We start from the raw sequence: 72,089 nt of genomic DNA, 5'->3' as shown, positions 1-72,089 counted from the left end.
AAAGTCAAAATTGGCTACATCGTAAAAATTCACGAAAGCAAAAATGCACTTTTTGATCTAATTTAAGGCATTAGGGTTAGCAGTGTGGTTAAGTTTAGGGTTAAAATCAGATTTTATGACTGTGGCTCTCCCAGCTAGTGACCACTCTGCAGAGCTGCCTCCAGTACGAGTCATCTCAATAAATGCCAACCTGCTTATACCTATGGGGGACTGCCCCTTCTAAGGAGTACCAACACGGTTGGCCGGTGTCTTCAAAACCTCTCATTAGGCAATACATAGATAGCATCAGCAATCTAGTGTATACATTATTGGTGCCAACCAGTGCTTGCTAGCGCCAGAGAGGTTTAAAAAGCGAGAGACTGAACACGCGATTTCTTCTTGTAACGCCCGCAACAAAGACTCAGACCACCATCAACGGGAGAGTGGCAAATTTCTCCACGAGGTCGGCCTATTTACAGGAAGTAGTCGCACATTGAGAATCTCGGTTTCAATCCTAGTAAGCCCCTGCTCGCTCAGAGATGGCATGATACTGACCTGAGACTGCAAGTAATCCACAGCCTGGGTGTCAGAGTTTTCACCATCATACTTCATGAACACAGCACTCATTGACCGCTCCAAGTTCCCTTTTATCTGTAAAGATGGAGGTATACAAAACTAAATCTATGTCTATTCAAATATTGCACTGATACGCTACTACACATGTAATACACCTGCACAAATTGAATACGTAGTGTATTATTTCATTGTAACCTAGAAGACAAATGTGGAATTCACTCACCTTGCTTTGGTAGATGAACCCATAAACTAGAGCAGTGACCTCTGCTGCAAAGATAGCCAGGATAATCAACAGGAACTGGAAGGAGGGAGAGACAATAAATCAGCAAGGAGAACGAGAACAAGGGGCACAGCAGCAGGACTTAAACACAAAGACCCTCAGAGCGTACAATGTATCAGGGTTGGGGTCAATTCTATTTCAATTACAAAAGTAAACAAAATAAAAAAAAAAAAAAATGGAACTGAAAAGCATCGACTTGGAATTACAGTGTACGTCCTGAATTGACCGCAATTGTAATAGAATTGACCCCAACTCCGCAGTATATGCCTCCCAAATGGCACCCTATTCCATATGTAGGACATAGGGCGCCATTTGGGACACACTCACACACACGTGTTATTACGAAAGACCTGGCTGGCTGCACCACCAATCTCTCCTTTCACCATCACCACAGTGTCTGAGGCTTATACTCACAAAGCTAAGGCCCACTTTGGATTCACTCAGGGTGGCGTAGCACCCCACAGTCCCGATGATGAACATCACCACTCCCGTGGGTATGATGATGCCTGCTGGGATGAACGTGTACTTATCCTGCAGGAAGTTGTCAAAGTTGCTGTAGCTCTTGATGACATAAGAGCCTACGTAGACAAGGGCACCCCCCGCAGCCTAGAGTGAAGAACACAACAACATGAGCACTTTATACAGCTAAACGTGGCCGTGTTGCCTATTCTCCACACTTCGCCAGAATTGTGCACGTGCACACTCCCCATCATGGATTTAAAAGCATAGGATTGGTGTAGGCATTGGCTGAAGGGAGTTTCCACCATTGTTAAATCCATTTCACAAAGTATGAAAGCGCACTCTTCAGGAGAAGGGTGGAAAATTGGGACGCAACATGGGTGAGGCCAAATCATACATACGAATTGCAGTGTATATAAGTCAACTCTCAGGTGATATAGAAGTCATCTCTCTAAAATCATTGAATACTTGGTTATTGCACAAGGTATCTAAAGAGATTGATTTGTCAAAAACAAGGGATTCAGAATGCCCTTGGTGACTGCCTTTAGCAGTTCTATTTACCTTTCTTTCTCTCAAACCCACTGGAGGTTTATTTAGAGTTGAAATAAATATGTCATCCACATTACATATTGGTTTCCTTACCCTGTAAGCAGCCTAAGGACAAGGTAAGACAGGAATCCATGCTTTGGCTTTGTTCACCTGACTACCGTCTCCAAATTTTAATGATCAGGTGGTGAGCTGCTCATTGCCTAATATTCCTTTAGATTCAAAGCTCCAGAGCACATGACCCGTTTTCTCTCACAATGAGTCCTCAGTCATGAGATCCACCACCAGCCCACCCCTGAGTAGAAGGCACACTCCACCACCCCCTCCTAATCCTTCCAGGAACATGTGCCTCAGACGAGTGAAAAAATAAAAAGAACCACAGACGGTAGGTTTCGATTTCTTGTTATTTTGTAAAAAAAAAAAAAAATAAAGAATTGTCAACTAACATTTGACCAGATTACTTCCTGTATTGGCTGCATTGTTTGATTTAGAAATGGTATAGAATTAGATTTGAACAACAGAACATATGTTCAGAGAGGGAGAGCAAATATCTGTGGCTTTGACCACTGATACACAAGCTGACCTGTTTATTTTCCCTGGTGAATACACAGACAGGGATTTAAATGTGGTTTGTCAACTAGAGAGAGTTTGCCGCCTAGGAATCTATGCCATGCTGCAACCTAACATCTGGCAGGAGAGAGAACCATTTACAGGAAAAGGCAGCTGTCATAATGTAGAAATTGTTAGGGTTGAACTGGCTATTTGTATGCATAACCTATATAATATACAGGGGAAGCTATGCTACAATGATAAGTACATAAACTACGGATAAGCCAACTGCTGAAGACAAGAACTACACCCGGCGACAGGAAGTGCGTCACGAGGCTGGGACCAGCCTGCACGGCGACGATAGGAGGAGCAAGTTTAAACCACGCTCCTCCTCCCTCTGACAGGCCAGCATTGAGCGGGAACTATCTCTGTCAGAGTATATAAGCGAGAACAATAGGATGAGACTCTCTCTTCTCTGTCTGCCCTGCGTGGTGTCACAGCGAGACCGTATACAAACCACATATTTACCATACACGTGTTTGCATTGATTAAAGAACAAAGAAAACTTGAGTTACTCTATGCCAAATAGTTTGTTCTAATACCAGATTTGAATTGACGCGACTCGAACAAAATATTCAAGTTGCTCAACATGGTGGGGGGGGGGGAATGTATTTTTCTAACCGGCCCAGAAATGGTAATTCTGCACTAAAATAGCAAAAACTATTTAGACAGGCCCACTTGGCTAAAGATGGACCTGCCTCATCTGACATTTGCCAGAACTCGCCTAGCTAGTCCATCCCTGGGTTAATCTCCAATTGACAAATGTGGTGTGGTTGGTGTCACTTTTATGTGCATTGTCGATCAATCTCATCTCAGAGGATTTCGTAATATTCTGTAAGTAAATCAAGACACTACATTTAGTATGAAATGTTAGGTTTGGTATGGTATGTATTCATTTGTGGATGTCCAGCACCCGTTTCGTATGACTTTCCAAATTACAATTCGTGTTATGTTACACATTTGCAAAAGGTACAATATGCTACGAATTTGCAAAACAGATATTTTATGAATTCTGGGTTAAAGGTTAGCTAACATGCTAAGTAGTTGTAAATAGTGTAAAGGTTGCTAATTAGCTCAAATTGGCCGTGATGAGATCAGAACTCACAGCCTTTGGGTTGACTAGACGTTCGTACCCACCCTTCCTGCCAACAAACCACCCTACTTTCGTTTTTGCCTTATGTAACCATACCAAAGGTAACATATCATACTAATTTGGATGTCCCAGATTTACGTTTACTATATCTCGTCTATGAGACCAGGCTGTGTTGATATGCACCTGGAAGTAGGTCCACTTCAGAGACGTTTGAGAATGAGTATACTGCGAGTAAGGAGATGTTGAAATTTAAGCATAAATACAAACCAAGAAGAATAATTCCTTCCTCTAACCTGTTGGTGATGTTCAATAAGTCATGTATATTATTTATCACGATTTGAAATCGATATTAGATACCGTACAGGGTATAACAATCAACAACCTACCATGTATATTGCCCAACCAGTGGTTTCGTTTCACCAGAAACTGCTCACCATAGAGGAAGTAAGGTTGCTGTTTAGAGCAGTGGAAATAAGTCAACACAGAAGTCAAAGGAGCAACTGAAAGTCGACCAAACACTTACCCAAAATATTAAACTTAGAAACAAAATGACCATTTTCGATGTAATAATTCCGCAATCCATGTTGATATGGTGGTGGGGAGCCTTTCAGTTGGTCTCTGTTCTGATTATAAGGGGGTTCTGACTGCTTTGAGTGGCTTGCTGACACATGATCACATGCTTGTAGAAGAGTTTACCGAGCACAGTTCGTGTAGGGGTCCTAATGCCACCCTTTCGAATTGTATTGCTCCATGGCTACGTTTAGACAGGCAGCCCCAATTCTATTCTTTTCCCCCCACTAATTGGTATTTTATCAGATCTTTTTCAGAGCTGATCTAAATGGTCAAAAGACAGTAATTTCAGTCAGTTGTATTTTATTTGAACTGTAGTTATTTGCATTCATTTCATTTTTGATCGTCTAAAATCAAACATATATTCCATGCACATGATTGTTTGGGGTGCAGATTATGGTTCGATTACATCCTTTGCAACGACTTCCCTATTAATTATGTTTACATGGACACATCTGATATGCAGAAAACCGCCAATCAAAAGACACGTTCTACCAAAGTGACCATGTTATTTTTGTGAAGACGATTTCGGACATATAAAGTTTGTATATGAAAACTATTTCTAAAATGGATACTTTCAGTTTTTCCGAACTCAAATATAGCTCTGTAACTCTGATTAAGGCGTTTACGTGTCCTAATAATTCGAAAGATTGTGCAGACAACCAGGTGATTTAATCGGTGTATACATACGTCGTTTACGAAATTATGCAAATTAAGATAAACAAAATAAACTGTTTAGATGTAATATTGAATTATTAGTGTGCATAATATTGAATTATTAGTGTGCATTTACGAAAGGGTGTCTCTCTCGACCTGTTCTTATGCCGCGTTCAAAATCTCCCATTTCCGAATCCAGTGAGTTCAAAACTATTGGGAACTCAGGGGAAAAAAACGATAATCCAACTCGGGAGCTCCGGGCCTCTTCCTAGTGCTCCGATTTTTCGACCTGAAGATCACTTGACGTCATGATTTGACCTCGTTTTGATCTCGTCTGAGTCCCCGGATGTTTTGAACGCAGAAGCTATCTAGATGTGACGTCACTCCCTGCAAAGTACGCACGGGAGCGCCTTCTAGTCATGCTCCTGGTGTATGCCCGGACCAGTTTTCAGTCAATCAATCAAATGTATTTGTAAAGACCTTTTTACATCAGCCAATGTAACAAAGTGCTATACAGAAACCCAGCCTAAAACCCCAAACAGCAAGCAATGCAGGTGTAGAAGCACGGTGGCTAGGAAAAACTCCCTAAAGGCAGGAACCTTGGAAGAAACCTAGAGAGGAACCAGGCTGAGGAGTGGTCAGTCCTCTTCTGGCTATGCCTGGTGGAGATTATAACAGTACATGGCCAAGATGTTCAAACGTTCATAGACGACCAGCAGGGTCAAATAATAATAATCACAGTGGTTGTAGAGGATGCAACACGTCAGCACCTCAGGAGTAAATGTCAGTTGGCTTTTCATAGCAGAGCATTCAGACTTAGAGACAGCAGGTGCGGTCGACAGAGAGTCGAAAATAGCAGGTCCGGGACAATGCAACACCCCCGGTTAACATGTCAGGGTTCAAATCAAATCAAATTTTGTCACATGGGCCGAATACAACAGGTGTAGACCTTACAGTGAAATGCTCACTTACAAGCCCTTATTAACCAACAATGCAGTTTTAAGAAAATACCTAAAAAAGTAAGAAATATAAGTAAGAAATAATTACAGAGCAGGTTTCCATAGCCGCAGGCAGAACAGTTGAAACTGGAGCAGCAGCATGACCCGGTGGACTGGGGATAGCAAGGAGTCATCCTTAACCAGTCATGTTTAACTAGTGAAGAAGTTATTGGTGCTCCTGGCTGTTAGTACATTACGGTGTTCCCATTAATGTGTTACTACTGCCACCTAGTGGTGATGTAGTTTAAGCCTTTAATCAAATTCAATTTTATTTGTTACATACGCTGAATATAACAGGAGTAGACCATACAGTGAAATGCTTACTTACAAGCCCTTAACCAAAAATGCAGTTCAAGAAATGGAGTTAAGAAAATATTTACTAAATAAACAAAGTAAAAAAGTTTCAAAATAACGAGGCTATATACAGGCGTCAATGTGCGGGGGTACAGGTAATTTTATGTGTAATAATGTGTTATAGTGATGCCCTTATAGTTTATATTGTCAGTCGTCACGCAATGTAATTGTATAATAGCTGTATATTATTCCTGATATTGATGCCACTTTTGTTACCTGCTTCCTCCTTTAGGAAAAACACACCACACCTTCACACCCAAGTGTGCCTTGTACAAGCAGTAGCCTTCTCAGTGTCAAGCCATTGCTCTGTAAATGCTGTGCTGCCTTCATACTGTGCTGTTATATACTGTCTATCTTTTCAAGTAAACTACAAGTTCACTTTGTCTTCCCATCAATTCCCTTTTGAAAAAAGATTGCAGTCAGAGTGCAGTTTAACTACAGTACAATACAGTATAACTGCAGTTAAAGTGCAGTACATCTGCAGTAGGATGCAAATACTGTGTCCAGATAAGTTTTTTTACTACAGTAATTTTGCAGTGTAACTGCAGTTACAGTGCAGTAAAACTGCAGTACACTGCAGTTATTCTGCATTTTCTGCATCCAAAAAACAACACTTTTACTGCAGTTTTAAAAACTGTATTCTTTTTTTGTAAGAGTGCGGTCTGACTGATAGCCAGAGGCGAACACACCTATACCAAACCAGCAACGATTTTACACACAATGACTGAGGTTAAAGTGTACACTGTCAGTTTTAATTTGAGGGTATTTTCATCCATCCTGGGTGAACCGTTTAGAAATTACAGCACTTTTTGTACATAGTCTGCTCATTTTAGGGGACCAAAAGTATTGGGACGAATACACTTATATGTGTATTAAGGTAATAAAAAGTTAAGTATTTGGTCCCATAAGAATATAATATGTTTCTAAACACCTCTACATTAATGTGGATGCTACCATGATTATGGATAATCCTGAATGAATCGTGGATAATGATGAGTGAGAAAGTTACAGACGCACAAATATCATACCCCCCCCCACACACAATTTTTTTTTTTTACCTCCCCTGTTATTGTAATGGTGAGAGGTTAGCATGTCTTGGAGGTATGATATTTGTGCATCTGTAACTTTCTCACTCATCATTATTCACGATTCATTCAGGATTATCCGTAATCATGGGAGCATCCACATTAATGTAGAAGTGTTTAGAAACATATTATATTCTTTGTAAAATATTTGTAAAATAGTGTGTTTTAATCAATTATTTGGTGACGTGATTATATTTAGTATAGTTTTATCTAAAAATTCTAACTTTTAAAATGTTTTACCATTTTTATGAAATTCACTGAGGAGGATGGTCCTCCCCTTCCTCCTCTGAGGAGCCTCCATTGCATTCCAGTGTTCTTCAAAGTCACGGTATCTACAGTAATGGACAGTCAGGCATCAGATCCTCCCCAAATCTAGCCTGCAAAGCACAAGTGTCAGAGACCGGGATGGCATGTATTGGGACGTCTCTTGTGTCTTCGCAGAGTGGCTCTGTGCTTCCTAAGCATGTGTTGTTTGACTGCTCCCAGCATTTCCTCATTTTGTGTTTTTTGGCCAGTGTCTTTGAAAAGTTCTTGTAATTGGAGATAATGTGCAATTCTCTTGAAATACTGATGCTTTACTTCAATGCGCATACACAACAGATTAATAAGTGGGCCATATGCTATCAGCAGTCGTGGATAATGGATCAGAAAGTGAATCTTTGGGTATTTGCTTGTCTGGGAAGACTTCTTGAAAAATAGCATGAAATGCCACAATTCTCTCCTCCAGGTAAGGTACCCAAGACCTGATGGTAGGTGCCATGATAATGTCCTCGATTTCTCTCAGTAATAGGTACACGCCCCAAGCATCACAGGTGGTTATTTGGTCATCTGAAGACAGTTGATTTCTCAGATGCACTTCCAACCAGATGCCCATTCGTCCTCAAAGCATGCTCCGAGAGTGGTGGTGGTCTGGATGATCTGCCCTGGTTGCCATAGGGGAAGTTGTTGATCCCATAATTTAGCTGGGCCACAGTGATTTGTTTTTTCTTGCTCCTGTAACACCAAAATTCCTGTAACACCAACCTCAGTACTGCGGGTATGATGCCCTCAAGGAAGTCATGCATCACATCAAGGAGAAATAAGTACACAATGGGCGAAGGTGCATATGACATCTCAGAGAAGCAGCATGGACTTCTGACACCATAGACTCTGGCAAAAACATTTTTTGGGGGGGCTGCCTGCATTTGGTAGTTGTAATTTGTTGAGTCACGCATGGTGAACTCCCCCTCTGTAAACTTCGAACAGATCCCTTCCTTGGTTGCTGTGCAAAAGCGACAGGTCCTTCCTGAACTGAAGTTTTTAGATAAACCAGCAACATCATGGGCAGAGAGGTTGTCATTTGAGATTGTGGCAATGGTGCCACGAAATAGATTTCTTTCTCCGTTGCACTCCAAAGAAACACCTGGTGTCTCCAACAGCCTGATATCATCAAGCATAGGCTGGAAGACTTCTTTGTAACAAGTTACTACTTTCTGAATTATCTTGTGTTGTATCAAGGTGGAGAGGTATATGTTTTGAGGCTGGGATATGTGTTTCTACTCAGTATTGCCAATTCTGAAATACACAGCTTGTGTTTTCCTTTTTTGGGTCCAAGAGGATTAACAACCTCAAATTCTACAGTTGAAGTTGGAAGTTTACATACACCTCAGCCAAATACATTTAAACTCAGTTTTTCACAATTCCTGACATTTAATCCTAGTAAAAATGATCTGTTTTAGGTCAGTTAGGATCACCACTTTATTTTAAGAATGGGAAATGTCAGAATAATAGTAGAGAGAATAATTTATTTCAGCTTTTATTTATTTCATCACATTCCCAGTGGGTCAGAAGTTTACATACACTCAATTAGTATTTGGTAGCATTGCCTTTAAATTGTTTAACTTGGGTCAAACGTTTCGGGTAGTCTTCCACAAGATTCCCACAATAAGTTGGGTGAATTTTATCCCATTCCTCCTGACAGAGCTGGTGAGTCAGGTTTGTAGGCCTCCTTGCTCGCACACGCTTTTTCAGTTCTGTCCACACATTTTCTATAGGATTGATGTCAGGGCTTTGTGATGGTCACTCCAATACCTTGACTTTGTTGTCCTTAAGCCATTTTGCCACAACTTTGGAGGTATGCTTGGGGTCATTGTCCATTTGGAAGACCCATTTGCAACCAAGCTTTAACTTCCTGACTGATGTCTTGAGATGTTCCTTCAATATATCCATATAATTTTCCTACCTCATGATGCCATCTATTTTGTGAAGTGCATCAGTCCCTACTGCAGCAAAGTACCCCCACAACATGATGCTGCCACCCCTGTGCTTCACGGTTGGGATGGTGTTCTTCGGCTTGCAAGCATCCCCCTTTTTCCTCCAAACATAATGATGGTCATTATGGCCAAACAGTTCTATTTTTGTTTCATCAGACCAGAGGACATTTCTCCAAAAGTACGATCTTTGTCCCCATGTGCAGTTGAAAACCGTAGTCTGGCTTTTTTATGGCGGTTTTGGAGCAGTGGCTTCTTCCTTGCTGAGCGGCCATTCAGGTTATGTCGATATAGGACTCGTTTTACTGTGGATATAGATACTTTTGTACCGGTTTCCTCCAGCATCTTCACAAGGTCCTTTGCTGTTGTTCTGGGATTGATTTGCACCTTTCACACAAAAGTACGTTCATCTCTAGGAGACAGAATGCGTCTCCTTCCTGAGCGGTTGTCACGTCCTGACCAGCAGAGGGATTAGTGGTTTAGTATTTTGGTTAGGACGTGACAGAGGGATGTTTGTTTTGTATGGTGGTGGTTTTTGTGTGTGTTGTGAGGGGTGTTTGATTTATGTGTTCCTGGGTTTTGGATGTATGTTCTAGGTTGTATGTTCTAGGTTGTATTGCTGCATTTTTGTCTAGTTAGGTTTGTTTTTCTATGTATAGTTAATTGGGGTTGGACTCCCAATTACATTTACATTACATTTAAGTCATTTAGCAGACGCTCTTATCCATAGCGACTTACAAATTGGTGCATTCACCTTATGATATCCAGTGGAACAACCACTTTACAATAGTGCATCTAAATCTTTTAAGGGGGGGGTTAGAAGGATTACTTTATCCTATCCTAGGTATTCCTTAAAGAGGTGGGGTTTCAGGTGTCTCCGGAAGGTGGTGATTGACTCCGCTGTCCTGGCGTCGTGAGGGAGCTTGTTCCACCATTGGGGTGCCTGAGCAGCGAACAGTTTTGACTGGGCTGAGCGGGAACTGTGCTTCCTCAGAGGTAGGGGGGCCAGCAGGCCAGAGGTGGATGAACGCAGTGCCCTTGTTTGGGTGTAGGGCCTGATCAGAGCCTGAAGGTATGGAGGTGCCGTTCCCTTCACAGCTCCGTAGGCAATCACCATGGTCTTGTAGCGGATGCGAGCTTCAACTGGAAGCCAGTGGAGAGAGCGGAGGAGCGGGGTGACGTGAGAGAACTTGGGAAGGTTGAACACCAGACGGGCTGCGGCGTTCTGGATGAGTTGTAGGGGTTTAATGGCACAGGCAGGGAGTCCAGCCAACAGCGAGTTGCAGTAATCCAGACGGGAGATGACAAGTGCCTGGATTAGGACCTGCGCCGCTTCCTGTGTGAGGCAGGGTCGTACTCTGCGAATGTTGTAGAGCATGAACCTACAGGATCGGGTCACCGCCTTGATGTTAGTGGAGAACGACAGGGTGTTGTCCAGGATCACGCCAAGGTTCTTAGCACTCTGGGAGGAGGACACAAGGGAGTTGTCAACCGTGATGGCGAGATCATGGAACGGGCAGTCCTTCCCCGGGAGGAAGAGCAGCTCCGTCTTGCCGAGGTTCAGCTTGAGCTGGTGATCCGTCATCCACACTGATATGTCTGACAGACATGCAGAGATTGAAGGCAGGTGTGTTGAGTTGCCTTTGATTGGGAGTCCTATAGAATAGGGTGTGTTTGTCTTTGTGCGTAGTTGTTTTTGCACTGCGTTTTGTTAGCCTGCAAAACTGTTCCTGTCGTGTTTCTGTATTTTTTTAGTTTTTTCGTGTTCACGTATTTAATAAATAGTATGTTGAGCACGCAACCCGCTGCGCCTTGGTCCATTCCTGACGACACCTGTGACAGCGGTATGATGGCTGCGTGGTCCCATGGTGTTTATACTTGCGTACTATTGTTTGTACAGATTAACATGGTACCTTCAGACGTTTTGAAATTGCTCCCAAGGATTAACCAGACTTGTGGAGGTCTCCAATTGTTTTTCTGAGGTCTTGGCTAATTTCTTTTGATTTTCCCATGATGTCAAGCAAAGAGGCACTGAGTTTGAAGGTAGTCCACAGGTACACCTCCAATTGACTCAAATGATGTCAATTAGCCTATCAGAAGCTTCTAAAGCCATGACATCATTTTCTGGAATTTTCCAAGCTGTTTAAAGGCACAGTCTACTTAGTGTATGTAAACTTCTGACCCACTGGAATTGTGATACAGTGTGAATTATAAGTGAAATAATATGTCTGAAAACAATTGTTGGAAAAATTATTTGTGTCATGCCCAAAGTAGATGTCGTAACCGACTTGCCAAAACTATAGTTTGTTAACAAGAAATGTGTGGAGTGGTTGAAAAACGAGTTTTAATGACTTCAACATAAGTGTATCTAAACTTCCGACTTCAACTGTATATAAAAATTACGCCGGACCATTTGCTTTTGCGAGAATAAAGGATTCCTCTTGAAAAGAATCCCTGTCTGTGACATCATTCAAGATTTAATAGTTTGCAGGTTCTTCTTCTTCTCCATTTAAGCTCGCCCAGACATCTCCATTTTGTGCCACCTTCAAAACGTAAGGTAGTGGGATGTATTGGCTCTGTCCTGGCTCTGTCCTGTTCTTCACCACTCAGATGTATCTCTCTCTGTCTTGCTATTCCCATTTCTTGCAGCAGTATTGCTCCTGCATCCACTATGCGGTGATGCTTCGCATACACTCTTCAAAACCTTTGTCTGGTTTAGCTCACACAAGTCATTGCCCTCATCGACATTGATATGAATCTTCCCGAAGGTGGAATTTAAATTCCTCGCTGTAGTGGGACAGGAATTAATCAAAAATGGAATGAAGGTCCTCCACTAAACTGTTCTGCACAGTCACAGGAACACAATGCTTCTCTCAGATCTTCAACATATGAAGGCAGAGGTTTCTCTTAAGGCTTTTAACCAGGTCCTCAGTTTTGTAGTCCACGGACTCAATAACATTAGTTGCAGGCAGCCAAGCGAGATCAGGATCATCATCGTCCACGTCTTCCTCGATGAAGTCAGACACAGGGATAACAGAACCATTAGACCTATCTTTCAGCAAATCTTTGTGATTTCTGTATAAATGCAAAGCATTTACAGGTTTTCATGCGACCTCCAAGTCCACATGTTAACAGGAACACTGGCTCACTCTGGTGATATAGACCAATGTGGCGAATCTGTTTTATAAAGGAGAAGAAACGCTTGTTGCATATTGGGCAGTTAAACAAAGCAGGCATTTTGACAGGTGTTTCAATTTTTTTTAAACTTGGAAAAGATAGGTGTAGTCCTTCAATTGATTCTGTTGAAGCCACTGGAAGACATCCTCCAAAGACCATTCAGATACTTCAGCATTTCTGAAAATAAACAATGAAATGAGGTTAGTAAATGTCATAGTGGGCCCCATTTGTTCTAATGTTTGTTGGTGAGATTTATAACAAGCATTGTGTGATCAAAACGCTGCTTCGTTGCCACCTGGATGAAGAAAAACAACTTTTTGTTTTGGGAACAGTTTTCATCTCTAGGGTAGACTCAGGTACATGCATCACCCTGCAATATGCCACTCCAGCTTGTCACAGTTCGGGCAAGCAGCACCATCCTAGGAGGATACTTCAGTTAGGATATACAGGAGGCACTACATACCCTGTCCCCACCCTGGCTCCATGAAAGAAGGATAGTTATGTGCCAACTTTGCTGTCAGCCTCAACTCCCCTTTCATAGATTGGCTACCCCCTGACTGAAGCAAAGTAACGGGCAGGAACACCCATGACCAAAACCATCTCACCAAAGACAATTTAGATGCCATTTGTATGCTTATGGATTTCAGTTTGTATTGACTGTTATGTGGGTGTAATTCAACTTCAAATTCAAATGCAGCAATCCTACAACATATTCTTACCTCCTTCTTGATCCCAATTGAATTGTGTCCATGTTCTGTCCTAAGAATAATTCCAAAGGGGGGAGTGTCATAGAATAGTTCTACAAACATTAAGAGATTAAGATATTAAAATAATATTGAAAGATACATGGCATCATCATACAATTACATGCCAATATAGTTTAAACAAAACCATATTATAAACCTTACCTCTTTACATTTCCTTGCCATTTTGGAGCCCTCCTGCTAAAACAGAGTAGAACACACAGGAGAAAACCCTCACCTAACCTTCATGTTGTAAAATAACTGTCATACAAGCCTAATATCTAAGTTGTATTTTATCAGTCTGACTAGAAAGATTCCTAGGCAACATTTTGCTGCATGACAATAATGTTTTAGGTTTCTGAAGGGCATGCACTCAGTACATGTACCATATAAAGATGGGATGGTACATGTATGACCCCTCATGGTATTGTATTCTGTAGCAGGCTATATAAACATGAAGCCCTCCATTTTCAGATTTAGTTTACATTAGAGTGTCTAGTTTGAGAAACAGTCCTCAACTGGCAGCTTAATTAAAAAGTAGCCGCAAAACACCAGTCTCAATGTCAACAGTGAAGAGGCGACTCCGGGATGCTGGCCATCTAGGCAGAGTTCCTCTGTCCAGTGTCTGTGTTCTTTTGCCCATCTTAATCTTTTCTTTATATTGGCCAGTCTGAGATATGGCTTTTTCTTTCCAACTCTGCCTAAAAGGCCAGCATCCCGGAGTCGCCACTTCACTGTTGACGTTGAGACTGGTGTTTTGCAGGTACTATTTGATGAAGCTGCCAGTTGAGGACTTGTGAGGAGTCTGTTTCTTAAACTAGACACTTTAATGTACTTGTCCTCTTACTTAGTTGTGCACCTGGGCCTCCCACTCTTTCTATTCTGGTTAGAGCCACTTTGCCCTGTTCTGTGAAGGGAGTAGTACACAGCGTTGTATGAGATCTTCAGTTTCTTGGCAATCTCTCGCATGGAATAGCCTTCATTTCTCAGAACAAGAATAGACTGACGAGTTTCAGAAGAAAGCCTGTTTCTGGCCATTTTGAGCCTGTAATCGAACCCACAAACGCTGATGCTCCAGATACTCAACTACTCTAAAGAAGGCCAGTTTTATTGCTTCTTTAATCAGGACAACAGTTTTCAGCTGTGCTAACATAATTGCAAAAGGGTTTTCTAATGATCAATTAGCCTTTTAAAATGCTAAACTTGGATTAGCTAACACAACGTGCCATTGGAACACAGGAGTGATGGTTGCTGATAATGGGCCTCTGTACGCCTATGTAGATATTCAATAAAAAAATCTGCTGTTTCCAGCTACAATAGTAATTTACAACATTAACAATGTCTACACTTTATTTCTGATCAATTTGATGTTATTTTAATGGAGAAAAAAATATTTTGATTTTCTTTCAAAAACAAGGACATTTCTAAGTGACCCCAAACTTTTGAATAGAAGTGTATACCTCTACTGGTATACCATTAAACTCTGGTGTTTTTCCAGAATGAAACAACTTAATTGCCTCACAAAGGGGGATACCTAGTCAGTTGTGCAACTGAATACATTCAACTGAAATAGGTCTTCTGCATTTAACCCAACCCTTCTGTTCCTCCTCTGTAAATTGGCTCACACAGGTCTTTCAGTACATTTGTTAATTTTAGATTTATTATTAGGGAAAAAATCCTTACAGGTAATATCATTCAGTGGAGATAGAATGAAAAGAAAACAGGCTTAAAATATTATGCTTCCTCTTTCAAAATATAATTTGGTTAATCATGGATGACTGTCATTTATAACGAGTTTCTGTAAATTATTTTTGGTAGCATTTCTATGTTGATGTTTCTTACCTTGTTATCCCGAGTTTGTACAGCAAAGGAAAGATAGTGATGACGCTTATTGACATTGTTGCAAATGATGGGGAATAACCAATCGCAATGAGGCATTGCAAGCTGTGTAATCTATATCTTGCTTCAGACACCCATGGTGAATGTGACAATAGTAAAGTGTTTGATATCATTTTGTATAATCACTTTGCCTTCTCTTAATTATCGCCTACTATGTTGGCATGCAAAACTTTTTTTTTAATCAATTCTGATGGTTGTTAAAAACATTTTTTTTTTTACAATATTAGCTTTATATCAACACACTCATCACTCCCGTCTAACAAACCTAAATCGCTTTGGCAACAGTAGGCCCCAGGTGACTTGCGGATGTTGCATACAACGTTTGAAAAGGCTATCATTTTTATTGAACACAAAGTTAACATAAGTCCTAGATGCTTTCAATTGTCCTACTTACAGGCATACCCAATTTAGGCTTTTTTGTAAGGGATAACTTGGAAGTAACATAATGTAGGTAATTAAATAATATTAAAGGAAAAATGTTTATTTATTAGCCTAGTCTATAAGTATTTAAGCAGATCGTGTGAAATAGGCATCAAGTGAAATCACTGTCAAAGGCACAAGAGATACTGTTGCATGTCGGTCTAGATGATTTATGGATTGATCATATAGAAATATCAACACATTTTAACAACTACAAAGTAATTGCATGTGGTGCAGGAACCCCTGACTTGCTGCATTTTTTCTATTATCAGGACACCTGCTCATAACTCTTAATGGGTTAACTCAGCTCATGAGGTGTCCTAAATCTCTGCCTACTAGGTATGACTTATGACTAAAGAGGCTTCATGCATAGCTTTTATTTTTGACCATAAGAGTAGGAGTAAAATGTCTATTCTCGGCACTTATGACCAATTTTCGACTCAGACACTGTGGATATGGGTCCAGATCTGACAAAATGGAGACAAATGTACTTTAAAAATAAACCATTGAAACAAAAGAAAATAAGTATTGAAATCTTTATTTCATGTTTCGACAAACCCTGTTGATGTTGCAACAAGGACATCAAAAATACAAACGGACGAGTAACAGCTTTGACAACAGTACGTCACATCACAATGATACATAAACAGAGCAGCTCTGTCACCACCTGGTAGGCCCCTGCAGGACTTTATTGTATCACTATAAGGCAGCACAGACAGAGTTGCTTTGACAAACTTTTAGCCTGTTCCCTGGCATTGTTTCAGAGCAGAGTAGGGGTGTATTCATTAGTGCAAACCATAGCAAAACAATTTGCAACAGAAAACCGCTTGCAATGAAAACGATAATTTATTGGACAAGTTGAGGTTAGTCCCTCCCCGTTTTGGCAGTTTTGCTTCCGTTTGGTTCCTAATGAATACACCCCAGGTGCTGCACAGAGCAGAGTCGCCACTGACCTTCAACGACACCCACCATCTCTGACAGCAAAGGCCAATAATCCCATCAACACATCCATATCATCTCCAGTGCAGACTGTTGGAAGTGCACAGCTGCGTCTCAGGTCTCAAGGGCAGAGTGAGTAGCAGGGAAAGACGCACCTATGGCAGGGTTCGTTCAGTCAGTCAGGTCAGGTCAGTCAGGGGTGGGATGCTCCAGGCTGAGTCCCAATGAAACTCCAGGGAGGGAGCTCCCGGACCCTCACAGGCCCAGCGATGCCTTGAGGAGGGCGGCCATGTCCTCAGACATGGTGCCCTCATCACCTGGGCACAAAGGGAGAAAAAAAAAAGAAAACACATAAGATAATGTGATGACTACTGTTCTCAATGTGTGTTACTGATGCATTACATGAAAAAGAGTGGTGCCATGGACACTGAGCTTTGGCTTGAGCACCTCTTTCTCACAATTAAAGACGTTGAAATGTCTGTGTGTGTGTATGTGGGCAAGCTCGACTGTGTCCCCCCCCAGGTCCTTACCCTCCTCAGCAGCGGTCATGTCCTGCTCCAGTTTGAGCTTCTTCTGGCCCAGCTGCAGCATGCCACCCTCTATTGTGTCCTTATGGATCAGCTTGATCACCTGGACAGTCCTGCAGAAGGAGATGGAAGGACACTGACCTTCAGTCATTCATCAGAGCAGTGTCCATTCCCTCAGAATCACTAGATGCCCCTAATTTTGTCCTCACAGTACCTTCTCTAGGGCCAGAGGGGGTTTCCTGACCACATGGCAACTCATCACTACTAACAGAGCCTTCTCTAAAAGCGAGACATCTCTCGCTACAGATCTACCTAATGCCCAAATGCAGCCTAGCCTAGCCCAGCCCAGCCCATACCACCCCCCCGGGTCTCACCTAGTCTGGCCCAATCTGTGGCAGCGGTCCTCTGCCTGCTTGTCGTTGTAGGGGTTACAATCGATGTCGTGCATGATGACCACGTTGGCCGAGGTCAGGTTGATGCCCAGGCCGCCCGCCCGCGTCGACAGCAGGAACACAAAGATCTCCGGGTCCATGTTGTAGTCGTCAATCAGCACGATCCTGCACCAAACAAACAGAGGTGGGTCTAGGGATTACAGTGGCTCCGTGCATTTTCTCGACACTCTAGAAGTAGGAGATTCACTACTAGCAGTGAGATACAATACGACCAACAATCTAAGAGATTTGCCAGTGAACAGCTTTTTATTTGAATTTTATATGCACTGTCCCCAGTTACAGTTCCTATGGAAAAATACTGCACACAATTATGTTAGAAAGAACCCATTAGGTTGAATTCAACTGGAGCTCACCTGTCTGCTATGGGTGTGGAGCCATCCAGTCGGACGTAGCGATGGCCCAGGTGTTTAAGCAGAATCTCCACAATGTCCAGCATCATGGTGAACTGACTGAAGAGTACCACCCGGTCTCCCTGCCGAGAGAGCAGAGCACAGCACAGCCACATCACATATCGGCTGTATTCACAAGGAACCAAAACGGGACAAAACAAGCGGGACTAACCTGAAATAAGATATACTTGTTTTCAATCCAAAATGTTTTGCTACTGTGTGCACTAATGAACACACCCCTGAAACGATCTGAACATGGCAGATAGAAATATAATGACTAGAGATAACCCGATTCCACACCATACTACAATTTACATCCTCCAGAACAGGCCCGAGGAGGCACGAGGAAAAACCCAAGAAAGAGTCAGGAAAAACACCCAAAACAGAGTAATAAAATAACTAGTCTCTCTCCCTACCTTGGTCTTAAGTGTGGCCAGTAGCGTCTGGAGCAGGTGAAACTTCCCGGAGTCCAGCAGTAGGTCTTTGTCCAGCTGGAATTCATGCAGTGACGAGTACTGCTGGCACAGCCGGTGAAGCTCAAAGTCCGACATCACCGCCATGTCCTCCTGGATCAGCACCGGGTCCGCGTCGAAATGGGTCGGCTCCTAGGGGGAGGGGGATGAATAAATATATACATATTGAGAGAGACGGACAAGAAAGGGAGAGAGGGTTGACAGAAGAGAAAGACAGAAGAGATACGGGTGGTGACATAGTTTCTTAGGAGATGATTTATATAAATCAAATAAGTTAGACAGAAAAAAAAACTAGGACACAAACACAAAATGGCCAATAAAGCAGCAACCTTGAGCATGAGGTGACTCATGGCCTCCAATCTCTCTGTGGTGTAGTACTGCCGGTGGAGCAGAGGGTGGTTGGCCATCTTCCTCAACTGCATCATCACGTTGCACAGCTCTTTCTCTACACAGAGATGGAGATGATGTGAGCGAACGGTTGAGCATGCGAGAGAGAGCAAGAGTGAAGGAGAGAGAGAAAACAGTTGAGTTGAAATTAGGGCACAGGATGTAAGATGCCGATCACACAAACACGCTTAATTGTGCCAGCTATGCACCACCCGTCTGTCACGCCACTGCTGTAACACTACACTGAGTATGGTGAAGATTTCCCTAGACACTGATCTTGGGTCAGTTTAGCACTTTCCCCCACTAATGGATAAGATTAGGACGGGGAGAGGAAAATCTGATCCTAGATGTGCATTTGGGAGAAACTTCACCCTGGACCTACACTACAGTTCAGTGCAGTACATACTCTCTCCGATGGCAGACTTCTTGAGCTTGCCCACCATGTTCTGGTAAAGCAGCTGCTGCTTCTCGCTCATGGTGCAGAATTCCAGCTTCTCCTCCTTCGCTGGCAGCTGCTTAAGAACCTGAGAGACACGCACACACAAACGAGTGCATACGCACACACACATCTTTAAATATCACATTGTGAACCATCCAGTATTTCTCAGTGTAAGTCACTTTGGGAGTGTCCTTACCTCGCTCTTAACTCGTCTGAGGATGAAAGGTTTCATGATGAGTTTAGCCTGGGCGATGCGGTCCCTCTCAAAACTACTCTGTTCCTCGTGGGATTTCTACCACCCAAAAATACAACACAAACATCAAAACACACATCCTACTGTGAGAGTCCCACTTAACATGAGGGGAAGTGGGACCAGGGTCTGTATTCACAAAGTGTCTCAGAGATGGAGTGCTGATCTAGGATCAGAATATTTCTACGCTAAACTTGACCCTTGACCTTACCATGGAGAACATCTTGGCTATCTGCGTGGTGCTGCTGGAGAACATGGAGGGCATGATGAAGTTGAGCAGCGACATCAGCTCCAGCAGGTTGTTCTGCAGAGGGGTGCCGGTCAGGAGCAGCCGGTGCTCAGCCTGGGGACACACAGAGACAGGTAGTCAGACAGGGAATCAGGGAGACACGCAGAGACAAAAACAGGTAGACAGAGACACGTGGACAGACGGAGACACAGGGAGTCAGAAACACAGACGGCGAGAAGGAGCCAGGCAGACAGAGTCAGGAATGTCCGAGAGATTCAGACAGACACTGATGGCTAGACAGAGAGACAGAGGAGACACTGGGACATCAACTCTATTGCACACTACAACAGCTTCTACTACTTGTGAATGGGGAAGTGTGAGGTGTTGTGCAGTGAACTAACGTTGATGGCCATGAGGTGGCGGTAACGGAGGGAATTCATGTTCTTCAGCATGTGGCCCTCGTCGAACACGGCGTACTTCAGTCTGAGCTTGCGGAAGAGACTGCGGTCGCTGTCGTTGCCGATGGCCAGGTTGTAGCTGCGCAGAGAGAAATTACACCCAAACATGAGCATTTGAACTTTTATTCCGTATGTAGACCTACATCAAAACGGAAGGGCTATGAGCGCGCACACACACACACACACACACACACACATTAGGGAATGCTTCAGCACATTTAAGAAGCAAGGCCTTTTAGTTCCAGTGAATTCCCGGTACGCATCTAGATGACTCATCGTGTCGTCAACACACAGGTTTGGACACGTAGCCCGGGAGACTCATTTCCCATATGGCTGCCTCATACAGCGTGTTAATGCTCATTAATATCATTCATTAATGCATTACAAAGTGCTTTTCTGGTTCAGACAGACACGTACGTAGCCCATTAAAACACCCCCTGCACAGCTGCAAGGTTCTGGGGTGAAGTTGCCCCAAGACGCTGATCTGGGGCAACTGCATTTCCCCACCCAATGGTTAAGGTTAGGATCGGGGGAGGGGAAGATGATCCTAGATCTGCACCTAGTGGAAACATCAGCCCGGAGCAGCTGTTAGTCACAATGACAAGTACAGAGGACGCAATGCTCTCCCCTTCCACTAGAGCTCATTGTGGTTCCACCAATAGACTGAAACCTATTTGACAATATTGTGCGTACGTGTACTCACGTGGACACGATGACGTTGAAGTCCACCTGACTGCTGAGGATGTCATGTCGCAGGTACCGCCGGTCCTCCACAGAGCCTGAACATACAACAGAGGGTGTATTCATTAGTGATGGGGGCAAGACATCCGTACAGTTATATATCGGGATATTATTTTTTACGATATATTGTATCGTATCATCTTGACAATATCACAATATTATTTTTGCGCTAGTTGGTTGCACCTGCACCAAAACGCCTGTATTTCTCCTTCATAGCTTGATCTCCATCTTCTTTAAATCAGGGAGTCAATTTCTTTTCAGCCATTTGATTTCCACGACTGACCAAAACTCATTTTCTCATGGCTCTCGTGTCTCTCTGCAGCAGACATATGGTGAGCAATATGTTTGGAACGTCGAATGGCAAAAATAAAATCACCGTATCGAATCGCAATACACATAGAATCATGAGAATCGCAATACATATCGTATCAGCACCTAAGTGTGGTGATAATATCATATTGTGAGGTCCCTGGCAATTCCCAGCCCTGGTATTCATCATGAAAAGAGTGTTTCTTTTTGGACAAGTTCAGGTTAGTCCCTCCCCGCTTCGGCCCATCTTCTTCCACTTGGTTCCTAGGGAATCCAACCCGGCTTAGACTCACAGCTAAGAATCTAACACATTATCCTGGACCTGAATGGATGATAAGGGAGAAAACGACTCACCGTAATACACTAACACCTTGAGACTAGGGCACCAGAGCTTTAACTCACGCACCCAGTTATCTGTAGAGAAAATACAGGTCAATTAAATCCAGTCCAATTTACTCAGCCTAAACAAAACATTATGCCAAACATGACATATTATAAAGGGCAACAGTTGTTTTAAGTGAAATGGTCACAAGTTTTTCACAAAACAGAAACATGCCAATAATACACTAATCATTTGCTTAGGTCATGTGTTCTATTAGTGGTTATAAACAGGCTTAAAGTGGTTATAAAGTGCCTGGCATGACGTGAGTAGAGCCCTTACCAAGGGTGGAGGAGGGCACTGTGATGAGGTGGGGGCCGTCGATGCCGTCCTGGTGCAGTCTGCCCAGGAAGGCTATGGCTTGGATGGTCTTTCCCAAACCCTGATGGGTAGAAGAAAGAAAGATGATTCAAGACGATTTAAGAGAGATCGCAAGCGAGAGAAAGAGTGATAGAGATCAACATCTGCACTTCAAAGTATCAGTCTAAAACAGCATCACGAAGCCCCAGGTTTCATATAAGGACTTGAATCCCACACTGGCAATCTAACAGTATTTAACCAGGGGTTGCAACTGTTTCAGGAAACAGAACCGAAAAAGTTCCAAACTCTGATTTAAACCAAACAAGGCACCCCCCTTTCCCTTTTGAATGTTAAAATAAATATTTCTCACCCATTCCTTTAGTTCTCTCTGTCTGTGTGTATTCACCTGCAGGTGCTACACCCACACACAATATTACTCAAACGCTCACTTATCTAAATCCGTTATGCATTCATAAGTGTAGACTCTAGCAAACCGTTTTGCAATGGAAAATGTCTTGCAACAAAAACAATAGTTTCAGATTGGACCAGTTCAGTTCAGGTTAGTCCCTCCCTGTTTCAGACTGTTTGCTTTCTAGTGAATACACCCGTTGAGGCCTTTGTACACCATCTTGCCACAGTATACCATCTTGCCACAGTATATTATGTTTTCTGTTGGTAACAGTTCTAGAACACAGGGAAATTCACTGAAAAAAATAATAATCATATACTATATATGGTTAAGACCCAAATGGCACCCTATTCACTAAGGGCTCTGGTCAAAAGTAGTGCACTATACAGAGTGTACAAAATATTAGGAACACCTTCCTAATATTGAGTTGCACCCCATGTTGTCCTCAGAACCGCCTCAATTCGTCAGGGCACGGACTATACAAGGTGTCGAAAGCTTTCCACAGGGATGTTGGCCCATGTTGACTCCAATGCTTCCCACAGTTGTGTCAAGTTGGCTGGATGTCCTTTGAGTGGTGGACAATTCTTGAAACACATGGGAAACGGTTGAGCGTGACAAACCCAGCAGCATTGCAGTTCTTGATACAAACCGGTGCGCCTGGCACCTACTACCATACCCAGTTCAAAGGTAATTCAATATTTACTCTTGCCCATTCACCCTCTGAATGGCACAAATACACAATGCAGGTCTCAATTGTCTCAAGACTTAAAAATCCTTCTTTAACCTGTCTCCTCACCTTCATCTACACCAGTGGTTCTTAACCTGGGTTCGATCGAACCCCAGGGGTTCGGTGAGTCAGTCTCAGGGGTTCGGCGGAGGTCAAGACACACACCCGACTCTCACACCCGACTCATATGCGTGTGGAATTAGCCCTGTTTTTGCAAGAGCACCAACATCGTCATGCAGATTGCTTAAAAAATTCTGAGTTCATTCTCATTTTAGCGTACATGGCTGATATCTTCGCAGCTCTCAATCATCTCAATCAACAGACGCAGGGCGGTGGAGTCAACATCATCGAAGCGGAAGAAAACCTGAAGGCTTTTCAAAAAAAGCTACCGTTATGGAAACGACGAACAGAGAACGATAACTTCGCAAACTTTCCCCTGCTAGACGACTGTGTAAGTAAGATCGAAGATGTATCTGGAATTGGAGACATTTCTGTACCCGTGGAACTGAAGCAAGCAATTGCCACGCACTTAGATGAGCTTGCAAAGTCTCTCGACGGATACTTCCCTACAAGAGAGTCATATCCAGCATGGGTGAGACAGCCGTTCACGTTTAGTGTTGAGACAACAGATGTCAATGATGAATACCTCGATGAAATCATTGAAATTCAGCAGAGCCAGGTTCAACAGCAACTCTTCAGAACAACAACGCTCTCAACGTTTTGGTGTCAACAAATGGTAACGTACCCTGTTATTGCTAAGAAAGCTCTGGAGATTTTCATACCGTTTGTTACAACATATCTTTGCAAGCAATCCTTTTCGAGGATGCTGGACATAAAAACGAAGAAAAGGAACAGACTTTGTTGCGAAAATGACATGAGAGTGGCACTTGCCAAGGTGAAGCCGCGCATTTCTGAACTGGTCTCTGAAAGGCAACAGTAGAAGTCACACTGATTTGCAGTAAATATTCATTATTATGTTTTTGTTTGAAAATCATGTTTTAATGGTTTTGTTCTTTGAACACTGATGTTGATGCACGGTTCATTTTGTGCACCAGTAAAATATATACCTATGTTTTGAATTTTATTTTTCCAATTAAGAGGGGTTCGGTGAATGCGCATATGAAACTGGTGGGGGTCAGTACCTCCAACAAGGTTAAGAACCACTGATCTACACTGACTGAAGTAGATTTAACAAGTGACATCAATAAGGGATCATAGCTTGCACCTAGATTCACCTGGTCAGTCTATGTCATGGAAAGAACAGGTGTTCCTAATGTTTTATACACTCAGTGTATAAGGAATAGGGTGCCATTTGGGACACATATAAGGTATTCTCTAAAGCAGTGTTCACATTGGCAATTGGAAGTGGCTCAAATCCCATTGATTTGCATATCTAATTCAAATCTGTTATTTTCCTGCAGTCTGAACCAAAAAGCACACGGAATCGGATATTTCAAGCTACATTTCAAACCACCTTCATAACCATGTGACTGGTGTCTGAACGGTCAAATCTGATTTATTTGCCAACAAGTGGTTTTAAGACTGTTATTTGGCATATCGTGTTACTCGCTAGCTACTCTGTTGACAGCTTGACAAGAATGTGTGCTCTGGTGCTCCTGAGTGGCGTAGCGGTCTAAGGCACTGCATCAGGGACTCCCAATTTACAATGACGGGATAGGCCGTCAACTGTAAAATAAGAATTTCTTCACAACTGACTTGTCTAGTTAAATAAAGGTGAAATAAATTTAAAAAAATCTATCTAGCTTGTTAATTGTTACAATTTTTTGGTTGTTGCATGTGTTAGAAAGCTAAACAGCTACCTAGCTGTCTAGTTGACTGCTGTGGCTAGCCAAAAAGGACTTGTTTTGAAAGTTGGATCGTCTTATCCTTTGAGCCTTTAAAAGTGTTCTTACACTATGCTTTCGAACATTCAAAGCAACTGGGAAACATCCATGGCAGGCATTGTTGTCACATTTGCAAAAAGCAGTGTTCACTAACTTCTGAGTGACAGGAAGCACGAACACCACCAATCAGCCTACACCACTGCACACACACCCGTCGTTACTATGACAACTAGTGTAGCCTTGTCAGCAAATCAATGCTGTCTGAACACACAAATTCGATTTGGTCACTTGTAACTTGCTGTCAGTAGACATAAAAAGGATTTGAAAAAAATATATATATTTGAGCATTAAGGCCTGCAGTGTGAAGGCAGCTTAAGGGGTAAACCATCTCACCATCTCGTCAGCCAGGATTCCATTCAGCTTGTGTTGGTGCAGCAGGAGAAGCCACTTCAGCCCAATCAGCTGGTAGGGTTTCAACTGCAACCTGCATGGCAACCAATCACAATGCAAGACATTTACAGACAAACCAAACAAGACATTTAGAGGCAAAAACAAGTATCTGAGAAGTGTGGCATAACAACCTATTTAACTGTGATGCGATAGTTGTTTAATGTGGTTAACAAAAGGTTTATTATTTTATTCCTTTTAGACAAATCATATCAGACTTTGGGGGTTAACCGTTTTCAGAATACATCCATTACGCCATGGTAACTGGATAACTGGATTACCATGGCATTTACTTAGCATTTGGATTTATCTATTAGTTACAACAATGAGGAGTTGTTCTCCCAGTCTGAATATAAAAGTATATGTCCCAAATGGAACCATATCCTAGCCTATTTAGTGCACTACTTTTGACCAGGACCCATAGGGCTCTGGTCAAAAGTAGTGCACGATATAGGGAAGAGGATGCCATTTGGGACACGGCCTATAGTAGATTAGATGTAATCGTCTATGAATCAGGACAGCAGTGGAAGTTGAGCTCACTTTCTGTTGAGGACTGAGGGCTGGGTCATGGAGCCCATGCCCTTGTCTATGACCTGGGTGACTCCCTTTACCATCTTGCCCGAGATGGTCTGGCACTTGGACATGAGGCCCTGGACCACGGCTCTCTCCTTCAGCACCACCCTGCAGCCAAGCAGCAGCTCTGCAGACAGGCCGTTCTCTTTGTGGAACACCTCCTCCTGAGAAAGGGACACACAGCGAGACAGTCAGAGAGGCAGAGACACACAAAGAAGTGTCGACAACCAGTCAATCGCTCTTATCTTTTTCTTCTGACATGATAGTCAGGCAATTGTATTGTTCTACAACAAAGCCAAACCATGAATAACAGATTAGTGGCTATGTCATGATTGAGGACTATAGTACAGTGGGCCAACTGAATTCACGCCACAATCATAACATCTCTAACCTGGTGGTGGCGGAGCCTTTCCAAGTTAAAAAGGGCTTTGTGGCTTTTCACTTCATAAGTGTCCAAACGGTGTCCAATTGAAAACGCATATTTTGACAAATCATATCAAACTTTATTTGGCACATGCGCCAAATACAACAAGTGTAGACCTAACCGTGAAATGCTTACTTACAAGCCCCAACAACGCAGTTCAAGAAAGAGTTAAGAAAATATTTACCAAAGAAATTCAAAAAAAAAAAAACAAATAAAATAACAATAACGAGGCTATATACTGGGGGTACCGAGTCAGTGTGCGGGGGTACAGGTTAGTCAAGATCATTTGTACATGTAGGTACATAGTGTAAATAGTCCGGTGGCCATTTGATTCATTGTTCAGCAGTCTTATGGCTTGGGGGTAGAAGCTGTTAAGGAGCCTTTTGGTCCTAGACTTGGTGCTCCGCTACCGCTTGCCGTGAGGTAGCAGAGAAAACAGTCTATGACTGGAGTCTGACAATTTTTTGGGCTTTCCTCTGACACCGCCTAGTATATAGGTCCTGGACGGCAGGAAGCTTGGCCCCAGTGATGTACTGGGCTGTACGCACTACCCTCTGTAGCGCCTTATGGTTAGATGCCGAGCAGTTGCCATACCAGGCAGTGATGCAACCGGTCAGTTTGCTCTTGATTGTGCAGCTGTAGAACTTTGAGGATCTGTGGACCCATGCCAAATCTTATAAAATAAAAAAACAAACGGTCTCCTGAGGGGGAAAAGGTGCTGTCGTGCCCTCTTCACGACTGTCTTGGTGTGTTTGGACCATGATAGTTCGTTGGTGATGTGGACACCAAGGAACTTGAAACTCTCAACCCGCTCCACTACAGCCTTGTCGATGTTAAGGGGGCCTGTTCGGCCTGCCTTTTCCTGTAGTCCACAATCAGCTCCTTTGCCTTGCTCACATTGAGGGAGAGGTTGTTGTCCTGGCACCACACTGCCAGGTCTCTGACCTCCTCCCTATAGGCTGTCTCATCGTTGTCAATGATCAGGCCTCCTTTAAAAGTTGCGTCATACTGCGGCACACCCTGCGAACTGCTGCAACGTTCTGTGGCACGTCATTTAATTGCCAGCCATTTTTTCTGTTACTGCAAGTTATTGCTAGTTTGACCACCAGAGGGTATCTTTGAGAATCGTTTGATAGTCTTCCATATTGGCATTACCAGAGACGGGGAGGGCACGTGGGAGACCGGGGTTCAATTCCCTGACAGGGAGAAATGAGTAGGCTGTCCTTGTAAATAAGAATTTGTTCTTAACTGACTTGTAACTGACACATGTGTGTTATTTCATAGTTGTGTCCAAACTCCCCCTTGGTCGTTACGGCAAATCTGGTCTGCGATAGGACTGGGGTTTTTCACACCTAGCACGGCTATTAGACTATTCTTTAGTAAAGGTTGAATAGTCTATTGTTCAGCTATTAGCCCCCTCCCCAACTTGCAAAACTTGATTTTCAATCAAAAATAATTGTTCTGAAAGCAAAAACGAGGCTTCAAAGTAAAAAAATCGGATATTTTGTAATAATAATTTAAAAGTTGCAAGCTCGCACCACGGGACTTAGAGGTACCCAGCGACACAGCTTCATTGCACCAGACCACCAGAAGGGGGAGTTAGAGCACACATTATGCATTTGGGTCTCAAGGTTTTTATATGACCAATCATATCGAGTGGTTCCAATGACAAATTTTGACGCAAGCTACCCGTCCCTGGTGGCGTTCTTCAACAAAGATGGCTGAAAAAATATTACCGTGGAACCAAATGTAAGTAGTTATGTCAAGCAAAATATGTACAATTGAGAGGAATATGTTAGTAAATGTAGAGACAAAAGTTTGCACATCTTTTTTTTGCCATGAAGTTAACTTGCTAAATAGCGATTTTCATAAATTATCTGACTAGCTAACATTAGCCAGCTAGCTAGTGTTATGACAGGATAATGAATTTGTAATTCGTGTGTTTAAATATTTTACGGACTCCTGAGAAAACCAGCAAAGCAGGCTGTCGTCTTGGGAAACAGTGGATGTAAAGAATCTAGCTAGCTAAAGCATTTACTGCAAATTGAATGTACAATTGTGTAAGCTTGCCTTGCAATGCAGAAGTAACATAGCTAGCCAACTATTTACTTGCTTATTGTGTAGTGGAGGATAAAAATGACTGTATTCCTATGGATGTGTAGCTAGCTACAGTATGTAGCCGATCTGTGTATGGACCCTAAAGCGTTTGGTATTAATATTAGTTCAGAACCTATCTATGAACCTCAGCTATCATAGTTGTATCAATTTCAAGTCTGAATGGCATTAATGAAGCCTATGGATAGAGTAGAATATAATAACTTTACTGTGCCAAGGATGCAAGTCCAACAGTTGAAGTCGAAAGTTTACATACTTATGTTGGAGTCATTAACTCGTTTTTCAACCACTCCACAAATTTCTTGTTAACAAACTATAGTTTTGGCAAGTCGGTTAGGACATCTACTTCGTGCATGACAAGTTATTTTTCCAACAATTGTTTACAGACAGATTATTTCACGTATAATTCACTGTATCACAATACCAGTGGGACAGAAGTTTACATACACTAAGTTGACTGTGCCTTTAAACAGCTTGGAAAATTCCAGAAAATAATGTCATAGCTTCTGACAGGCTAATTGACATCATTTGAGTCAATTGGAGGTGTACCTGTGGATGTATTTCAAGGCCCACCTTCAAACTCAGTGCCTCTTTGCTTGACATCATGGGAAAATCAAAAGAAATCAGCTAAGACCTCAGAAAATTGTAGACCTCCACAAGTCTGGTTCATCCTTGGGAGCAATTTCCAAGTGCCTGAAGGTACCATGTGCATCTGTACAAACAATAGTACGCAAGTATAAACACCATGGGACCACGCAGCTGTCATACCGCTCAGGAAGGAGACGCGTTCTGTCTCCTAGAGATGAATTTACTTTGGTGCTAAAAGTGCAAATCAATCCCAGAACAACAGCAAAGGACCTTGTGAAGATGCTGAACAGGTACAAAAGTATCTATATCCACAGTAAAATGAGTCCTATATCGACATAACCTGAAAGGCCGCTCAGCAAGGAAGAAGCCACTGCTCCAAAACCGCCATAAAAAAAAGACTACGGTTTGCAACTGCATATGGGGACAAAGATCGTAGTTTTTGGAGAAATGTCCTCTGGCCTGATGAAACAAAAATAGAACTGTTTGGCCATAATGACCATCATTATGTTTGGAGGAAAAAGGGGGAGGCTTGCAAGCCGAAGAACACCATCCCAACCGTGAAGCACGGGGGTGGCAGCATCATGTTGTGGGGGTGCTTTGCTGCAGGAGGGACTGGTGCACTTCACAAAGTAGATGGCATCATGAGGGAGGAAAATTATATGGATATATTGAAGCAACATCAAGACATCAGTCAGGAAGTTAAAGCTTGGTCGCAAATGGGTCTTCCAAAATGGACAATGACCCCAAGCATACTTCCAAAGTTTTGGCAAAATGGCTTAAGGACAACAAAGTCAAGGTATTGGAGTGACCATCACAAAGCCCTGACCTCAAGCCTATAGAAAATTTGTGGGCAGAACTGAAAAAGCGCTTGCTAGCAAGGAGGCATACAAACCTGACCCAGTTACAGCAGCTCTGTCAGGAGGAATGGGCCAAACTTATTGTGGGAAGCTTGTGGAAGGCTAACCAAAACATTTGACCCAAGTCAAACAATGCTACCAAATACTAATTGAGTGTATGTAAACTTCTGACCCACGGAGAATGTGATGAAAGAAATAAAAGCTGAAATAAATCATTCTCTACAATTATTCTGACATTTCCCCTTCTTAAAATAAAGTGGTTATCCTAACAGGGATTTTTTACTAGGATTAAAATGTCAGGAATTGTGAAAAACTGAGTATAAATGTATTTCGCTTAGGCGGATGTAAACTTCCGACTTCAACTGTATATACATGTACTGTAGTTATTACCACACATGAGATCCCCACATTGTAGCCTGTACATTGAATATATTCACTGATCATGTACTCTTCCTTGGCAAATAAAAGGTGCGGTTCAGATATGAATCTCAGACATTTTTCAGTCATATCAAACTCCATTCTTTGAATGATGCTGTGTCTGCATGTATGTATTATAACTATACACTTGTGTTTACCACTCCTGCTCCTAGGACATCAATGATTACATATTGTAACTATGCAATAGACTAGAAACATGATTTAAGTGAAGGCTGATTTGTAATTCATAATTAGTTCATTGTAATTAATTCATATATACAGAAAAACAACTATGCATATCTAACTCCCTTCATCTGCATTAATCTGAGGACACAGGATAGTATTTCAATGAGATACTTAATTTCAAACAGTGGAGAATGTGAAACGCTTTATTGAAAGAAGTTCATTATCCAGGTGTTATAAATACATAATACATGCATTATAATTATAATATAAATACAAGTTCAATCTGTACTTCAATGCGCATATGGTGTGCATTATAAAACGCGGAAGAAAGACGAGGTGGGGAGAGAGGTGTAGAAGACAAAGGGAAAGAGGTAAGAACAGCGGCAGACAGCATATGATTAATGAATTACAGTGCTACCCTAATATTCTCTCAGCTCATCACAATTGCGTTGTCTCCTAACCAACCTTGTCCCGAAGGTTATCTTAAGAGTGGATGAGGTGACGATGACGGGACTGGCATCCTCTCTCACATCAAAACATACCTGCAGACGAGAGACAGATGGATAGAGAGAGAGCATGATTAAGCCTTGTTTTTTTTATTCTAACACGGTCAGTCATCATAATCATCAGGAGGTGAAATGCAAAACTGACCTTGGATCATTAACTCTGGGACTACTACATCTCCATTTCAATGTAAAGCATCTCTTTAATAATACTTTCTGTTGACCCGACCTTGTGACGTCTCACCTATGATCATGCTGTGCCCTCTGTGTCAGCCAGTTCAGATCCGGGAGGGTTTCACCAAAACAGCTGATATAACCTAGAGGATTTAGGGAGAAGGGGGAGAGGGATGAAGTGAAGAAGAGACACTATTGTGTGTGTGTGTATGGTCTCACCTGGTGTCCACATTAAGTGGCTACAGAGTACTTTATGCTGAAAAACAGACATGAGGACAAACAATAGAAGATCATGTCAATAGAAGATACTGTATGTGATGCAGACGCCTATCGGTGTACCTGAAACATTTAAATATAGAGGGCTATGTGTCTCACCACTTGGTTATTGCAAGGCTAACCCCCAGGGAAATCATGACTTGGCAGCAACAGATAGCAACCGATAGTCCCGTGAAAATGGCTGTGTTTATGTGGTGTAAATCTGAAAATTAGCAGCTGACATCTTAAGGGTTTTTAATTAATGCTTGTTCCATGTACAACAAGACAGGCAGAGATGAAGAGAGAAAAAGAACACAGAACTGTTTAATTACCTCTGGTTATGGACACTTTTGCCAGCAATAAAGCTTCCGCGGCCTGTTCCTTGGACAGTGAACATCTGGCAATATCTACATTTTCGACCACTTGATCAGCTCGCTCTCTGAAAGTAAAGAAAATTAGCTTATTTTTTGTAGATATGACCGATCAATCTAAAGCAGCAGATGTCATTTTCAGGATACGTCAATACAGCACAGAAAGCTTAACACCAGAGTGGTATTGTGGTTGTTCATTAGGTGATGGGAAATATGCAATGATACCTGCACCATCTACACGCTGCAAAGAATCCCTAACTCTGTGACAGACACATTGTGTTCTTTCATTCTTCTGTAAAACAAAAAAGCTAACCGTTACACTGTCATGAAATATGATTATATATCGACTATGAAACAAATAGGACATGGCCTGCTTATGAGTTGCCATGAAAGAAAGTTAGATTAAGTCAACTGAAAATGGCGAGAACAGGCATTCGTAGCTAAATGCGTTTGGTTAGCTTGAGAATAATAATTGCTTGATTTATCATTCTACGGTATGTATGTATGTAATATAGTAGAATGTTATGAACCGACACTGAATCGTAGGAGCTAACTACTAGCTATGTAAAAGTTGAACGGAAGAACGCCCAGTGCTGCTTACCTGAGATGCCATCATCACGCAGTCCTTCTTCATAGGTGTCGCTATGACTTCCTTTGTGTCGGGAAAAAGTTGCTTTCAGAACAATTATTTTTGATTGAAAATAATAAAAAAAACTTTTGCTCTCTACAAAAAGACAAATGTATCTCCATAGCATAACAATTTGCCTGTGAATAACCACACCTTCATACAAACGTGCTACTGTATGCATAATTCTTGACGCACAACCGACGCTGCTGCCATATCTTGCCAGCACGCCCACAAGCGAGCCACTCAGGCGCAGAATGATGACGCGTGGGAGAGGGAAAGGAACTGGATGGGAACAAGAACAATTTGTTGCAAGTTGGGGAGGGGGGCTAATAGCTGAACAAGACTAGTCAACCTTTACTAAAGAATAGCCTAATAGCTGAGCTAGGTGTGAAAACCCCCCCTCCTATCACAGATCAGATTTGCCCTAACGACCAAGGGGTAGCTTGCTACCGAATGTAATAAAGTAATAACTTTTCAAATAAGTTACCTTACACGTTATGTTAGCTGACAATTTGTTAGCTACGCTGTCCTTAAGGCCCACATAGCAAATCATTACAGCAGTATGTACTGGTATGTTAGCTAGCTACCTAACAGTTAGTAGTTATACATCAAACTTGCCAGTATATTAACTATAGGCTAACTACCCAACATTTATTGACTTGATTATTCCAGTCATTCTTAGCTTAGCTAAATTATATAGTCGTTGTGCTTTCTCAATGGACATTCGGGTGCTTTCGTAAATTCGCTCTGGCCATCTATAGGCTGGACAATAGAACGAGTCAAAATTCACCCGAGGCTGAAGAACGGCTTAAGAACGTTGGCTAAGCTGGAACATTAGCGCGAGCCCATAGAAAATGAATGGAATCGAACGTTCGCAGGGCCTGTTTTGACTGGAGTGATGCTTAGAATTCCATTTCGCCTAAATAGCACAAAAAATGTATCCCTTTTTATTTTACCACTACAATCTGTTCATTGGACGAAACTGGAAAAAAAAAAACTGTAGAAAGTAAACATCCGCACCGCGATGGTGTCAACTGCACTTATGTCTGTGTAATGAGAAAGTAAGGAAAAAATAATAACTTTATTATTTTTGGTCTAGCGATCGATGACAAACGAGCTCACTGCCCAGACTTACATAATTACAAAGAGGAGATTCTCCTGATTAAAATCGTGCCCGACTTGAAAAAAAAAAATCTAAATATACACAGTGAGATATTTGGCGATATAGACCGGCATGCCTCTCCATAGGAAAACAATGGGGGGAGCTCAGCGTTCCAAGCGCAAAAGGTATTTTGGGGCTAGAATTTGATGATAACCGAGCTAGCTGCCCAGGCTTACATAATTAGAAAGAGGAGATTCTCATGATTGAAATGGCATTCGACTTAAAAAATAAATAATCTAAAAACACATTGCGAGATATTTGCCGAAATAGACAGACATGCCTATATTTCCCCCATTGGAAACAATGGGATGACCGCAGAGTTCCAATATTTTTTTGTTGATTACATTTTAACTATAAAACAACGTGAGCAGGTCTCATTGCCAACAATAGCAAAGCAGGCATTGTGATGTTGAACAATAAGCTGGGAATAGAACGTTCGGAAGGCGAGTTGGTGCCACGGTGCTCAATAGAACTAACAGGAGCTGGCAGGGTGAAAAATGCACAAAATAAGATCTGTTCTTTCATGATTACTTCAAAACGACGGCAAGCAGCTGGGAAATATTGTCATATTATGAAACTGGGCTCCATGGCGGATGCAATTAACTAGTTTTTCATCAGAAAAGAACGTTGTTAAAAATGTAATGCGTCCAGCCTACTATCTACACGGATTTCAGAGCACTCTCGTCTGTGTACCAGAGCGCAGAATAATGAGTTTACGAGCGCTCAACACGCGTTGAATATGGCCGGTGTCAGTAAACAAGGGGAAAAAAAGCGTAATTAAATTGTTTCCAGCACAGTTACCAACGCTCTGGTTAACACAAACTGCCTTACCAGCTCAGCTAGGGCGAGTAAAATGGTTTGAGTGGTCTCATGTGTCTGGAAGTAGCTAGCAAGCTAGCCAACGTTGGCTTGGGTGCTTGACTGCCATTGTAAGGCCAGAACGCTCAAATCAACCCTTCTCCTCGGCCCGAATGTCCAGTGCATGCTCCGAGAGCGAAACGGTCTGAAATAACAAACTGACAATGCTCTGAATTTATGAGCGTCACGTTGTACAGCGCCATATTTTCTGTTCCATCCTAAAGGAAACTCAAGGTTTTTCATTTTTCATGGAATAGAAACACCATTAATCAAATTAATTAAACAAGTACAAGTCAAACGTTTGGACACACCTACTCATTCCAGGATTTTTCTTTATTTTTACTATTTTCTACATTGTAGAATAATAGTGAAGACATCACAACTATGATATAACAGCGGTCTCCAGCGTGCCCCGCATTCTGTAGTACTGACATGACCTGCTCTCCCTTATGTAAGGAATTAGGCACTTTCCCATGTTTACTATAGTATGTATTGTAGACTGCACAGTAGCCTAATAAACAAATAAAACAATAAAATAATAGAATGAAAAAAAAAACCTCAAAATGCAGATGTTGATTTAGTTATTGATCCATAACGAATTACTATGGGAATAAATACTGATTTACAGAAATATTGGAACAATGTTGTGTAATGAAGGCAAACAATTTAGAATGCTCCAATCCTGTAGCCTACTCCCGACAATCACGCCGTACAGCGCCATATTTTCCATTCCATCCCAACGGAAACCCTGAGGGTTTCGTTTTTCTCTGAATAGAAACACCATAATATTAATTCATTTGATTAAGCCAAATTTCTTAAAATCAATCTCATATACTATGTTATTACAAAAAAGGTTTTAACTTCTCTGGTAATGCCAATACGGAATACTATCAAATGCTTCTCAAAGATGCCCTCTGGTGGTCAAACTAGCAATAACTTGCAGTAAAAGAAAAAAAATGGCTGAGAATTAAATGACGTGCCACAGAACGTTGCAGCAGCATGCCAGGTGTGCCGCAGTATGACGCAACTTTTAAAGGAAGAACAAATGTAGGTTCCTTTTGTCCAGGTGGGAAAGGGCAGTGTGGAGTGCGATTAAGATTGCGTCATCTGTGGATCTGTTGGGGCGTTATGCGAATTGGAGTGGGTCTAGGGTATCCGGGAGGATGCTGTTTATGTGCGCCATGAGTGCTACAGGGCGGTAATCATTTAGGCAGGTTGCCTTGGGTAAAATAATATGTTAATTGTGTAGACAATCATCTAAGAAAGTCAATGCTCCAAACCTCATGTCTATCATAATCTGTTCAAAACTTACTGGAGTTTGTACACTTGTGGAATGGACAAAATTAGGATGACTAAATATAGGTCCATTACCTTTTCTAGATAATTTATATCTCAAATCAAATTTTATTGGTCACATACACATGGTTAGCAGATGTTAATGCGAGTGTAGTGAAATGCTTGTGCTTTAGTTCCGACCATGCAGTAATATCTAACAAGTGATCTAACAATTTCACAACTACCATACACACACAAACACACACGTGTAAAGAATATGTACATATAAATATATGGATGAGCTATGGCCGTGCGGCATAGGCAAGATGCAGTAGATGGTATAGAGTACTGTATATACACATATGAGATGAGTAATGTAGGGTATGTAAACATTATACAAAGTGGCATTGTTTAACCTCTCTAGGGTAGGGGGCAGTATTTTCACATCCGGATAAAAAACGTACCCGATTTAATCTGGTTATTACTACTGCCCAGAAACTAGAATATGCATATAATTGTTTGATTTGGATAGAAAACACCCTAAAGTTTCTAAAACTGTTTGAATGGTGTCTGAGTATAACAGAACTCATATGGCAGGCCAAAACCTGAGAAGATTCTGTACAGGAAGTGCCCTCTCTGACCATTTCTTGGCCTTCTACACTCTATCGAAAACAGAGGATCTCTGCTGTAACGTGACACTTTCCAAGGCTCCCATAGGCTCTCAGAAGGCGCCAGAACGTTGAATGATGACTTTAGCGCAAAACAGTAGCGCATTTGGATAGTGGTCGATCTGAGAACAATGAGACGGGTGCGCGCATGCACATGAAGAGGCCATTTTACATTTTCAGTCTTTGAACGAAAAAGACGTCTCCCGGTCGGAATATTATCGCTATTTTACAAGAAAAATCGCATAAAAATTGATTTTAAACAGCATTTGACATGCTTCGAAGTACGGTAATGGAATATTTTGAATTTTTTTGTCACGATATGCGTCCGCGCGTCACCGTTCGGATAGTGTCTTGAACGCAAGAACAAAACAGAGGATATTTGAACATAAATATGGATTATTTTGAACCAAAACAACATTTGTGGATGAAGTAGAAGTCCTGGGAGTGCATTCTGACGAAGAACAGCAAAGGTAATCCAATTTTTCTTAGTAATTCTGAGTTTAGTGAACGCCAAACTTGGTGGGTGTCAAATTAGCTAGGCCGTGATGGTGAGCTATCTACTCAGAATATTGCAAAATGTGCTTTTGCCGAAAAGCTATTTTAAAAATCTGACACCGCGATTGCATAAAGGAGTTCTGTATCTATAATTCTTAAAATAATTATGTTTTTTGTGAACGTTTATCGTGAGTAATTTAGTAAATTCACCGGAAGTTTGCGGTGGGTATGCTAGTTCTGAACGTCACATGCTAATGTAAAAAGCTGGTTTTTGATATAAATATGAACTTGATTGAACAAAACATGCATGTATTGAATAACATAATGTCCTAGGAGTGTCATCTGATGAAGATCAAAGGTTAGTGCTGCATTTAGCTGTAGTTTGGGTTTATGTGACATTATATGCTAGCTTCAAAAATGGGTGTGTGATTATTTCTGGCTGGGTACTCTGACATAATCTAATGTTTTGCTTTCGTTGTATAAAGCCTTTTTGAAATCGGACAATGTGGTTAGATTAACTAGGGTCTTGTCTTTAAAATGGTGTAAAATAGTCATATGTTTGAGAAGTGTGCTGGTTTCTTTTAATTAAGGAACAAGCTTAAAATTCTTTACTGACCATAATTTTTCACCTGTCTGACCACTTACATGATGACGAGTTTCTCACACGACTGGCCTATCTGGGTGATGTTTTTTCTCACCTGAATGATCTGAATCTAGGATTACAGGGACTCTCCGCAACTAAATTCAATGTGCGGGACAAAATTGAGGCTATGATTAAGAAGTTGGAGCTCTTCTCTGTCTGCATTAACAACGACAACACACAGGTCTTTCCATCATTGTATGCTTATGTACAATGTCAAATGTGCTATAGCGAAGCACACGAGTGAGCTGGGTGCGCAATTACGCAGGTACTTTCCCGAAACAGACAACACAAACATCTGGAGCCTCATCAAAATTGCAACAAGCGGTTCTGTGAAAATTTAATTTAAATCAGAAGCCACTGTCAGATCTGAATATGGCTGCGCTCAGAGTATCCAGCCTTGGAAAATCGCACTGTTAAGACACTGATGCACTTTGCAACCACATACCTATGTGAAAGTGGATTCTCGGCCCTCACTAGCATGAAAACTAAATACAGGCAGACTGTGTGGAAAACCATTTAAGACAGACTCTCTCCAATACAACCCAACATTTCAAAGTTTTGTGCATCCTTTCAAGCACACCCTTCTCATTAACCTGTGGTGAGTTATTCACCATTTTGATGAACAAATACATTTTTATATGTAAGATGGCTAAATAAAGATCAAAATTATTGATTATTATTATGTGTGTCCTGGTCCTATAAGAGCTCTTTGTCATTTCCCACGAGCTGGGTTGTGACAAAAACTCACACTCATTCTTATGTTTAATAAATGTACCGTATAGTGTGTGTGTGTGGCAGGCTTACAATGACGGCAAAAAACATTTGAGAGTGCACTGACCCTGGTGCTAGAGGGGGTACGCAGCTGGAAGTTGAATGTTTGAAGGGATACAGGACTATAAAAAGTTTGGGAACCACTGGCATAGGATAAATAAACTTCAACATGAAATCAATACACATTAGTAAGTCGTCGGTTGTATTCAGCACTTTAAGGAATGAGAGTGTTGTTTACTCTGTAATGACACTCTTGCAATGGATAAGCGGTGGAAAATGGCATTCTATTCCCTATATAGGCTCCCGAGTGACGCAGTGGTCTAAGGCACTGCATCTCAGTGCAACAGGCGTCACTGCAGTCCCTGGTTCAAATCCAGGCTGCATCACATCCGGCCGTGATTGGGAGTCCCATAGGGTGACGCACAACTGGCTCAGCGTTGTCCGGATTTGGCCGGTGTAGGCTGTCATTTTAAATAAGAATTTGTTCTTAACTGACTTGCCTAGTTAAATAAAAAAATATAGTGAAAGATTTTTCACCTGAACCATATGGGTCCTGAAGTAGTGCACTATATAGGGAAAAGGGTGCCATTTGGGACGCACCCAAAGAGTTCTGCTCACGACAGGCCACGCGGCTCCAGATGGCTGCTGGGGTGTTTTGGACCAAAAATCTAACTAGCGCTTTGTTCCAGTAGGTAACATTTCTACCACACTTTTAATTTTACAGGGGAGCGTGACCAGAAAGATACCAAGCTGTGATATTCTATTAACACATCTACATTGTAGTCTATATCTTCTCAGTTATTTTCAGTGTTAGAGAGGAAAAAACGTCACACAGAGAGAACGGGGGGGGCGAGGTGGATTTGTGTGGTCACGCAACACTTTAAATTTGATAGACTATCTTTAGCATCTCTATAATTGAAGTTCTCATATATTCCCTTTAAAAAACTGAAGATGTAACGCATCCCAGCAGCAGTGAAAGTAACACACACACACACACTCTGAACGTACCAGTCAAGGATCCGACACTCTTCAAAATCAACTAACACCTGTTGAGCCTTCATTCCTCCCTGCAGTTTCCATGTTTAAAAGAACCTCATCTTGTTCTAACCTGCTGGGTTTACCTTGTGGAGGAGCAGACCCACTGTGCAACACACCTGGCAGTGATACACCCGAGATTGCTCTTACATAATATATGACGTATGCCATTTAGCAGACGCTTTTATACAACGTGACTTAGTCATGCATGCATATATTTTTCATATGGGTAAGTTTCTCTTACTCACCAGGTCCTGCCAAACAGCAAAGGGCCGTAGCTCCACAATCTTCTGGGCTTTCTTCAACGAGCAGCCGGCGATGAGGGACAGCTCATCCAGCGAGGCCTCCTGGAAGAAGTGCAGAATCTGGTCTTTGAGCGTGGATGTGCCCTCGTCCCCCGCCACAAAATCTAGCTCGTCGTCCTCGCCCTCAAACTCGCTGCTGGCCCCCTCCGTGTCCTCATCCTCTGAGCTGCTGGCCCTTTCGTAGGAGGCGCGAGCCTTCCTCTTCCTCTCCGACGCCTCCTTCTTAGCCACGCTGGTCCCGTTGGAGAGCTTCTGGCTGGTAGAAGTCGAAGAGGAGGACGAGGAGTAAGGCCTAAATTCAGGTGCAGGTTTCTTGAACATCCATTTCAGAGCGGAAGCATTGCTTCGCCTGGCCTCCTCCTTGCTATCCTTAGACTCCCAACGGTCTCTGCTCGGCTTGGCATCACTCTTTGCTTTGCCATTACTCTTGGCATTCAGTTCCTTTTGCTTGACTTCAGGGGAGCTGGATACTTCACGTGCACTAGAGTCTTCATCTTCAGCAGAAGAATCAGTAAAAATGGCACATTGATGAATATAACGTGTACAGTACAAATAAAATATAATCTATAGTGGTTGTATCAGCACATTATCAGTGATGTTTCAACAGGGTGAGGACAGTGTCATCTCACCTGGGTCCGAGAACATGCGCAGCACCTCCAGGGCATCATCCACGTTCCACTCATGTTCCTGGAGCACGGACCTCAGTTCCTATAGAGTGACAGACGGGGTAGAATAAAAACACTCTTCATTAAGATATGGATTCTGTCACCTGGAGTGTCATGATCATGTCGCTACCAAGGTGTACGTGGTTGCCGTGTCAACGTCTGAAAAGAGTCCCCCTCACCTCCTTATCCTGGTCGGGGAACTTCCTCTGCAGTTTCCTGACCATGGCCTCCCGTCTCTCCCAGCTGGGCTCTGCTCCCTCCTCAGTGTCTTCAGTCTGAAGGATCAGACCGCAGTGAAGGTTAATATTGCCAAGAAGATGCAACAGCACAATGCCTGCCTGGGGTGTTTTTATTAGTGCACACCGTAGTCAAATGTTTTGATACAAAAACACGCCTTTCTTAAAATGGTCAAGTTGAGGTTAGTCCATCCCCATTTCGGCCTGTTTGGTTGCTAGTCCCAGTCTTACCAGAGACGGTCTCCTCTTCTTACTGGGCTGCTGAACCACGTCGCTGTCTTGGGAACTGCTGGAGCCATCCTGTTTCCTCTTTCGCGTTGAGTCTGGACAAACAATTGTGTCAATGTGTGAGGAGATACACATGCCAGATGACCAAGCCAACTTCTGGTTTGGTCCTTTTTTCCCCTTCATGTTTTACCAATGGCAGACAAAGCCCTATAACCATCATTACAATGAGGTCTAGGCTATGTTGTCATGAGCGGAAGAAAACATGGCATAACCATGGAAAACACTGGTCAAGCTGTGTTTGTGGGTGCGGTAGGGACAGGCTGCAACCTGCTGTCTCTGATGTTAGTAAATGAAAGATACCTTTGTCACCAAACATCAGGCATGAGGCTATGGCACCATCCAAAGTGCTTGTGCTTTTAATCACCTGAAAACAAAGCAAAAGTTAAACATATAGCTATGTGTATCCACAGAAACTGAGCAGCAGCCATCTTTGAGAGACTATACTATAGCTTGTGACATAAAAGTGACTATGACATTACCTCCAGCAGCTCCTTCCCGTCTCTTTGAGGGAAGATTTCCTGCAGTTTGGCCAGTCTCTCTTCCAGCTCCTTGTCCATTTTGTCTTCCTTATCAGATGTCTCAGTCATCTCTCTTACCTCTCGCTTCAGTGATTCCTTTACAGGTTCCCTGAAATAGAAAGAACTACAAGATTAGACTGGCATATTAGGCTACACTTTATGGAATTCGCTATACCTTGAAGGAAGTCAAGGGGAAAATATAAGTCTAGGTATTTCAGCTCTACTTACGTCACCCTTTCTGTTAATTTATCACTTCTCGAGTCGCTTGCCAAATCGTCAGAGTCACTGATGACATCTTCAAATACAACTCCTCGCCCAGGTTTTCCAAGGTCGGATACAGGTGTTGTTACTTGTGCTGTATGTGCCACAGAAATATGGGCAAAGACAGTTTAGCAATCATTTTATTACCCCACTGAGTGCATTTTGGAATTCTAACCCCTTTTAAAAGCATTGTGTGTTTGAGCTACAGACTTCTGGGCCGTACCATTGGATTTGTTTTTCTTCAGCATCTGTAGATACCAACCATTAGTCTGTGTTATTATTGGGGGCTGAGCTAGAGCTGTGTCTGTGAGACAAGGGCAGGAACTGAAGGGGCCCGGGAATTTAAAAAATATATCTGGATCGTAGAAAATCCCAGGTCTATAATATCTGTAAAAAGCTCACATAGTTGAGGTCACAAACTCCAAACAGTTGTCACTGACTAGTTGGATATTCATTTCCCAGTGAGCAAAAATGTCTGTACTTACAGCGTTCATATAAATTCTTTCAGGTTTTTGCTTTGGCAGACCTCTTTTTTATTGACATTTGTCAATAAAACTCATGAATGCAACCGTTTATGTACAATGGTTTTGTGTTCTAATTGTAGCCTTCGTTGTCCTGAAAATAAAATGGTGAAACACTTCATTGTGAGGATACATCTAAGGCTGGATATGCAGATACATGGAAGTAAGATAAATGAAAAGGCGATTTTTGCTGGGGTCTCGGGACTGATCGGTTTAAAACGAGGCCCATAGCCTAGGTATGCTGTTGTTGTTAGCTACACGTTCCCAACCAAAAACATAGTTTAATTAGCTAACGGTAGCCATCTACCCAGCTAATGTTAATGTTAACTGACGCCCAGAGAAAGCCACTGATAACGCTAGCTAGCTGGCTGACTGGCTAGCTAGTGTTGTTGGCTATTAAGGCTACCAAGCAAGTCAATGGCTGTCACCTGTCAAACAGCCAACGTTAGTTACCTAACGTTAGCTAGCTAGATGTCAACAGTCAGTATCAGCAAAGATTATCCACACAGATATAACTATGCGTTATAAAAACCTTCGTTACAGAGGTGGAAGTTAGCTAACGTTACATTAATAATGGCTGGCTAGTGGCTACTGTCATCAAGCAAATCATACCTGGTTTATTCTCCTTCTCCGACTCTGGACTTACGGAACCGCTGTATTTGTCCTGGTTTGATGTCGGTTTATTCTTGTCAAAACGAAACCGCTCTAAATTAAATAAACTCATTTTCAAACGGCAAGTACTAAACGTTACACAGCTAGCACGCAAGAGAGGTGAGCTCTTTGTCTCCGTCGAAAATATCCCTTAATTCTGGCTATCGAAAGCTGGCTAGCTACGATTACCATGAATTGTATGAATAACGTTAACTAGCAAGCCCGTCACGTGTTACTCGTTTGAAAGCCGATCCCAACAGTTTAAATATGTCAGTACTCCAAATATCTAACGATACACTCACCTATAATACATTTCAAAATACGTTCATTAATTTAGATATACAAGTTAAATCTATAGCTACCAAACCTGGCTATCTTATTTTCCCGCGAAAGACTATAAAAACGCTATCTATTGGACAAGTTAACTCAGGAATGGACCAATAGTAAGAAAAAAAGACACTAAAGCCGAGACCGGCTTTACACTTCCTGCACCATGTTACCACAGATAGAACAATGAGACAGATATTTCACTGGATGTTTCAATGTGAAGCATCCGCTTGGCGTTTCCACTCACTAACAAATATGGTAGTGAGAGGGCGCCCACTGGCGAAGATTGAACGAGATCGATTTTGGCCGATATTCTGCAAATTGGCTCTGCTCCCCTCCTCACTTGTTCTGCCCACTATGACTCATGTGTTCCCGTTGGAAACGAAAGACTGTGGTCTATCTAAATATTTGATGTTACTTCTTGTAAGCTAACCACAAATAGAAAAATGCGTTATCACAGATAGAACAACGAGACAGATATTTCACCAGATGTATAAATGTGAAGCATCCGCTTAGCGTTTCTTCTCACCACCAAATATGGCAGTGAGAGAAGATGGATTTTGGCTGACATTTTGCACATTTTCTCATTGATGAAACGTTTGATCTCAATAAATGTTTCTGTTCCCAAAACTAGAATATGTTATGAACAGAGTGGACTAAGTTTTGTACACTTCACCCTTTGCCAAAGTGCAAGGGCTAATGGGGTTATTGCACGGAAATATACAAATACAAATCAAATTCTATTTGTCACATTCAACAGGTGTCTAGACCTTACAGAGAAATGCTTACTTACAAGCCAACAATGCAGTTTTAAGAAAAATAAGTGTTAAGTAAAAATAGATAAGTAAAACATTTTAATAAAATAATTAAAGAGCAACAGTAAAATAACAGTAGCAAGGCTATATATAGGGGGTACCGGTACAGAGTCAATGTGCCGGGGCACAGGTTAGTCGGGGGGGGGCAATGCAATGATTAGCTGTTCAGGAGTCTTATGGCTTGGGGGTAGCTGTTAAGAAGCCTTTTGGACCTAGACTTGCGCTCCGGTATCGCTTGCGGTAGCAGAGAGAATATGGTGGCTGGAGTCTTTGACAATTTTTTGGGCAATCCTCTGACACCACCTGGTATCGAGGTCCTGGATGGCAGGAAGCTTGGCCCCAGTGATGTACTGGGCCATACGCACTGCAGTGCCTTGTGGTCAGAGGCCGAGTAGTTGCCATACCAGGCAATGATGCAACCAGTCAGGATGCTCTCGATGGTACAGCTGTAGAACCTTTTGAGGATCTGAGGACCCATGCCAAATCTTTTCAGTCTCCTGAGGTCGAATAGGCTTTGTCGTGCCCTCTTTACGACTGTCTAGGTGTGTTTGGACTATGTTAGTTTGTTGGTGATGTGGACACCAAGGAACTTGAAGCTCTCAACCTGCTCCACTACAGCCCAATCGATGAGAATGGGGTCATGCTCGGTCCTCCTTTTCCTGTAGTCCACAATCATCTCCTTTGTCTTGATCACGTTGAGGGAGAGGATGTTATCCTGGCACCAAATCACCACATCTCATCGATGTCGGTGATCAGGCCTACCACTGTTGTGTCGTCAGCAAACTTAAGGATGGTGTTGCAGTCGTGCCTGACCGTGCAGTCATGAGTGAACAGGGAGTACAGGAAGGGACTGAGCACGCACCCCTGAGGGGCCCCCGTGTTGAGGATCAGCATGGCGGATGTGTTGTTACCTAGCCTTACCACCTGGGGGCGGCCCGTCAGGAAGTCCAGGATCCAGTTGCAGAGGGAGGTGTTTAGTCCCAGGGTCCTTAGGTTAGTGATGGCTTTGAGGGCACTATGGTGTTGAACGCTGAGCTGTAGTCAATGAATAGCATTCTCACATAGGTGTTCCTTTTGTTCAGGTGGGAAAGGGTAGTGTGGAGTGAAACAGAGATTGCATCATCTGTGGATCTGTTGGTGTGGTATGCAAATTGGAGTGGGTCTAGGGTTTCTGGGATAAAGGTGTTGATGTGAGCCATGACCAGCCTTTCAAAGCACTTCATGGCTACAGACGTGAGTGTTACGGGTCGGTAGTCATTTAGGCAGGTTACCTTAGTGTTCTTGGGCACAGGGACTAAATACATGCTACAATGCTCTCATAGGTTGTTTCTGCCCCCATTGCTTGCTTGTTCTGCCCGCTATGACTAATTTGTTTCCAATGGAAACGACAGGCTTTGGTCTATCTTCGGTTAGTTATAGACATCTTTGGTAGTACAGCACTCCTGAAGCAAATTTGAGTTAAGTGCCTTGCTCAAGGGCACATCAACAAATAGATTCTTTACCTGGCTACCTGCCGCCCATCTATGTATCCGTCCCTTTCCTCACCCCAACCTGTGCTTGGACCAGGGACCCTCTGCACACATCAACAACAGTCACCCACGAAGCATCGTTACCCATCGTGCCACAAATGCTGCGGCCCTTGCAGAGCAAGGGGAACAACCACTTCAGGTCTCAGAGCGAGTGACGTCACCGATTGAAAAGCTATTAGCGCGCACCACCGCTAACTAGCTAGCCATTTCACATCGGTTACACCAACACATCAGAGATTAATAAATAGTCAAACTTTTTTAATGCTGATGTTAACCTGGCATGTTTCAATATTTGCTAACAATTTTAACATAGGTTTTCAATAAGAAATTAACTATATCACTAGCTAGCTAAAATAATACAATTATTACAGATTATTTAACAAGGATTTTTATACAGCCCAACCCTAAAGATTTGAGCCTGTCCACTCAGTGACAGCTATGATAACGGTCTCACTCCCTGTAATAACAGAGCTACTTTTTTCTCCACCCTCATGTCAATAGTGTCCACAGGAGGGCAACACATACAAATACTCTTACCTTGGGCTGGGGTGGATACTCTCTTGGCTCATACATCTACAGGTGTGAACCACTCTTATTAATATCATCAAGATTACTCACAAAAACACGTCACTATGGAACAGACATAAACCTATAGGCCTACATTTTTTTAGGTTCACTTTTTGTTCATTGCATGAGATGCAACTACTCACCTGTATTCAATTCAGTTGTTGTTCCAACTCTTAGACCTTGATGGGTTGAAATGCTGCCGAGTGCAATCCACCAACATTGGGAGAAAAAACATACTGTATGTACTGCTTTTCAACATCAACTTACCATACTATTTCAACCAGGTTGATGGTTCACAAGGATTAGTTGTAAATAAATACTAACCTGCTTTTATGGCCATGTAATACTGTTTAAGGGGCCTTGGTGTTTCATGTGTTGAAAAAGGCATGTACCCTTATAGCATTACATTTACATTTACATTTACGTCATTTAGCAGACGCTCTTATCCAGAGCGACTAGCATAACATTGACTGGATGCATTACAATGTACAGTCCTGGCTTGTGTCAGCACAGCAGCGCCATTCTGCCGCCACCCTGTCTCCTCTCCCCATCACTATGGAGACCCTATAACTTACACTACTGCCATGAAGACAATGGGCACACTGACATGGAGTCTGATCAGGGCCTTGACCCCGCACAGTGGGACGCCAAACCATGGCTCAAGTTTTCCTGCAGTTTCTCGGCTCACATAGGAACTTAGTCGCTCACCCTGTCTCTCTCTGTGTTTACAACTTTTACTTTAACTAACAGTACTCAAGTCTGGCTCTTTAAAAAGAGATGAATGCCTCATTGCTCCCACTGTCACCTCAAACAATAGATGGGAAAGCACAACAACAAATTTACGTGAGCTGGCAGCCACTGTATGTTAGCAGGTATGAATCCTTTATGGTTTTACCTTCTACCTCCTAGTCACCAATGCTTTTCAGTAGAGACGGACAGAGATGCAGATCAGAGATAAGAGTAGCCAGGGAGTCAGAATGGAGGTGGTTGATGAAGATGAATATGGGGGTTTGAAGAGAGTGTTTGGATTAGTGATTGTGTACATGATAAGACCCCATCTAAAGATGGAGTACACATTGAGATCGGGGATCCCGTTGGGAAAGCACTTTTCAAGGTTGACTCAATATATCCCAGTGGACTTGTCACTGTGCCTGTCACTATACGGTCGCCATGACGCCCAACTTGGCCGAGACCCGACGACGGCAGGGAGCACCTTATCTCCGTGGCAACACGTCTGGGATTTGACCCACCGCCCTTCTGAGAATGCATATCACCCCTTCAAACCCCTTACTGGGAGAGAAAAAAATCATCAGAACATTAAGTAACCATTGCCTCTGACTATTACATCCAAAACCCAAGAGCTGACAGAGTGATGATATTCATGATGGGATTGATCATAATACTAATTATGGTAATGATATATGTCAGTATAAAATTTGCATCAACAGTTTAATATATATTCATCATGTGATGGATAAAACACATGCATTTGAAGTAAACATACCTCTGTACCTATTATATATTTTTTATTATAATCTTCTACTAGAGTTGTCATCCCACTGGGCAAAAACTGATTGAATTAATGTTGCTTCCACATCATTTCAACCCCAAAAAATCAATGTGTGATGATGTTCAATCAATGTGGAAAACTGATTGGATTTGCAAAAAGTCATCAACGTTTTTTTTTACCCAACTTTTAACCTAAATCCAATGACATGGTGAAATGTTTTATTGATTTCATGTTGAATTCACGTTAATTGACAACTGAAACAAATGTAAATCAAAACCTGACATTGAAATGACATCTGTGCCTAGTGCAATGTCAACATGGAATACTGGTATGCAATTCATGGACTTGGAAGGGCCTCAAAAGTGCTTTATGAAAATATGAATGCTAGAAAGGTATGATTAAGTAAGAATATAAGGGGTAAAACCCAGCTGTTATCAACAGGGACGGTAAATGTCCTGTGAATATCGCTCTCTCTTTCTCTCTGCCTCCGTACCCAGTAGATGTGGGAAAGGGAGGTGAGTTCCCTGTGTCCCTCCGTGGCAGGCTAGGGTCAAACCCTGGTGAGGCCGGGTCCGGGTGGCACAGCCTGGGGACTTTATTTAAAACGGTGGGGTGGGAGTGCATTGAGTGGAGGGGGCACTGGGTACTACTGGGTCACTGTGGCAGCCAGTGAGGGGAGATGGAATCAACCCATCTCCAGGGTAAAGGCAGTGTGGGAAGAGAATGTGACGCTCCTCACCATGTCTCCTCTTTGTTGTCGCTCTGCTGCTAATATACTATGAGAATTCCCAGGGGGGAGAGAGGAGGGTGGGTGGGTGTAATGGGTGGGTGTTTTGGGGAAACACCTTAGCCTTATTAACTAATCATAACAAACGTGGATATGCACGCACACATGTAGGAAAAGATGCCAGTCAAACTGCAAAGTGCATATTGAAAACGTCTGTGATTGTTCATTAGAGCATTAGTGGAATTGTGCATTAGTGTCTGTGATTGTTCAATCATCTGTAATTGGGTATGATCTTGAAAGGACTGCCAGGAGATATCATGCTCTTTCCCCCAACCTGTCACCATTATAACTACCACAACTATCTCATAACTAATCTGAATTACTTACATGTACTACACGCATCATTTCAACAGACACCATTGACAGTCTAAGAAACATTAATTGTGACTCTCAACCGCTCTTATGGTCGCAACCTATACTATCTCCTTCTTTCTTATACAGCTCAAATGTAAAATAAACCCAGGCTTAAGCCTCAGTGTTACAGCTTAATGAGAGGAAATTAAAAAAATATGATATTTTAATTGATATGTTATTGGGAAAGGAAACATGAGAGAGGGGCACCGGGGCACACAGACAGACAGGGAGAGAATGAAAAACTTGTTAATGGTGTCCCTTGCCCTCTTTGCTTTACGGATTGCAGACTGTGAAATGGCTGAGATGGGAATATGAAGATGGGAGCGACCCCCTACTGGCGTGGGCTGGTGGGCTTGTGTCTTCGTTGGGACAAGCCAGCGGGGGATGGGTGGGGGATGGGTGTGGGGGGGAAAGGGTGACAGCAGCAGCAGGCAGTGGCAGAGGATATGTGGGAGAGAGGGGCTGACGCCACAGGGGCTGATGTCTGACATGACCCCGCTCAGCATGGCCCCAGCAGGCCACTGAGAGGCTATCGCCAGACCCAGGCCAGGTCAGTTGCCATGGAGCACTCTCTCCCCAGTCCCACTGTCTCTGTCTGTCTGTCTGAAGGACTGGATACAAACTCACTAACCTGCTTGAATATGAGTACGATTGAATATTAAGGGGATTCCCCTGTGTATGTGCACAAAAAAAAGTTTGTTTCATGTTTTTTGTACATCAAAAACATTACTAAAAACAACACAGTCTGTCACAGCATTGTATGTTTGCCATGATTAGGCATAGGGTTTTATCAAAAGTAATTCTGCAACAATATGCTGTCGTAACATTTGAAAAAACTATAAAGCCGTTGTTAATTTGGCCGTTTTCTTCCTGGGCAAGTCTTAACTACCAAATTCTACATCTTGTTAAGGAGTTTTGTAGTTGAAAAAATATAGACTGATAAAATGGTAATTGTGAAAGACACTGAGGCCGGGATTCTATCCATAAGGCAGCACACAGAATAGCCAACAATGCAGTTTTTAAAGATACTTTCCAATTGAGTCGTCATATACAACGTTTACAGTGAAAGCAAATTGCGAACGCGGTAACATTGCTTTATAAGCTGCATTGTCTACTGCCCTCGATTGGATTGAACCTCAGCCTGAGTCATGTAAAGTTCATGTGAAGTTCATGTGAACGTACACTGGTCTTTGGTGTACGTGGACGTGAAAGCTCCATGATATTGTCCGTGTTCCTGGGTGTGATTGTGTCCTGCCAGTAGACCACAGAGAGGAAGCGGCACAGACACATTCACCCTGTTATCACTGTTCCTCTCAAAAACAAAAGAAGCTTAACAGACATGTCAGGAGTTCTCTAGTGTAACCAAAGCTCCCATAGTCACCCCACCTCCATATTATGTATCTCCTCTTGACCATCTCCCTGTTTCTCTTTCTCTACCACGTCTACTCCTCTCTCATGACTGTGCACTCAGGATAGGAATGTGATCTTGGGGAGCATTTTTCTTCTTCTCATGCTTACCCAGCAGACTTAGTCTCGTCTCCGCACACCTCTCTTTTCTCATTCTGTCCGTAGTCCACCGCCACCCTCCCTTCCACCCTCCATCCCTCTCTCCTTCCCTCACTCCTTCCCTATTCACTGGTTCTCACTCCTCCCTGGACTGGGCCGTCACTCCTGATAAGTCGCCACAAAGCCCCCACTGTGTCCCTGGCCTGTCCCCGGTTCCTCTTGGTGCAGCCGAGCGTGAGGCCGAAAGGAGGAGCCACTTATCTCTACCTCCTCCTCCTCCTCCTCCTCCTCCTCCTCCTACCTAACCCTCCTCTCAGAGAACTTTTCCAGCACAATGGCCGCCTGCTTTTAACGCCGGACAATGACGCCGCCGATCTGAAAGGTTAGCACCACCCAGCAGCCCCCAGCCCCAGCAGCATGCATGAAAAAGACTCTAATGGTCCTTGTTAGCCACTTCAGCGGCTGTACTGATCCTCCTTATCTCCCCCATCAGTGTACTCAAAGATGGCTGCCGGAAGGAATGTCAGGGAGCCCAGGCAAAGGTCATGTTTTTATTCGCCCAATCGGCTGCGGTCTGATAAGACAATTTGTCAGGAGAAATCAGAGATGTGCTGTGGCAATCCGAGTTCCCTGGTAGGATGCAGGTAACCTGAGGTGATTGAAGTTACAGGGTTAGTTGAGATCCTGTGAGGCTGCAGCTCTCTAGGCTCTGACTCCGTGGGGGAGCAGTTATATGTTGATGTGTACTGAAGAAGAACAAGAACATGAACAAGAACAAGAATACTTTATTGATTGATACGACACAGACGTGTTTTCTGCTGGCCTCCGGTTGCTGGTCCACTTCTCTAATCTTCTCTAACCTCGAAGCTACCGCCAGTAACTTCAATCTTCTTCAGAGAATAGTTGATTGAACGGTCTCCATTGCTTCTCTTAAGCTTGCTTGCTGCTTGCTAATATGATTGTCCTGGGTTTAATGGTTCAGAAATAGCTGTAAAGGAGGAAGAAAAATGGATGGCCACTTTATTAAAGGTTTAATACTGTATGAAACCATGTTATATAAAACACATAAAAAGCCTGGCTGCTAACTCTTTATTTTTTGAATCCAAGCCTTTTTATTTCTGCATCCCAAAAAGTTCACAAATAGCTAAATGTAAAGATGTATTTGTACATTTGTATTAACAGTTGGTTCTGGTGAGTTCCTTTGACAGAGGGGTCACAGAAACTCACTACCATAGACCTGTGTTTGTGATGTGTGGTTTCTCCAGTCCCCACACCTACCCTGATCAGTATTCTCCCCCACCAGTGGGCTTCTCACATCAGCTCTAATCCAATACCAACAGCTCCAGTGCAGCTTCAACCAGGACCAGACATGTTATTCAGACCTGCCCGACTCAGCTCCTAATCGACGGGTTATTGTTCAATATAACATTTGCTGTGGGGAGGCAAATCTTTAGTGATGTGATTTCGGTGGCCCTAACTCAATAGTTTTCCAAAAGCTTTTCTTTTATTCTCTATCTTTCATCTTACAACAAGGTGATGGCATTTTAATTTTCATTCTTGTATTTCTCTTGATTTATTTATCCAACCCCTCTTTTGGTCTTTATGAACTGAGACACATGTAGGTATTGGTCATTGAAATTGGCTTCATTTCTCTCCTAGGAATTCTAAGGGCTGCAGTTGGGATTCAGATTTGATAAGGGGGCCTATCACTATGGTTCATTTGTTGTTGCCATGCTGATGGAGTAATATTTGTGGTCTATTTTGTCATGTGGTGATCCCTGATGATGAAAACAACCACATTTATACGTATCAGTGCAGTCATTGCTTTTTTATTGATGGTCAATGGTAAAGTATTTTTGGGTTGCTGTGGGCTGTAACATCTCATTCTGACATTTTACTTAAAATATACAGCAAAAAAAAAGGTATAGTGTTTGGATGTTTCATAAATAGAAACGTTTTTTATAATTACTTTTAATAACTTAGAAAAATAGGTAAAGTTAAAAGGTACAACAAAATCATTATAGTGTGACAAGGTGATATTTGTATATCTAGGACTAAATGGTTTATTAAACATCTAACAAACCAAGTGTCTGAAGTCTAACACATTTGGCCTCAAGAAACCATTACAGAGTAACTGTAGCAGATTCAAAGAGTTGATATTGTTAATTAAGGAAGGAGAATAGAAAAAGTGAATCTTATTCCCAGTGGTATGGTGAGGGGAGTCAGGAGAGGTGGTGGGACCAGTGCTCTACTGGGGGCAGACACAGAGACAGGGGCAGACACAGCCTTAACAAGCTAATGAAATATGTCACTGTGTTATTTTACGCCCCCTGTCTCAGCCAGCCCCAGTAAAAGGCCCCCTGCCGCCAGGGTCCATTGTTGGCCCATTGGATTAGTTGAAGTCCCAGGGGTCCTGCTCCTCGCTGTCTCCATCCATCACTGTCTCCTCAGACATGGTCCTCACACTCCTCACACACAGTCGCACACACACACACACACACACACACACACACACACACACACACACACACACACACACACACACACACACACACACACACACACACACACACACACACACACACACACACAGTCAGATCACACAGTCAAGCACGCACACACACACTCGATCGCACCGTCAAGCACATATGCACAGTCTGCTAGCACAGTTAGGTACATGCATGCACACGCACACATACACACACACTCATTCTCCACTCACACACCAAAACACTAAAACCCGTATATACCTCCATGGTGTGCCTTAACTCTCCCACACCAACCCACATAGCGTAGTGTGTTCTCTCATACCCACTTAGCTGTCATCGTTCTCTGACTCATCAGTCCAGTGCACAAAGAGAGGTGGGCCTGGTCAGTACGTTCTGTCAGGTGGTCGATGGGGCAGGAAGGCAGGCAGGCATCCTCTGTGTCAGGCCAGGCCAGGCAGGGTGGACCCCAGTGGCCTCCTGGGAGAGGAATGAGGGGCACGCCCCCCCCTGGGTCAGAGTTCCTGACACTGTCTCACACTCAGTGATAATTAACTGGGGGCCTGATTGACAGCCAGTTCATCTCTCAGAGGAGAGGGGAAGGAGCTGTCTGTCTCGTAAGACCATGGATTCTTCAGGGAGTCAAGTCTTAAGGCTGTGTCTGGGATGTAGTTTTACTAAGCATGGAATGAGTTTAAATGTTAATCACCAGAAGTGACAAATCAAAATAGGGTTGATTTGTAAATTAGTTGATTTGATATTATTGTTTGCTATGCCACGTTATAATAGTCTTCAGCTGCCTCTTCACACGTTTGTGTAGTAAGGGCTAGATTCTATCAGATCCGCGATCAGATTTGCGCTAGCCGATATCTGCATAGCGGTTGTTTTGGTGGTGTCAGAGATGGAACTGCGTTAGAGCTGCCAAATCAGCAAACGGCTGCTGCTGGTGTTATATTTATCGCAGACATTGCTATTGGATGCACCGAGTCACATTAGTAATAATCCCATGCAGCCTTGTTACAAGTTTGAACACTGGAATGCGTGTTATAATCTGTTTGGACCCGAGGAAGAGTAATGGCTAATGGGGATCCTAATAAAATACTAAATACTACACCTCGATTTCGCTAATATAAATACTTATTATTTTGTTTAATGATTTTCAATTTGAGTTTTCTGAACTTCTAACGTGGGTGGAATGGGTATGGCTTCGCGACAATGACCACACGACGAGCCGCTCACTGATTTGACAGTTCTAACACAGTTACTCCGACACCGCCAAAACACCAGCTATGCAGGTGTCATCTATCACCAGTTAATGTTTGATCTGATTGAATCCAGGCCTAAGTACAGTATTTTAACTGAAAGCAGGAGTAGACCTATGACTAATGACTAATGAGTCAGACTCTACTATGACACAAACGTCCAATGTTGTCCCTGACTCATGGTTATTGTCCCTGTTTCTCCCACTCGTTTCTTTTGTTGAACACTATTTCACAGATTTGATTTTATACTAAACAGGGTTGTGCTGAACCCCAGAATTCTAACACAATGCACATTTCCACTTACAAGTCTACCTGGAATCTTGCTTTTCTTGGTGCAACTCATTTTCAGCAATTCTCTTTATTGATTTTACAGTTGGAACACTGCAAATCATTCTACACTGATTTCAATGAGAATTGGAGAGAGGATCTGATACTCGGCAGTAACACATCTCTGTTTCAGATAGCATGTTCACCTTTGAAGAATGCACTTAAAAGGGGGAAATCTGTGGATTTAAATGGTGTGTCTCCCCTTGATTCCAAGGGCCGTTTTCTCTAACAGCACAAAGACCGGCGGATCAGATTGCGCAGGCGCATTCACCGGGCCACTTTGTTTTCAAATGGTTTTGTTAGTTGTGACATTGCAGACATCCAACACCTTCCAAGAATCTGAACTGTAAAAAGCTCTTGTTCTCTCCTGCAGGTAACCCAGAAAGGAGCTGTGGAGAGAGCGGAGGCCTGAGGCACTGCATCAGCAACAGCATCAGACCTAGCTAACTTCCCCTTTGTGATCCTCCTCCCTCCAGGACAGGTAGGGATCCTGGAGCTTAAGCAGCTTAACACAGCAGGGTGAGCACCTCAGCATCATCTAATCCTGGTCTAAACCCTGGGCTTTCAAGTGTTCCACTCAGCAGGTCCCTTGACCTCTGACATTTACCAACAACTACACTGACCCACTGATCCACAGGTGCACACAACCCACATATTCTGGACTGTACTGTACTACTCCCTGTGTAGATAGAGAGGTTGAATAATCATGGGCTGTATGGTTGACAACCCACCAGCACACAAGCGCTATAAGGGCCAGGATATCAAGAGTGGGCACATAGGCCGTGCATCGGGGAGCAGGGGGGATACGTGGTCTGGGTACACAGACAGAGACGAAAGGGGACCAGGGGTGCAGGAAGGGAAAGCCAATCCGCTACATTAACCTTCTCCACCACTGCCAGAGCCTTTCTGCACTCCTCTTTCAGCGGGACCCAAGGGAGGGTAACTCTGAGCCTGGCCCATTCTCCCAGAGAACTTTGATTTCCTATTAGGTTCCTTGCGTGGAGGGGGGACATGGCCGTCTCACGTTCGGCGACAGTCCCTGGGCAGGACAATGGCCAGCCTCGGCCTGGATACAGGACCTTTGTTAAGGGGGCCATTTATTTCCCTGTTTCTCTGGCAGCTAAAGGCCCTCACATCACATGCTCATCCCCAAAGTGCACACTTAGCTCGCTCAATGGAGTGGCAGGGGGACGGGCAGGGGGACAGCAGGGGATGGCATGGGACACCAGGGGAGGGACACAGACTGGGTGTTATGTCTGAATGCATGCATGGGGAAATGCACCAGTATGAGGAGTCTGGGTACTTTTGAACATGTTGGTTCTCTTTCAAATACTCGTTTCAATGTATCACATGTGGGGTTTGCTAAGGACTGCCTACTCTCGGAAGTACTAATCAAAAACATATGTTGGAGACAGACAGGTAGAGTGGCGAATGAGGTGAGACCCTCACTTCCATAAAAGGAGCCACTCTCCCGCCCTCTGGTGATTCTCACTTCTGTTCCTCACCAGAAGTCTGTCACTTTTCTAGCTCTCCTTATATCGACTGGATACCTATTGCCTACTTACATGCTCACAAGCGAACCGTAAAGGATATCGCGGCCGAGCGTAGGTCTTCAGACCCTGTTGACAGGTTGAGTACTAATCGGAAGGTTTTTGTTTTCGAAGTAGAAATTCCAATTTCTACTTCTCAGTCTCTGTTGGTAGCTAGCGTGACTGCTAGCTATTGAGACGCAATTAGCCCATGCTGCAAGGCTAACTTGGCTAGCTTTCTGAGAGGCAAGCTAACCTCACTAGCATGCCAGACCTGCAACACGGTAGCATTGCAAGCTCCCTTCTCTAGTCTAGTTAACCTATGTTCATGTCCAGGTGGCACTCGAGGACCCTGAGTCATGTGAGCACTGCAGACTGCTTACAAGAGCAGGTCTGAAGAGTAGGCTGAAACATGCTTCTGTCTAGTTAGCTCCTCTTGCCTTCGAGCCAACAGAGTCTCAGCTCTCCACAAATGAGCCCAGTTGGGGCGGGGTCATGGGCAGCCTCAAATCCCTCCCCTCACTGACGATGTAGTGTCAGTGGAAGGCAAGTTTGGTAATGACGAGGATGATGATGGGATCAATCTCACATAAATCCTTGAGTGCAAGAGTTGGGGACCAACGAGCCCATTCTCCCGCCCTTTCAGGCCCACAGACCTGATGGCCCCAGTGCAGTGGAGCTGCCCTTCCTCTAGTGGAGTTTGTGCTCCTTCATGTCTGCAAGGGGGCCGCAGCCAGACTCGACATCGAGTGGCCTTCTGTTTGGGCTCAGGGCCCGTCAAGTAACCTGTATGACGGGAAGAGACTCCAGTCCCACACAGCCCCAATACAGGAACTCCCCGCAGTACCAAGGGAAGATAAGAGCTTGTGGGATAAACCCCATATTAGCAGGATTCTTGCTAAGGGTACTTTGAACCTGGACATGCACAATATGGAAGATTACGGGTTTGGCAACCCTCCCCCTGTGGAGCTGTCACTGGTTCACCATCTCAGCCCCTTTGCGCCGTTTCACTAACGACACCAGCGCTTCTTTCCTTGGAAAGGTGGAACACTTTACTGCTTCTGTATTTCAGAAACCTCACAAAGCCTCAGCCCAAGAAATTAGAGCTCTCAACATTACCTCATTATTGTTGGCTTATCAGGCTGAGTTACTGGAGTAGGTAAGAAAGCAACTGGAGAAGGAGACCCTAAACCCAGATGCTTAGGAAGAGATCTGTATGATTACAGACCTGAGCCTCCATTCCTCCCATAGTACCATCCAAGGCTGTGGTCATACCATGAGCCTAGCTTAACAGACAAAGAGAAAGTGGACCTACTGGATGCCTATGTGACAGCTACGGAGTTGTTCGGGTCCAATGTCGCCTCCATGCGGCAGAAGTTTGACGTGCAAAAAAGAAGAAGCCTTTAACTTCTGCCTGCCGCACAGACCCAGGACCAGCGGCATCCCATTGGTTCCTCCATTTTGCCCTAGCCTCACAGCTGAGAGGGAGAAAAAAGCTGGCTTTGGGGGAGTGAGGTCCCTGGCGAAGCAACAGTTTTCTAAGACTCAGGCTAAGCCAATGGACCAGGCCAAACCTTTAGGGAAGCAGCCTTACGTTGCAGCTGCAGCAAGGATCCGCCCTTCTATCCCTCCAAGGAATGCTAAGAAGGATAGACCAACCTAGGGTGCAGCCCTGGCGGCTGAGGAGGGTAGTGTGCATGGCCAACGGCTCTCTACCCTACCCTCTCACTTTGGGTTTAACAGTTGCTATTCCTTCCCCGCTCTGAATTTTCACAGCAGTCAGGGCTGCGTTAAGACAAGGCCGAAGTCAGCATGTCAGCTGTCTCCCTGGTTTCACCGACATACACGGAGCAACCCTCCACTGGGGCCCTGTTTTCCCCGTGCCTATGGCCTTTTTTTACCTCTGATTGAGATGGCACAAGCTATCACAGTTAAGCCAGTTAGAGTATGTGCCACTCCGGTTTCCAGGCAGAGGGCCCTGCTACTCTGTACAAAGCAGGGGAACCCTGAATCCTCTACGGGAGGACAGCTTTCCAGGGTTCCCTGGGAAACCTACTCAGCCCCTTTTTAGGATCCTCAGAGATGTCATCATGCATCATTATACCCTAGCAAACGAAGCAATTCTCCACCCTCACCCAGATGCTTTACCCTTTGGGGAATAAAGGAAAAAAAGAGAAAGGAAAAAGACAGGTCTGTGACTCTTGGAAAAGAGCGTCAGACATTTATGCACACTCTCTGTTTTTACAGTTGATGCATTTTTGGGGGGGGAAAGTGTTGTGTATTCAGATTGTTCCTCCCTACATTCTGTTTTCCATGGTCCTGTGCCCCTGCAGGACCTTTGGTCGGAGAGAAAGTTAATTTTGTCAAGGTCCTTTACCGTGTTCTTGGCCCACCAAGGATCGTCGGTGATACAGTTTATCCCTAACTGTGGTGCAGTCTCTAAGGGGGGCACATCGCTTACGCACAGTCTCTAAGCTTTAGTTTATTCTTGGATGTGACTATTGTGCTTACAACTTTTAGCCGCTGAAAATACGGGGACGTCATATTTCTCCTCTTTTCTACTGGCCTTGGCGTATGGGTTAATGACCTAACCCCCGGGTTGACTATTTCCCATTTTTGCAAATTGGAGCCTATGGCTTTTCACCTGTCGCCTTCTCTTGATGGACGTGCCCGTCGTTGTCCAGTGTGTGTGTTCACATCCACTTGGATTGCAGGAGAGCTCGGGCAAGGGTGTCATGCTCTTCAGTTACTGGTCTTCCACCCTTGGAAGAGGCTTTTCTCTTTTTGACTGTATCCTGACGGATTTGTGGATCATTATATTTATTTATAATGGCAAGGTTGAAAGCCTTCAGAGGGGACTGGAAGGGCCCTCTCCTACTGAGGAGGAGTTTACCTCTCGGCACTGCTTTTGTCTCATTATGCTGATATTTGGAGCAACATATTGGGCTGCTCCTCAGTTTTTTTCCAGAAGGGTTGTCTCTGCACCTTCTTGGTGCGTACTCCCTTAGTTTTGTGGACCTCTGATACATCAAAATTAGTATTTGAAAGAGAACTCGCGTAACCTTGGTTCTCTGACAATATGAGAGAAATGTATTACTGCCTTCCTCCGCTAGCAAGAGCGTGAGGAAGAGAAGCATGCTTGAGAATAACCAGAAGGTGGGAGAGTGGCTCATTTTATGGAAGTGAGGGATCTCACCTCATATGCCACTCTACCTGTCTGTATCCAACAGATGTTTTTAATTGGTCATTCTGTGAGTAGGCGATTCTTAGTGAACCCCACATGGGGTACATCTCACTCACATTACCAGAGAAACATACTGAACTTTCAAGAAGCAAAGTGTCACTGGCCACATGATGATGCAAAATGCATCATATTGTGCAAAACTTATCATCATGATGATGTGGCCCGTGAAACTTTGCTTCTTGAAAGTTAAATATCTTGAACACTTGACTGCTTGACGTGCAAAACATTTTGGGACTATATCAACAGCGGACTAATTAAAAAAATATCAAAATATAGTTTTTGTCTTTATTAAAGTATTTACTTAGCATAACTATTGTTGACATGACAAACAGATAAGGGACCAGGTTAGCAGCATTCCACAGTAACAGTTCCCCAGGTGTTGCTATATAGCAGTTTGAACTTACAGGACTTGTGAATGTAATGTTTGGCTAATAGAACAATTGAGGTGATAAAAGCTCATTCAAATTGGGCAATTAAATCCAATGAAGTTATTGAATTTCTTAATTGTCTTGAATAGGCTGTACTTTCCAAAAGTTTAGTCAGCCGATCCCAATACGGATGTCTACAGCCCACATGGAGAGACAAGTGTTAACCCTTGTGTAGTCTTAACATTCTGTATACTCCCCTTGTCCTAAGGGTCAAAAATGAACCGCCTTCACTAAACTCCAAATCTATTTTGCATGAAGAAACAACCTGTCATTCATCACAAACTTTGTGAATATCTGGGTTTTCCCTCTTCACAATGCAGAAAGACTGCATTTAATCAGTGGACACCACTCGTTTTTATTACAACACACCTATCATAATTGTTTTCTTTACTAAAGTAAAGGTTTATTATTATAATTATTATTATTATTGCTAAAGGTACTGCATAGGTGTAAACATACATTTTTTAGCAAGAGATAGCACTTGTATAGCCTAACAAAGTAGCAGACATGTGCAGAAAGTAGTTTTTAATGCATTTTATTGAAGGGAATCAATAACAGTCTTGAACTTTTTTGGCAACATAGTGATATATTCTTATATAGTGTACAATGAGAAATTCAACTACAAAATAATAGTCTTCTCCCAGTTTTTTAACCATTTCCCCCACCCACAAGGTGTATAAACAACAACAATAAATTAGAATAAAATAAGATAATAGATACAAAAGAAAAACACGAAAAACATGAATATATTAACTCTAATTAGCACATGTAGAACAGTATGCAAGTGTGTGTGCATGGACTTTGCAGATGTATTTCTCACATGTGCAGCACATAGTATTTGTTTTACAGTCCTTCTTTGGGGGGCAGAATTGGCATCTCCTCCTCTTGCCTGCCCCAGCTGCAGCCTCAGGTGGATCAGGACAAGATTCAGCCCCTTGAACAGCTTTCACAAGCGCTGCAGAGGCTGCTGTGCAGGGGAGGCGCTCCCTTCTTTGAATGTGTGGGGTTACAAGTGCCTTTCCCAGCTGCTCCAGAAACACCCTCCTCTTGTTCTGCTTATCAGGCATCCAGGTAGGGTTGATCTTGTTCCATATCACAAAGGCATTGTATCAGGACACATCAATGATGTTATGGAAGATGACCAGGGGCTAGCGGGCAGTCATCCTCCTGCAGCTGTAAATTCCGTTCACCTTGTCCAGGTTGTCCACGCCTTCTTTGTTGTGGTTGTAGTCCAGGATGATGGCTGGCTTCCTGTCATCACAATCACTGATCTTAGCTGTTTTGTGCAGTGTGCTCAGGAGGACCACATTCTTGTTCCTCTTTGGGAGGTAAGAAACTAGAGTGGTGGTGGGGGTGAAGGCAAACCTTTATGAGAAGGCCTCTCTCCCCCTTGTTGCGAGGAGTGCAGGGGGGAGCTCAGGCTTGTTCTTTCTAACTGTGCCAACTATGGTGATCTTCCTCTTCAAGAGCTGCTGGCTGACTTCATAAGAGGTGAAGATATTGTCACACGTGACATTGTGCCCCCTCAGTCCATCTGTCATATCAAGCACAGCCCACATCCACTGGTTCTTCTCCGGGCTTCCACTGGTCGGCTTCCCTGTGTAGACTTTCATCTTCCAAGCGTAGCTGGATTGTGCGTCACAGGCCACCCATATCTTGATGCCATACTTTGCTGGCTTGCTGGGCATATACTGCCAAAAAGGACAGCGACCTTTTGACAAAAGAGATTACTATCAGTAATTAGTATCAGTGTCACAAAAAACAATCACATAAATCAATGATATTACAGCGATACATAATCAAATTAACAGTGAAATCACTTGCATTACACATATGAAAAAAAAATGTACCTCTGAATGGAACCAGTTGCTCATCCACTGTTACTTCAGGCCCAGGGTTGTGGAGGTATGGCAGACGCTCCACCCACTTCTCCCAGACCTCTCTAATGGGCGCCAGTTTCTCTTGCATGTCTTGCAGGTCTTGACTCACGGTTATCAAATCGTAGCATTCTTGAGAAAATTAGAAAGACTTTCAGTGGCATCGTGGCACAGAAAATCGCCCTTCCACTCTCTGCATCCAAGAGACGACATGTAGCCTCGCCTCACCCGCTAAGATTAGCAGCCCTATGTATGCTGCACATGCACAAGAAAGTTTTAGTTTTGTCTGAGTTCAATCAGTAGCACACATAATCGTGTATATGTGTGTGTGTGTGTGTGTGTGTGTGTGTGTGTGTGTGTGTGTGTGTGTGTGTGTGTGTGTGTGTGTGTGTGTGTGTGTGTGTGTGTGTGTGTGTGTGTGTGTGTGTGTGTGTGTGTGTCTGTCGTGTGTAAATCATTTTATAACTGCTGGGTCAAAAATGACCCGAACACAATCTTTGTACCCTGGTGGTGTACAACTTTCATGGAAATATGAACAGAGGCGATGTTTCACTTTTTCTAATGTTGGGGTCACTCTAGGAAAAGTCATCAAATTTCAAGTTGAAAAAATATCATTTAGGGGGTTATCTCTGCTGTTAACCATAGTGGCGGGTCATTTTTGACCCTTAAGACAACACAAGGGCTAAGATCGTGAATAAAGTCGTAGCTTATAGCTTAGTTGCCATAATAAAAGCACAAGACAAATTAATATTATACTGATTTGTCTGGCATTAGAGGATCATGAAGCCAGTAAATGAAGTCAAAAATGTAGTTATTGGGAGAAAATTATCATTCACAATAGTTATGCTAGGTAAATTCTTTAACAAAGACAGTCTTTGGAGTGGTTGGTTTTTGTGTTCTTTATTCCTCTTTCCCACTGTAGGCTAACACTTAATTCATAAGGGGACACTACACATACAGTATTCATTTATGATGTTAAATACTCAATATCAGCTAATAACAAATAATAACCACCAGGCATCGTAACATATCAGTGACAATATTCCATTTGGATTGATAGCCAGGTATGTTAGTAGGACACTAAACTTAGTGAAATCTTTAGGTTTCGTGTTCAGGTCAAAGTTCACAGAGTATATCCCAATAAATCAATGTCCTCAAAATGGGTAGTCTTGGCTAAGTGAAGAAGTGTAGGATTGCATAGGAGCTGTAGAGCTTCACATCTGACTCAGGGTCCGTGACCCCCCCCCCCAAGAGAACGCTGATCCCTTTGACTTCATTGTGACACCATTATATCTATTATGTTATGTTCCTTTACCTGGTATACTACACATACTGTATAACCGCTATGAGTTGACATGTACCTCTGCCACCGTTCAAATTTCACAAATTTCACAATATCATCCCACTTTCCTAGAGACACAAACATGGAATATCATAAGAGGTGCCGATTAAAATAGTGGTCTTTATAACAACTGAGTGCATGTGTGGGACCATGGGGTAAGAGCAATATAAAAGAGCATGGGCGAGAGGGAGAGGTAAACAGACAGACAAATAGAAGGAGTTCCTGGGAGAATGATTGATTGACATGGGCAGTGAGGCGGTAATTATCTCTACGGGAGCTTCCCCTGGAGATGCAGGATGTGGATTGGCCTGAAAACAGAATTTATTTACCTTTATTTAACTAGGCAAGTCAGTTAAGAACAAATTCTTATTTGCAATCACAGCCTAGGACCAGTGGGTTAACTGCCTTGTTCAGGGGCAGAACGACAGATTTGTACCTTGTCAGCTCAGAGATTTGATCTTGCAACCTTTCGGTTACTAGTCCAACGCTCTAACCACTAGGCTATAGATATAGCACTAATCTGGGAGGAGGGGGGTAATGTACTCCAAGCAAGAAAATCAATGCTTTGAAATTTCTCACATTAAAAAGGTAGACTCTTTATCAAGGAATCTCCATCAAATCGGCTATTACTAAAAGAATGCTTGAAGAACCATTTTGAAATCTGTCTCACGTAAACGTCTAGGAGAGATAGAAAATTCTAATTGTTATGGACAAGATTAAACCGTTTCGAACAAGATTTTTTTTAAAGTACACTCACCAGACAGTTTATTAGGTACACCCATCTAGTACCGAGTCGAAACCCCCTTTGCCTCCAGAACAGCCTGAATTCTTTGGGGCATTCTACAAGGTGTCGGAAACGTTCCACATTGATGTTGGTCCATGCTGACGCGATGGCATCACGCAGTTGCTGCAGATTGGACGCCGGTTCATTCATGCTGCGACCAGCCCGTTCCATCTCATCCCATAGATGTTCTATTGGGTTGAGGTCTGGGGACTGACCAGGCCACGCAAGTAAACTGAACTCACTATTATGTTCCAGGCAATGTTTTTCCACTCCTCGATTGTCCAGTGTTGGTGATCGTGTGCCCACTGGAGCCACTTCTTCTTGTTTTTAGCTGATAGGAGTTGAACCCGGTGTAGTCGTCTGCTGGAATAGCGATCTGTGACAAGGATCAACGAGTTGTTTGTTCTTGAGATGCCATTCTGCACACTACTGTTGTACTGCGCCGTTATTTGTCTGTTTGTGGCCCTCCTGTTACCTTGCACATATCTTGCCATTCTCCTTCAACATCAAAGAGCTGTTTTTGCCCACAGGACTGGCACTGACTGGTTGTTTTTTGTTTCTAGAAACATTCTCAATAAACCCTAGACACTGTCGTGCGTGAAAAGCCCAGGAGGTCATCCATATCTGAGATACTGGATCTGCTGTGCCTGGCACCGACAATCGTACCACGCTCAAAGTTGCTTAGGTCACTCGTTTTGCCCATTCTAACATCCAATCGAACAGTAACTGAATACCTTGATGCCTGTCTGCCTGCTTTTTATACCAAGCCATGGCCACGTGACGTGGCACACTGTCTCTAGGAACGATATAATTTCATGAACAGGTGAGTCTATATCCAATCACTTAGTATTATCGTTACCACATTGTTTCTTCAAAGAATTGAGTCAACTGCAGGAATCAGAGAATACTCCCACCAAGTAGCCTAAAACTAATAAGATGAGTTTTCCTTTCACTGTATGTATCCCTGAGGGCCATGCTTGATCTAATACCATGAGGAAGTGGCTTGGTGTAGATACTGGCATCTTATTGACATCTTGTGTCTGAGTAGGGGGGGCATGAAGTTTAAGAACGCCATACAGGCATTGTCAACAGATATAGACCATCACTGGGCTGTCCTTCCGTGTCACATTTCTGTATGGATGACATTAATGGAAATAATGTGCACCCAAACACCCTTCAGCCCAGGCTTTCCACTAGATGTTGGAATATTGATGCGGGGACTTGCTTCCATTCAGCCACAAGAGCATTAGTGAGGTCGGGCATCGATGTTGGGCAATTAGGCCTGGCTCACAGTCGGCGTTCCAGTTCATCCCAAAGGTGTTCAATGGAGTTGAGGTCAGAGCTCTGTGCAGGCCAGTCAAGTTCTTCCACACTGATCTCGACAAACCACTTCTGTATGGACCTAGCTTTGTGAATGAGGGCATTGTCATGCTGAAACAGGAAAGGGCCTTCCCCAAACTGTTGCCACAAAGTTGGAAGCACAGAATTGTCTAGAATGTCATTGTATGCATTAGCGTTTAGATTTCCCTTCACTGGAACAAAGGGGCCTAGCGCCCATACCATAAAAAACAGCACCAGACCACTATTCCTCCTCCACCAAACTTTACAGTTGGCAGTACGCATTGGGTCAGGTAGTGTTCTCCTGGCGTCCACCAAACCCAGATTCATCCGTTGGCCTGCCAGATGGTGAACCGTGATTCATCACTCCAGAGAACGCGCTTTACATTGCTCCAGAGCGAGCTTTACACCACTCCATCCGACGCTTGGCATTGAGTATGGTGATCATAGGCTTGTGCGCGGCTGCTCAGCCATGGAAACCCATTTCATGAAGCTCCCGACGAACAGTTATTGTGCTGATGTTGCTTCGAGAGGCAGTTTGGAACTCGTCAGTGAGTGTTGCAACTGAGGACAGATGATTATTACACTCAACGTGTCTCAGCACCAGATGATTCCGGTCTGTGAGCTTGTGTGGCCTATCATTCACGGCTGAGCCATTGTTGCTTCTAGATGTTTTCACTTCACAATAACAACATTTACGGTTGACCGTGGCAACTATAGCAGTGCAGAAATTGAACGAACTGACTTGTTGGAAAGGTGGCAACCCATGACAATGCCACATTGAAAGTCACTGAGCTTTTTCGCAAAGCCATTCTACTGGCAACGTTAACTATGGAGATTGCATGGCTCTGTGCGAGTGTTAGTTCCTACATTGGGGTGCCAGGACAGAGAAGAGCTTGGACTGGGCTGAGCGGGAGCTGCACTCCCATAGGAGTGGGAGGGCCATGAGACCTGAGGTGGCAGAATGGAGTGCTCGGGTTGAAGTGTAGGGTTGGACCGTAGCCTGAAGGTAGGGAGGGGCAGTTAATCTTGCTGCTCTGTAGGCAAGTACCGGGGTCTTTTAGAGGATGCAAACTTCGACTGGAGTGTGCAGGTGTCCAGACGGGAGATGACAAGTGGCTGGATTAGGATCTGCGGCGCTTCCTGTGTGAGGTAGGGTCGTACTCTACGGATGTTGTAGACCATGAACCTGCAGGAGTGAGTCACTGCTTTGATGTTTGCAGGGAATGACAGGGTGTTGTCCAGGGTCACGACAAGATTATTTGCACTCTAGGAGGGCGATACCGTGGAGTTGTCAACCATGATGGAGAGCTCTTTGAGCAGGCAGGCCATCCCCATGAGGAAGAGCAGCTCCGTCTTGTCGAGATTGAGCTTGAGGTGGTGGGCTAACATTCAAGCTGAAATACAGTATCTGCCAGGCACGCAGAGATGAGTGTCTCCACCTGGATGTCAGAAGGGGGAAGGAGAAAGTAGTTGAGTGTCATCCTCATAGCAATGTTAGGAGAGACCATGTGAGGATATGACAGATCCGAGTGACTTGGAGTATAGAGAGAAGAGGGCCTAGAACTGAGCCCTAGTGTACACCAGTTGGGAGAGTACATCGTGCAGACACAGATCCTCTCCACGCCACCTGGTAGAAGCGGCCTGCCAGGTAGGACGTAATCCAAGAGTGCACAGAGCCTGAGATGCCCAGCCCTGAGAAGGTGGAGAGGAGGATCTGATGGTTCACGGTGTCGAAGGCAGTGGATAGATCTAGGACGATGAGAACAGAGGATAGAGATTTAGCTCTGGCCGTGCGGAGAGCCTCCGTGACACAGAGTAGAACAGTCAGTCTTGGTTGAGTGACCCTTCTTGAAGCCTGACTGGTTAGGGTCAAGAAGATGGTTCTGAGAGAGATCGCTAGAGAGTTGATCAGAGACGGCACCCTCAAGTGTTTTTGGAAAAAAAAGAAAGAAGGGATACAGGTCTGTAGTTTTTGACGTCAGAGGACTCTAGTGTTGTTTTCTTGAGGAGAGGAGCGACTAGGGCCATTTTGAAGTAAAAGGAGACACAGCCAGTGGTCAGGGATGAGTTGATGAGGGAAGCGAGAGACTCATCATTGGGAGGGAGACTAGACCAGGCCCAGAAGTTCTGACTGAACGGTCACACATTTGAGCGCCCCAGGACAGTCCATTGACTTTGTGCTGTTATAATTGGATTATAATCTGGATTACTGCAACTCGCTGTTGGCTGGGCTCCATGCCTGTGCCATTAAACCCCTACAACTCATCCAGAACGCCGCAGCCCGTCTGGTGTTCAACCTTCCCAAGTTTTCTCACGTCACCCCGCTCCTCCGCTCTCTCCACTGGCTTCCAGTTGAAGCTCGCATCCGCTACAAGACCATGGTGATTGCCTACGGAGCTGTGAAGGGAACGGCACCTCCATACCTTCAGGCTCTGATCAGGCCCTACACCCAAACAAGGGCACTGCGTTCATCCACCACTGGCCTGCTGGCCCCCCTACCTCTGAGGAAGCACAGTTCCCGCTCAGCCCAGTCAAAACTGTTCGCTGCTCTGGCACCCCAATGGTGGAACAAGCTCCCTCACGACGCCAGGACAGCGGAGTCAATCACCACCTTCCGGAGACACCTGAAACCCCACCTCTTTAAGGAATACCTAGGATAGGATAAAGTAATCCTTCTAACCCCCCCCTTAAAAGATTTAGATGCACTATTGTAAAGTGGTTGTTCCACTGGATATCATAAGGTGAATGCACCATTTTGTAAGTCGCTCTGGATAAGAGCGTCTGCTAAATGACTTAAATGTAAATGTAAATGTAATAATTTATGCTAGGAAATCCTACAATGTCATTGGGGCAGTTCCCCCTCATAGCAAATAGCTGGTAAATCAATCCAAGCAATGTTCGCATGGCCTATGTGCTCACAGCGGCGGAGCAGCTTCTGCTGGCAGTCACAGAGGGGCAGAGTAGTAAGTAACTGAACAACTTGTTTTAAACAATATATTTTTGAAACAGGAACATTTACGCATTTACCACACTTTTATGAGCATTTAAAACATAATCCATGAATTATATAATATATGTTTTCAAATAAAAATATGAACAAACAAAGAAATCACAAGTGGGGCGCCCCTAACGCCCTAATGGGCGGGCCGCTGCAGTTTATGCAACTGCTTAGTAACATTTTACATTGAAGTCAAGAGCCCAAAGCTCTTAGCCGCTAGACTACCTGCCGCCCCTAGTTCGTTGCCAATCTTCAATATGAAATAAATCGCTTGCCCCAACTCCCTCCTATTGTGGGGTGGCCTTTTTCATTTGGAGGTGAATGGGAGATCTTGGAAAGAGAAATAAAAGGGCTAGGACATGCATCTCTAATTGGAAATGGGAGGGAAAGAGGAGGGCGGGTTGTCTGTGCACGGAGCTGAAAGTGATACCCTTGTCTGTTCTAGCCTGCCCCACTCCGGCCTGCTCCACCCTGTGGATACCTGAGAGTGGGGGCTCTCCTGGGATATGGACTAGGGGGAGGCTTTCACTGGCAATGAAAGGGAGTGGAATCAAATACAAGAAAACTCCTACAATATACAGTATCCCTCCCCAGAGCAGGGCGACCAGCTGAAATATTATCTGTACAGCCACTGTACAATAGGGAAGGACAGAGTGAGTGCGAGGGACAGGCACTGCTCTGCTCCCAACCTTATCACTGTAATGAGTTCAAGCTATTGTATACAGGGAATCAGGAGGATCTTCTTGGGACTGTAAAGACACTCCAGTGTTACAACAAAATATCCAACAGATTTACTACAGGGTCATTCAGCTACCTTCTCTCTTCAGATCATTCACTGTATACTTTTGTACAGCGAACAATTTCTGTGCTCTGATTGCAATTTCGGAAGGTGGGAACATTTACACAGACAGGATACGTAAAAAAGTATATGATCCCAAACCATTTCTAGTTCATCTGACTGTGTAGGTGGTCTCATTGATGTAATTCAAGGACAATAATGTTATGTCATCGTTCAACATTTTCAGACAGTTTATGAGACTTTTGGGATGGATATAGCATTTGGAAATTCCATAATGGCAATTGCATTTACGTGCATCTATGAACCACATGATTATTAAGGCATAAATGTATGAAAGGGTGTATACTTATGTTACATGTACAGTATGTAGTCATGTCCTTGTGATGTACTTGTCTATTAATATTATGTATTATGTTATGTTTTCTGTTTTGTGTGGACCCCAGGAAGTGTAGCTGCTGCTTTAGCAGTACCTAATGGGGATCCTAATAAAGGTTAGGTGTGGAGAACATTGCTAGCCTTTGGTGTCAAGTGTGTGGGTGGGTGCGTAGGCTGTCCCGTTTGGCAACACACGACCCCACAGTCCTCACCCAGGTCAGAGCTTTTGACTTCCTGCTCAGAAGGAGTTCCCTCGTGTTCAAAGGTGTGAGAGTGGAAAAGTGCCTCTAGCGCAATCACTTCCAAAATGATGGGCTTCTTTTTCACGTCCCCCCCAGTCAAACTGCACTCCATTACATCTCTGAAGGGGGGCTGCACGCTCAAAGTAAGCCAACCCCTGTGGAGGTCATAATGTGTCAAAAGAGGAAATAGCTATACAGTTGAGGTGTTTCCTATATGGATCGGATACATACACACACACACACCCGCAAACACAAAGCATGTAACTGATGCTTACCGAGCATTGAGAATGGGGATAATGGGCTTACCATTGTGTGCTTTTGAATAGGACGGTTACCCAAGAAGACTCATGTTAGTCCATGTACATTTGCTTTGAAGGTGGCAGACAAAAAAAATGACAACCTCAGTAAGAACAATGCCTGGTAGACCCCGTGTTCAACCACTAGTGTCTTTAATACACAGAGACAAATGGACATCCGCTACATCCCCATCCAGAAACGTCAAGAAGTGTGTTTGGGCTAGGCTCCACACAATGGGAACCACAGCATGGGCATCATTCATCAATATCTATCAAAATAGCTCATCCCAAACATTAGGAACACCTTCCTAATGTTGAGTTGCAACCACCGACACGAACCGGTGCGCCTGGCACCTTCTACTATACCCTGTTCAAAGGCACTTCAATTCTTTCACCCTCTGAATGGCACACATACACAATCCATGTCTTAATTGTCTCAAGGCTTTCTTTAGTCTGTCTCCTCCCCTTCATCTACACTGATTGAAGTGGATTTAACAAGTGAAATCAATAAGGGATCATAGCTTTCACCTGGATTCACCTGGTCAGACTATGTCATGGAAATAGCAGGTGTTCTTAATGTTCAGTGTATATGTTCAGTGTATACTCAGTATATATTTAAAGAAGTCATCCACTATCTATTTTAGGACGGGCAATGCCTTGGCTGCAAGACCCTCTGGTCACCTCTCGCCTGATTTATTGCAGATCTTAGACAAACATAAAGACATTTCCATGATCTATCACCTGCAAACTTTGGAAGAGCTGCCTCAAGATATTTGGGAAACATGGAGTTTGCGTTGATAACCGACAACAGACCTGGTGTTCTTCGGAAGTTAATGCATTATTCACGCCTCTTACTCATTGGCTCATGTGACCGTCTCTATTATTTCCCCCACCCTGCTTAGATAACAATATTTTTAAAAGGACACAAAGCAGTCCCCATATATAGATATGCTTGCAGGTGTGTGAATGGCTCCACACAAACACTCCACACTCGCCCACACTTAGCATGGCGGCCATTCATATTTCAATAGCAGCATTTACAGGTGAGCTGGACCAGGGTGGCTGTGTGACAGGTGCTCTCTGCATGGCCAGCTGCCTTATGTGAACCTGAGTGTGGGCTAGGCTACGCTAATACAGGGACCATAGACCCTTGATGCTGCTCTGCCGCTCTGCACTGCAGCAGTTTAGCAACAGTTCTGATGGGCATTGCAAAGGGATGGAAAGAATGTCATCACAATATCATGATTTATGATCCAAATAGATATTTTCCATACGTGTCTTGTCCCTCTGCATGTTGCTGTAGCTTTGTCATTTTCTGTCCCCCTCACTCTCTCTCTCTCTCCTAGGTCCTGTGTTTTGTTGCTCTTTCTTTTAACCCATTGCTCTCCTCTCTCCTTCAGCAGATGGGGAGTACAGCCCAGTTCTACCCTTTGTTTTGGAGTCCTCAGAGAGTACTAGCTTTTTGGACTGCTGAACTCCATATCTCAAACAAAATTCAAGGGCCTCTCTTTTCATTTTAGAAAGCCATGGAATGCACTTGCTTCTGAATCAGTTTGAATTACATTTTGGCCAGTTGCTTGGACTCTTATGGGACAGAATAATTGCACATGATATCACTCCTCAATGCTGATGGAGAGAAATATTAGTACTTTGATTAAATATTAGTACTGTTATTCTTCCAAAGACAATATTAATTGATTGGAAACTTCAAAAATGTGATGTTTTGGAGTCAACAAAGAACATTAGCCTTCCGCTACCAAGCTGGAGTAAGAGAAACAATACCAATGCAATGTTATGATTGGCATAATAAAAGTTGAGGATCTTTTTTATTTTGCCATTACACAGACCAATTTGTGTCGGTGGCAAGTGCAACAAGAGTTTATTATAATTTCGCTGCCTTTTTTACCACTATAACTGTAATCACTTTTACAAAAAAATACGTTTAAAAAAAGGACTAATAAAGTTAAAGTATTGTAGCCACACTAAACCACCCATCAACTTTGTTACCATTCATGTATGGCTATAGACAGACTGATATAGAGTGTGACTGACAGCATGCAAAAAGTGAAATGATGTTGTTGAAACATGATGGTGCACGTGAAGCCATAGGATACTTGCACGAGTGTTGCGTCTCGGGTTCTCTCCTTGGCCCACTGTTACGCAAGAGGGGTATGGAATGGCTGTTTTTGTTTTTCATAATACCCACATCTAAATTTTTTATGAGAGTGAAACCTCAAACCATCTTGTCTCCCAGCTGTTTTGGAGACAGTTGTTCATTTTGAATTGACATGATACCCAGCGCTAGCTTCACTTTTTTGGGGGCCTTAAGCGAAATTTAGTTGGGGGGGGGGGGTCAAAAGAAATGCACTCTTGCGGGGGCACGCTCTACACATTTTGCCATGGGGCGGAGAGAAAATGTTGCAATTTTATTTCATATTTCATGCAATTATAATAATTTTCCCATGCGGAAGAGAGAATGCTTGCAGTTTAAAAAAAAAAAATCTACAATTCTACACATTTTGTCATGG

At 43.4% G+C, this 72,089-nt stretch overlaps 2 protein-coding genes across 4 annotated transcripts in view; both read right to left on the bottom strand.

Annotated features, from left to right (window-relative positions):
- LOC106580169 (tetraspanin-36) overlaps positions 1–4,887 on the bottom strand; it is a 10,211-nt gene extending 5,324 nt beyond the window's left edge. The window contains exons 1-4 of one of the 3 annotated variants that reach the window (XR_006761133.1): positions 4,066–4,887; positions 1,250–1,441; positions 779–853; positions 535–630 (exon numbers count right to left, since the gene is read on the bottom strand). Coding sequence is in view for 2 of the 3 variants with exons in the window: in XM_014160930.2 (XP_014016405.1) it covers positions 535–630; positions 779–853; positions 1,250–1,441; positions 4,066–4,125 (423 nt within the window). In the remaining variant the exon portion in view is untranslated. Of the gene's footprint in view, positions 1–534; positions 631–778; positions 854–1,249; positions 1,442–3,928; positions 4,002–4,065 lie in introns of those variants that run through there. The other 2 variants (XM_014160930.2, XM_014160931.2) reach the window with 2 other exon arrangements.
- Positions 4,888–16,216: 11,329 nt separating this feature from the next.
- On the bottom strand, positions 16,217–43,397 carry LOC106580170 (SWI/SNF-related matrix-associated actin-dependent regulator of chromatin subfamily A containing DEAD/H box 1A). Its single transcript, XM_014160932.2, has 23 exons — positions 42,798–43,397; positions 41,632–41,758; positions 41,365–41,512; positions 41,186–41,249; positions 40,829–40,920; positions 40,541–40,636; positions 40,326–40,404; positions 39,640–40,190; positions 25,934–26,130; positions 25,340–25,430; positions 21,949–22,048; positions 21,642–21,701; positions 20,941–21,016; positions 20,181–20,316; positions 19,762–19,893; positions 19,497–19,592; positions 19,268–19,385; positions 18,804–18,919; positions 18,418–18,606; positions 17,966–18,084; positions 17,535–17,717; positions 17,164–17,273; positions 16,217–16,950 (listed from the first exon to the last, which is right to left on the bottom strand). The coding sequence occupies exons 1-23, from the start codon at positions 42,907–42,909 to the stop codon at positions 16,889–16,891; spliced, it is 3,054 nt and encodes a 1,017-aa protein (XP_014016407.1). The 5' UTR covers positions 42,910–43,397; the 3' UTR covers positions 16,217–16,888.
- Between the last annotated feature and the right edge of the window lie 28,692 nt (positions 43,398–72,089).

This window comes from Salmo salar, chromosome ssa20 (assembly GCF_905237065.1).
Source record: "Salmo salar chromosome ssa20, Ssal_v3.1, whole genome shotgun sequence".
In the NCBI taxonomy this organism is placed as follows: domain Eukaryota; kingdom Metazoa; phylum Chordata; class Actinopteri; order Salmoniformes; family Salmonidae; genus Salmo; species Salmo salar.
Note: the sequence above shows the minus strand (reverse complement) of the source record. Positions and strands in the feature narration are given on the sequence as shown.

What these genes read in the sequence shown, in the direction of transcription:
- LOC106580170 (XM_014160932.2), bottom strand. Translation starts at nt 42,909, where the DNA reads ATGAGTTTATTTAATTTAGAGCGGTTTCGTTTTGACAAGAATAAACCG. An exon ending in CAAGGTGTTAGTGTATTACG is followed by an intron (nt 21,017 to 21,641) that starts GTGAGTCGTTTT and finishes TTGTATGTTCAG; the next exon opens with GCTCTGTGGAGGACCGGCGG. An exon ending in TCAGACGAGTTAAGAGCGAG is followed by an intron (nt 19,386 to 19,496) that starts GTAAGGACACTC and finishes CGTGTCTCTCAG; the next exon opens with GTTCTTAAGCAGCTGCCAGC.